Source organism: Salmo salar, chromosome ssa16 (assembly GCF_905237065.1).
Source record: "Salmo salar chromosome ssa16, Ssal_v3.1, whole genome shotgun sequence".
Lineage (NCBI taxonomy): Eukaryota > Metazoa > Chordata > Actinopteri > Salmoniformes > Salmonidae > Salmo > Salmo salar.
This window is the reverse complement of record NC_059457.1, coordinates 23,804,068-23,876,156: the sequence shown is the minus strand read 5'-3', so window position 1 is coordinate 23,876,156 and position 72,089 is coordinate 23,804,068. Positions and strand designations below refer to the sequence as shown.

General features: G+C 42.0%; 1 protein-coding gene across 1 annotated transcript; it reads left to right on the top strand.

Moving 5' to 3' along the window:
- Positions 1–27,165: 27,165 nt before the first annotated feature.
- On the top strand, positions 27,166–66,765 carry mapk8ip2 (mitogen-activated protein kinase 8 interacting protein 2). Its single transcript, XM_014148434.2, has 13 exons — positions 27,166–27,801; positions 42,893–42,998; positions 51,470–51,782; positions 51,979–52,080; positions 52,633–54,931; positions 55,170–55,378; positions 56,055–56,130; positions 56,822–56,994; positions 57,200–57,309; positions 57,427–57,549; positions 57,767–57,837; positions 57,956–58,054; positions 59,829–66,765. Exons 1-13 carry the CDS (start codon positions 27,737–27,739, stop codon positions 59,899–59,901), a joined length of 3,819 nt encoding a protein of 1,272 aa, XP_014003909.2. The 5' UTR covers positions 27,166–27,736; the 3' UTR covers positions 59,902–66,765.
- The last annotated feature ends 5,324 nt before the right edge of the window (positions 66,766–72,089 follow it).

Sequence of the window (72,089 nt, the reverse complement as noted above, 5' to 3'; positions counted from 1 at the left end):
TTTGCTTAGAAATTCTAGGAACAATTAGGAGGCCTGCGTCTTGTGACCGTAGCGTACGTGTTGGTATGTAAGGCAGGACCAAATCGTAAAGATAGGTAGGAGCAAGCCCATGTACTGCTTTGTAGGTTAGCAGTAAAACCTTGAAATCAGCCCTTGCCTTAACAGGAAGCCAGTGTAGGGAGGCTAGCACTGGAGTAATATGATCACATTTTTTGGTTCTAGCCAGGATTCTAGCAGCCGTATTTAGCACTAACCGAAGTTTATTTAGTTGCTTATCCGGGTAGCCGGAAAGTAGAGCATTGCAGTAGTCCAACCTAGAAGTAACAAAGGCATGGATTAATTTTTCTGCGTCATTTTTGGACAGAAAGTTTCTGATTTTTGCAATGTTACGTAGATGGAAAAAAGCTGTCCTTGAAACAGTCTTGATATGTTCTTCAAAAGAGAGATCAGGGTCCAGAGTAACGCCGAGGTCCTTCACAGTTTTATTTGAGACGACTGTACAACCATCCAGATTAACCTCTTACATCTAGACGTTCCGCTAGCGGAACACCTGCTCCAATATCCAAAGATAGGCGTGGCGCGAATGACAAATTCCTCAAAAATCCCAAAACTTCAATTTTTCAAACATATGACTATTTTACACCATTTTAAAAGACAAGACTCTCCTTTATCTAACCACACTGTCCGATTTCAGGCTTTTTGCTTTACAGCGAAAGCAAAAATATTAGATTATGTCAGCAGAGTACCCAGCCAGAAATAATCAGACACCCATTTTTCAAGCTAGCATATAATGTCACAAAAAACAAAACCACAGCTAAATGCAGCACTAACCTTTGATGATCTTCATCAGATGACACGCCTAGGACATTATGTTATACAATACATGCATGTTTTGTTCAATGAAGTTTATATTTATGTCAAAAACCAGCTTTTTACATTAGCATGTGACGTTCAGAACTAGCATTCCCACCGAACACTTCCGGTGAATTTACTAAATTACTCACGATAAACGTTCCCAAAAACATAACAATTATTTTAAGAATTATAGATACAGAACTCCTTTATGCAATCGAGGTGTCCGATTTTAAAATAGCTTTTCGGTGAAAGCACATTTTGCAATATTCTGAGTAGATAGCTCGCCATCACAGGCTAGCTATTTTGACACCCACCAAGTTTGACCCTCACCAAACTCAGATTTACTATAAGAAAAATTGGATTACCTTTGCTGTTCTTCGTCAGAATGCACTCCCGGGACTTCTACTTCAATAACAAATGTTGGTTTGGTTCCAAATAATCCATAGTTATATCCAAATAGCGGCGTTTTGTTGTGCGTTCAAGACACTATCGGAAGGCTGATGAAGGGTTACGCACCCGACGCGTTTCGTGACAAAAAAAAATCGAAATATTCCATTACCGTACTTTGAAGCATGTCAACCGCTGTTTAAAATCAATTTTTATGCGATTTATCTCGTAAAAAAGCGATAATATTCCGACCGGGAAACCCTGTTTTCGTTCAAAGATGAAAGAATAAAAACATGGTGTCCCCTTGTGCACGCGCCTCCATCTCATTGTTCTCAGATCGACCACTATCTAAATGCGCTACTGTTTTTCTGCCTGGGCCTGCAAAGGCATCATTCAGCGTTTTGCCGCCTTCTGAGAGCCTATGGGAGCCGTAGGAAGTGTCACGTTACAGCAAAGATCCTACATTTTCAATAAACAGAGCCAAGAAGCCCAAGGAATGGTCAGAGAGGGTACTTCCTGTACAGAATCTTCTCAGGTTTTGGCCTGCCAAATGAGTTCTGTTATACTCACAGACACCATTCAAACAGTTTTAGAAACTTTGGAGTGTTTTCTATCCAAAGCTAATAATTATATGCATATTCTAGTTTCTGGGCAGGAGTAATAATCAGATTAAATCGGGTATGTTTTTTATCCGGCCGTGAAAATACTGCCCCCTATCATAATAAGTTAGCTCACCAATACAAAAAATACATGAACATCAATAACAAACAAAACAATCTCGGACAAGGACGAGGGAAAACAGAGGGTTAAATACACAACATGTAATGAATGGGATTGGAAACAGGTGTGTAGAAAAACAAGACAAAACCAATGGAAAATGAAAAATGGATCAGTGATGGCTAGGAGACCGGTGATGTCGATCGCCGAGCACCAACGAACAAGGAGGTGCATCGACTTCGGCAGAAGTCGTGACAATGTAGCTAACATCACAGAGTTTTTTTACATTTTCAAAAATATATTCAATTACTTGAATATGTTCTCTCACTGCCTCCGTTTTTGGGGTTCTTAGAAAAATGAAATAATGGAGAATCTTTCTGGTCTTTTCGGGTTGTAGCAAAGCAGCCAGCCGTGTGGATGACTGGCGAAGGGCAACAAAGTTTGTTTGTCACCAGAACGGTTTAGAACGTGTTGTGAAGGGCACTTTACATTAAAGAGGGGTTCCTGCACTGCAGAAAAGCCCACCTGCAGGACGGACCCGAATTACGGGCCACCGAATTACGGGCCATTCACAAACACTATGTCTGCTGTCTCAATCGCGTCAAGCCTTCCTATGGGGGGTGATATGTGCCAGAATTAAGCCAAGGCAATTGTACCACCTTGTGGTTGTCGCCTACCATTGAAAGTCTGACTGACATGATATGATACCAATGCCTTACTAACGTGTGCGTGACATCTATGTATAACTAACGTCATCATACCAATGCCTTACTAACATCTGCATGACACCTGCGGGTTAACCTCTCTGCTAGCGTCCCACATTCAACAGCCAGTGAAATAGCAGGGCGGCAATTTCAAAACAACAAAAATCTCATAATTCAAATTTCTCAAACATACAACTATTATATCCCATTTTAAAGATACACTTCTCGTTAATCCAACCACATTGTCCGATTTCAAAAAGGCTTTACGGCGAAAGCATAACATTAGATTATGTTAGGACAGCGCTGAGACATGAAAAACCACACAGCCATTTTCCAAGCAAGGAGAGGCGTCACAAAAATCTGAAATACAGCTAAAATTAATCACTAACCTTTGATGATCTTCATCAGATGGCACTCATAGGACTTCATGTTACACAATACATGTATGTTTTGCTCTATAAAGTTCATATTTATATCCAAAAAACCCATTTTACATTGGCGTGTAATGTTCAGAAATGTTTTGCCTCCCAAAACTTCCGGTGAATGAGCACATCAATTTACAGAAATACTCATCATAAACGTTGATAAAATATTCAACAGTTATTCAAAGAATTATAGATACACTTCTCCTTAACCTCTTACATCTAGACGTTCCGCTAGCGGAACACCTGCTCCAATATCCAATGATAGGCGTGGCGCGAATTACAAATTCCTCAAAAATACAAAAACTTCAATTTTTCAAACATATGACTATTTCACAGCATTTTAAAGACAAGACTCTCCTTTATCTAACCACACTGTCCGATTTCAAAAAGGCTTTACAGCGAAAGCAAAACATTAGATTATGTCAGCAGAGTACCAAGCCAGAAATAATCAGACACCCATTTTTCAAGCTAGCATATAATGTCACAAAAACCCAGAAGACAGCTAAATGCAGCACTAACCTTTGATGATCTTCATCAGATGACAACCCTAGGACATTATGTTATACAATACATGCATGTTTTGTTCAATCAAGTTCATATTTATAAAAAAAAACAGCTTTTTCATTAGCATGTGACGTTCAGAACTAGCATACCCCCCGCAAACTTCCGGGGAATTTGCTAACAATTTACTAAATTACTCACAATAAACGTTCACAAAAAGCATAACAATTATTTTAAGAATTATAGATACAGAACTCCTCTATGCACTCGATATGTCCGATTTTAAAATAGCTTTTTGGTGAAAGCACCTTTTGCAATATTCTAAGTACATAGCCCAGCCATCACGGGCTAGCTATTTAGACACCCGGCAAGTTTAGCACTCACCAATATCAGATTTACTATTATAAAAGTTTGATTACCTTTTGTTGTCTTCGTCAGAATGCACTCCCAGGACTGCTACTTCAATAACAAATGTTGGTTTGGTCCAAAATAATCCATCGTTATATCCGAATAGCGGCGTTTTGTTCGTGCGTCCCAGACACTATCCGAATGGTAAAGAAGGGTCTCGCGCATGGCGCAATTTGTGACAAAAAAAATCTAAATATTCCATTACCGTACTTCGAAGCATGTCAACCACTGTTTAAAATCCATTTTTATGCCATTTTTCTCGTAAAAAAGCGATAATATTCCGACCGGGAATCTCCATTTAGCTAAACAGAGGAAAGAAAACAAAGCTTTCGGTCGACGCGGGCACGAGCCTGAGTCTCACAGTACTGTAACCAGCCACTACCCAAACGCACTACTTTGTTTCAGCCAGAGCCTGCAAAGCCACGATTCAGCGTTTTGCCGCCTTCTGAGAGCCTATGGCAGCCGTAGGAAGTGTCACGGGACAGCTAAGATCCTCACTCTTCAATAAACAGAGACAAGAAGAACGACACCTTGTCAGACAGGCCACTTCCTGTATGAAATCTTCTCAGGTTTTTGCCTGCCATATGAGTTCTGTTATACTCACAGACACCATTCAAACAGTTTTAGAAACTTTAGGGTGTTTTCTATCCAAAGCCAATAATTATATGCATATTCTAGTTACTGGGCAGGAGTAGTAACCAGATTAAATCGGGTACGTTTTTTATCCAGCTGTGAAAATACTGCCCCCTAGCCATAACAGGTTAATGCAACCACTGTGTCAGATTTCAAAAAAGCTTTACGGTGAAAGCAAAGTTTGCAATAATCTGAGTACTGCGCTCAGATATCAAAACAAGCCATACAGATACACGCCATTTTGGAGTCAACAGAAATGACAAACATTACATTATAAATATTCACTTACCTTTGATGATCTTCATCGGAATGCACTCCCAGGAATCCCAGTTCCAGAATAAATATTTGTTTTGTTCGATAAAGTTAATCTTTATGTCCAAATACCTCAATTTTTTTTCGCTCGTTAGGTTCACTATTCCAAATGTAAGGCACGCGCTTACTAAGTCCAGATGAAAAGTAAAAAAAGTCATACTGCAGTTTGTAGAAACATGTCAAATGATGTATAGAATCAATCTTTAGGATGTTTTTATCATAAATCTTCCATTATATTCCAACCGGATGATTCCTTTGTATTCAAAAAAGAAATGGAACACAGCTAACTCTCACGTGAGGGCGCGCCACTGAGCTCATGTCATTTTCTCACTCATCTACTTCCAGGAGCTCTTATTCTCTCCCCATTCACAGTAGAAGCATGAAACAACATTCTAAAGACTGTTGACATCTAGTGGAAGCCGTAGGAAGTGCAAAATGAACCCCAAGTCACTGTATACTGTATAGGCAATGACTTGAAAAACGACATACCTCAGATTTCCACACTTCCTGGTTTGATTTTTCTCAGGTTTTTGCCTGCCATATAAGTTCTGTTATACTCACAGACAACTTCAGAGTGTTTTCTATCCAAACCTACTAATAATATGCATATCCTACCTTCTGAGCCTGAGTAGCAGGCAGTTTACTACGGGCACGCCTTTCATCCGGACGTCAAAATACTGCCCCCTACCCTAGAGAAGTTAATGAAAGTCATAAGGTGCATAGTTTATATTTATATTAATTACATTTCAACCATACGGTTGTGTATTTCCTGTTATCACTAATTGCCTAGAAAAGAATATGTCTAATCTATAGGTAATCTGTCTTTCCCTCAACACCTCATGGCATGGTATGTTATCTTATCTCAGACTTGCAGACTTTTGTTGCCAACCTTACTTTGCTACCTGACAACTTTCCGGTTTAACTTTTTAATTATCTTTTATATTTTTAGTTTTTCACTCAACTTTTTTTCATTCAACTTTTTCACTCCGGACGTTTTATCTGGACATGGTTCGTCAGGACTTCCAACAGCCGAAGCTAAGTAGTAACATTAACATGATGCCTTCTAATTGCAGTCGTTGTACTCATATACAGGAGAACGATCGCCTTACGGCGAGGATAGCTGTGCTGCAAGGTCAGCTTAAGGCGCAATCGTTAGGCAAGGGTAATTTCAGTGTAGGAAAGGATGAAACAGCATCTGTGCCACCAGTAAGTACAGATAGTAACATTAGTATAAATCCTCTCGCACAGTCCCCGCAGCCGGACAACTTTCTCATGGCTTCTGGAGGGAAATGCTGTAGGAATGCTCAACCGGTGTCGCTCATTCAGCCGACAGAAACTAGCTAAATGGACATTCCCGGTCGGAATATTATCGCTTTTTTACGAGAAAAATTGCATAAAAATGGATTTTAAACAGCGGTTGACATGCTTCGAAGTACGCTAATGGAATATTTAGATTTTTTTTGTCACGAATTGCGCCATGCGCACGACCCTTCTTTACCATTCGGATAGTGTCTGGGACGCACGAACAAAACGCCGCTATTCGGATATAACGATGGATTATTTTGGACCAAACCAACATTTGTTATTGAAGTAGCAGTCCTGGGAGTGCATTCTGACGAAGACAACAAAAGGTAATCAAACTTTTATAATAGTAAATCTGATATTGGTGAGTGCTAAACTTGCCGGGTGTCTAAATAGCTAGCCCGTGATGGCTGGGCTATGTACTTAGAATATTGCAAAAGGTGCTTTCACCAAAAAGCTATTTTAAAATCGGACATATCGAGTGCATAGAGGAGTTCTGTATCTATAATTCTTAAAATAATTGTTATGCTTTTTGTGAACGTTTATCGTGAGTAATTTAGTAAATTGTTAGCAAATTCCCCGGAAGTTTGCGGGTATGCTAGTTCTGAACGTCACATGCTAATGTAAAAAGCTGTTTTTTGATATAAATATGAACTTGATTGAACAAAACATGCATGTATTGTATAACATAATGTCCTAGGGTTGTCATCTGATGAAGATCATCAAAGGTTAGTGCTGCATTTAGCTGTCTTCTGGGTTTTTGTGACATTATATGCTAGCTTGAAAAATGGGTGTCTGATTATTTCTGGCTTGGTACTCTGCTGACATAATCTAATGTTTTGCTTTCGCTGTAAAGCCTTTTTGAAATTGGACAGTGTGGTTAGATAAAGGAGAGTCTTGTCTTTAAAATGCTGTGAAATAGTCATATGTTTGAAAAATTTAAGTTTTTGTATTTTTGAGGAATTTGTAATTCGCGCCACGCCTATCATTGGATATTGGAGCAGGTGTTCCGCTAGCGGAACGTCTAGATGTAAGAGGTTAACCTGCTGGGGGTAGGGGGCAGTATTTACACGGCCGGATAAAAAACGTACCCGATTTAATCTGGTTATTACTACTGCCCAGAAACTAGAATATGCATATAATTATTGGTTTTGGATAGAAAACACCATAAAGTTTCTAAAACTGTTTGAATGGTGTCTGTGGGTATAACAGAACTCACATGGCAGGCAAAAACCTGAGAAGATTCTGTACAGGAAGTGCCCTCTCTGACCATTCCTTGAGCTTCTTGACTCTGTTTATTGAAGACTGAGGATCTTTGCTGTAACGTGACACTTCCTACGGCTCCCATAGGCTCTCAGAAGGCGGGAAAAAGCTGAATGATGTAATTCCAGCCACTGGCTGAAAAACATTAGCGCTTTTGGCAAGTGCTCTATCAGAGGACAATGGGCTGAGGCGCGTGCACGAGTCGACCCCATGATTTTATTTTCTTTCGTCTTTGAACCTAAACACGCTTTCCCGGTCGGAATAGTATCGCTTTTTTACGAGAAAAATGGCATAAAAAATAATTTTAAACAGTGGTTGACATGCTTCGAAGTACAGTAATGGAATGTTTAGAATTTTGTTGTCACGAAAAGCGTCGTGCACGTCACCCTTCTTTACCATTCGGAGAGTGTCTTGAACGCACAAACAAAACAGAGGATATTTGAACATAACTATGGATTATTTTGAACCAAACCAACATTTGTTATTGAAGTAGAAGTCCTGGGAGTGCATTCTGACGAAGACAACAAAGGTAATAACATTTTTCTTATAGTAAATCTGATTTTGGTGAGTGCTAAACTTGGTGGGTGTCTAAATAGCTAGCCCTGTGATGCCGGGCTATCTACTGAGAATATTGCAAAATGTGCTTTCACCGAAAAGCTATTTTAAAATCGGACATAGCGAGTGCATAGAGGAGTTCTGTATCTATAATTCTTAAAATAATTGTTATGCTTTTTGTGAACGTTTATCATGAGTAATTTAGTAAATTCACAGGAAGTTTGCGGGGGGTATGCTAGTTCTGAACGTCACATGCTAATGTAAAAAGCTGGTTTTTGATATAAATATGAACTTGATTGAACAAAACATGCATGTATTGTATAACATAATGTCCTAGGGTTGTCATCTGATGAAGATCATCAAAGGTTAGTGCTGCATTTAGCTGTGGTTTGGGTTTATGTGACATTATATGCTAGCTTGAAAAATGGGTGTCTGATTATTTCTGGCTGGGTACTCTGCTGACATAATCTAATGTTTTGCTTTCGTTGTAAAGCCTTTTTGAAATTGGACAGTGTGGTTAGATTAACGAGAGTCTTGTCTTTAAAATGGTGTAAAATAGTCATATGTTTGAGAAATTGAAGTAATAGCATTTCTAAGGTATTTGAATAACGCGCCACGGGATTCAACTGGCTGTTGAGTAGGTGGGACGATTTCGTCCCGCCGACCCTAGAGAGGTTAAGCAGTGAGTCGGAGTCAGAGGCCGAACCTTCTCTGGTCTCTACTCCTCCCATTATGGGGTCTGAGACGCCGAAGCTTCCCATCATTAGCTCTGACAAATTGAAAACCCTAGTCATTGGCGACTCCATTACCCGCAGTATTAGACTTAAAACGAATCATCCAGCGATCATACACTGTTTACCAGGGGGCAGGACTACCGACGTTAAGGCTAATCTGAAGATGGTGCTGGCTAAACCTAAAACTGGCAAGTGTAGAGAGTATAGAGATATTCTTATCCAAGTAGGCACCAACGATGTTAGGATGAAAGAGTCAGAGGTCACCAAGCGCAACATAGCTTCAGAGTGTAAATCAGCTAGAAAGATGTGTCGGCATCGAGTAATTGTCTCTGGCCCCTTCCCAGTTAGGGGGAGTGATGAGCTCTACGGCAGAGTCTCACAACTCAATCGTTGGTTGAAAACTGTTTTCTGCCCCTCCAAAAATATAGAATTTGTAGATAATTGGCCCTTTTTCTGGGACTCACGCACAAACAGGACCAAGCCTGGCCTGTTGAGGAGTGACGGACTCCATCCTAGCTGGAGGGTTGCTCTCATCTTATCTACGAACATAGACAGGGCTCTAACTCCCCTAGCTCCACAATGAAATAGGGTGCAGGCCAGGCAGCAGGCTGTTAGCAAGCCTGCCAGCTTAGTGGAGTCTGCCACTAGCACAGTAAGTGTAGTCAGCTCAGCTATCCCCATTGAGACCGTGTCTGTGCCTCGACCTAGGTTGGGCAAAACTAAACATGGCGGTGTTGGCCTTAGCAATCTCACTAGAATAAAGACCTCCTCAATTCCTACCATTACTGAAAGAGATTGTGATACCTCACATCTCAAAATAGGGCTACTTAATGTTAGATCCCTCACTTCAAAGGCAGTTATAGTCAATGAACTAATCACTGATCATAATCTTGATGTGATTGGCCTGACTGAAACATGGCTTAAGCCTGATGAATTTACTGTGTTAAATAAGGCCTCACCTCCTGGTTACACTAGTGACCATATCCCCCATGCATCCCGCAAAGGCGGAGGTGTTGCTAACATTTACGATAGCAAAATTCAATTTACAAAAAAACTCCAACGTTTTCGCCTTTTGAGCTTCTAGTCATGAAATCTATGCAGCCTACTCATTCACTTTTTATATCTACTGTTTACAGCCCTCCTGAGCCATATACAGCGTTCCTCACTGAGTTCCCTGAATTCCTATTGGACATTGTAGTCATAGCAGATAATATTCACATTTTCGGTGACTTTAATATTCACATGGAAAAGTCCACTGACCCACTCCAAAACGCTTTCGGAGCCATCATCAACTCAGTGGGTTTTGTCCAACATGTCTCTGGACCTACTCACTGCCACAGTCATATTCTGGACCTAGTTTTGTCCCATGGAATAAATGTTGTGGATCTTAATGTTTTCCCTCATAATCCTGGACTATCGGACCACCATTTTATTACGTTTGCAATCGCAACAAATAATCTGCTCAGACCCCAAGCAAGGAGCATCAAAATTTGTGCTATAAATTCTCAGACAACCCAAAGATTCCTTGATGCCCTTCCAGAATCCCTCTGCCTACCCAAGGACGTCAGAAGACAAAAATCAGTTAACCACCTAACTGAGGAACTCAATTTAACCTTGCGCAATACCGTCGATGCAGTTGCAGCCCTAAAAACTAAAAACATTTTTCATAAGAAACTAGCTCCCTGGTATACAGAAAATACACGAGCTCTGAAGAAAGCTTCCAGAAAATTGGAACGGAAATGGCACCACACCAAACTGGAAGTCTTCCGACTAGCTTGGAAAGACAGTACCGTGCAGTATCAAAGAGCCCTCACTGCTGCTCGATCATCCTATTTTCCCAACTTAATTTAGGAAAATAAGAACAATCCGAAATTTATTTTTGATACTGTCGCAAAGCTAACTAAAAAGTAGTATTCCCCAAGAGAGGATGGCTTTCACTTCAGCAGTAATGAATTCATGAACTTCTTTGAGGAAAAGATCATGATCATTAGAAAGCAAATTACGGACTCCTCTTTAAATCTGCGTATTCCTCCAAAGCTCAGATGTCCTGAGTCTGCACAACTCTGCCAGGACCTAAGATCAAGGGAGACACTTAAGTGTTTTAGTACTATATCTCTTGACACAATGATGAAAATAATCATGGCCTCTAAACCTTCAAGCTCCATACTGGACCTTATTCCAACTAAACTACTGAAAGAGCTGCTTCCTGTGCTTGGCCCTCCTATGTTGAACATAATAAACGGCTCTCTATCCACCGGATGTGTAGCAAACTCACTAAAAGTGGCAGTAATAAAGCCTCTCTTGAAAAAGCCAAACGTTGACCCAGAAAATATAAAAAAGTATCGGCCTATATCGAATCTTCCATTCCTCTCAAAATCTTTTGAAAAAGCTGTTGCACAGCAACTCACTGCCTTCCTGAAGACAAACAATGTATACAAAATGCTTCAGTCTGGTTTTAGACCCCATCATAGCACTGAGACTGCACTTGTGAAGGTGGTAAATTACCTTTTAATGGCGTCAGACCGAGGCTCTGCATCTGTCCTCGTGCTCCTAGACCTTAGTGCTGCTTTTGATGCCATCGATCACCACATTCTTTTGGAGAGATTGGAAACCCAAATTGGTCTACACAGATAAGTTCTGGCCTGGTTTAGAGCTTATCTGTGGGAAAGATATCAGTTTGTCTCTGTGAATGGTTTGTCCTCTGACAAATCAACTGTAAATTTCGGTGTTCCTCAAGATTCCGTTTTAGGACCACTATTGTTTTCACTATATATTTTACCTCTTGGGGATGTCATTCGAAAACATAATGTTAAATTTCACTGCTATGCGGATGACACACAGCTGTACATTTCAATGAAACATGGTGAAGCCCCAAAATTGCCCTCGCTAGAAGCCTGTGTTTCAGACATAAGGAAGTGGATGGCTGCAAACGTTCTACTTTTAAACTCGGACAAAACAGAGATGCTTGTTCTAGGTCCCAAGAAACAAAGAGATCTTCTGTTGAATCTGACAATTAATCTTGATGGTTGTACAGTCGTCTCAAATAAAACTGTGAAGGACCTCGGCATTGCTCTGGACCATGATCTCTCTTTTGATGAACATATCAAGACTGTTTCAAGGACAGCTTTTTTCCATCTACGTAACGTTGCAAAAATCAGAAACTTTCTGTCCAAAAATGATGCAGACAAATTAATCCATGCTTTTGTTACTTCTTGGTTAGACTACTGCAATGCTCGACTTTCTCATCATTGCAGTGATCATATTACTCCAGTGCTAGCCTCCCTACACTGGCTTCCTGTTAAGGCAAGGGCTGATTTCAAGATTTTACAGCTAACCTTCAAAGCATTACATGGGCTTGCTCCTACCTATCTTTCCGATTTGTTCCTGCCGTATATACCTACACGTACGCTATGGTCACAAGACGCAGGCCTCCTAATTGTCCCTAGAATTTCTAAGCAAACAGCTGGAGGCAGGGCTTTCTCCTATAGAGCTACATTTTTATGGAATGGTCTGCCTTCCCATGTGAGAGACGCAGACTCGGTCTCAACCTTTAAGTCTTTACTGAAGACTCATCTCTTCAGTAGGTCATATGATTGAGTGTAGTCTGGCCCATGAGTGTGAAGGTGAACGGAAAGGCTCTGGAGCAACGAACCACCCTTGCTGTCTCTGCCTGGCCGGTTCCCCTCTCTCCACTGGGATTCTCTGCCTCTAACCCTATTACAGGGGCTGAGTCACTGGCTTACTGGTGCTCTCCCATGCGGTCCCTAGGAGGGGTGCGTCACTTGAGTGGGTTGAGTCACTGACGTGGTCTTCCTGTCTGGGTTGGCGCCCCCCCTTGGGTTGTGCCGTGGCGGAGATCTTTGTGGGCTATACTCGGCCTTGTCTCAGGATGGTAAGCTGGCAGTTGAAGATATCCCTCTAGTGGTGTGGGGGCTGTGATTTGGTAAAGTGGGTGGGGTTATATCCTGCCTGTTTGGCCCTGTCCGGGGGTATCATCGGATGGGGCCACAGTGTCTCCTGACCCCTCCTGTCTCAGCCTCCAGTATTTATGCTGCAGTAGTTTATGTGTCAGGGGGCTAGGGTCAGTCTGTTATATCTGGAGTACTTCTGTCTTATCCGGTGAGCACAGCTCTGTGAAGTGTATGGCTTAAAGTAGTCCTATGGACAGATACTCCAATCTCCGCTGTGGAGCTTTGTAGCTCCTTCAGGGTTATCTTTGGTCTCTTTGTTGCTTCTCTGATTAATGCCCTCCTTGCCTGATCTGTGAGTTTTGGTGGGCGGCCCTCTCTTGGCAGGTTTGTTGTGGTGTCATATTCTTTCCATTTTTTAATAATGGATTTAATGGTGCTCTGTGGGATGTTCAAAGTTTCTGATATTTGATCATAACCAATCCCTGATCTGCACTTCTCCACAACTTTGTCCCTAACCTGTTTGGAGAGCTCCTTGGTCTTCATGGTGCCGCTTGCTTGGTGGTGCCCCTTGCTTAGTGGTCTTGCAAACTCTGGGGCCTTTCAGAACAGGTGTATATATATATATACTGAGATCATGTGACATATCATGTGACACTTAGAATGCACACAGGTGGACTTTATTTAGCTAATTATGTGACTTCTGAAGGTATTTCGTTACACCAGATCAGATTTAGGAGTTTCACAGCAAAGGGGGTGAATACATATGCACGCACAAGTTTTCTGTTTTTATTTTTTATTTCTTTCTTTAATCCCTTCTCTTACATGTAAACCATTTTTACAGAAAACCACGGAACCACCATTGCAATATAGGCCTACACTCATATATAAGCCTACACTCTCCCTGTCTGAGTCTGTAATACCAACATGTTTCATGCAGACCACCATAGTCCCTGTGCCCAAGAACACTAAGGTAACCTACCTAAATTACTACCGACCCATAGCACTCACGTCTGTAGCCAAGAAATGCTTTGAAAGGCTGGTCATGGCTCACATCAACACCATTATCCCAGAAACTCTAGATCCACTCCAATTTGCATACCTCACCAACAGATGGTGCAATCTTTATTGCACTCCACACTGCCCTTTCCCACCTGGACAAAAGGAACACCTATGTGAAAATGCTATTCATTGACTACAGCTCAGCGTTCAACACCATAATGCCCTCAAAGCTCATCAATAAGCTAAGGATCCTGGGACTAAACACCTCCCTCTGCAACCGGATCCTAGACTTCCTGACGGGCCGCCCCCAAGTGGTAAGGGTAGGTAACAACACATCTGCCACGCTGATCCTCACCACAGGGGCCCCTCATGGGTGTGTGCTCTATCCCCTCCTGTACTCCCTGTTTACTCATGACTGCACAGCCAGTGACCGTACGTACATACCCAACCAGAAGCTATGGATTACAGGCAACAACCACACCAAGCTAAAGACTAGAGCTTCTTTCAAGGAGTGGGACACTAATCTAGACACTTATAAGAAATCCCGCTTTGTACTCACACAAACCCCGCTATGCACTCACACAAACCATCAAATAGGCAAAGCTTCAATACAGGACTAAGATTGAATTATAATACACTTGAAAACTTGAAAAGGGCTTGAAACTTGAAAAGGGCTTGAAAACTATTACGGACTATGACTCCAACACCATCATTAAGTTTGCTGATGGCACAACAGTGGTAGGCCTGATCACCGACAATGATGAGACAGCCAATAGGGAGGTCAGAGACCTGACCGTGTGGTGCAAGGACAACAACCTCTCCCTCAACGTGATCAAGACTAAGGAGATGATTGTGAACTAGAGGAAAAGGAGGACCGAGCATGCCCCCATTTCCATTAACGGGGCTGTAGTGGAGTAGGTTGAGAGCTTCAAGTTCCTTGGCGTCCACATCAACAAACTAACACAGTCCAAGCACACCAAGACAGTCATGAAGAGGGCATGACAAAACATATTCCCCCTCAGGAGACTGAAAAGATTTGGCATGGGTCCTCTGATCCTCAAAAGGTTTTACAGCTGCACCATCGAGAGCATCCTGACTGGTTGCATCACCGCCTGGTATGGCAACTGCTTGGCCTCCAACTGCAAGGAACTACAGAGGTTAGTGCGTACTGCCCAGTACATCACTGGGGCCAAGCTTCCTGTCATCCAGGACCTCTATACCAGGCGGAGTCAGAGGCCCTAAATATTGTCAAAGACTCCAGTCACCCTAGTCATAGACTGTTCTCTCTGCTACCGCACGGCAAGTGGTACCGGAGCACCAAGTCTAGGTCCAAGAGGCTTCTCAATAGCTTTCACCCCCAAGCCATAGTACTCCTGAACAGGTAATCACCCCCCCAACCCTTCTTTTACACTGCTGCTATTCTCTGTTCATCATCTATGCATAGTCATTTTAACTATACCTACATGTACATATTACCTCAATTAGTTTGACTAACCGGTGCACCCCGCACATTGAATCTGTACCGGTACCACTGGTACCATAGCCTCTCTACTGTTATTTTCACTGTTATTTTACTGTTTTTTTGTTTTATTATTATTTACCTAATACCTATTTTTTTCCTTAAAAATTGCACTGTTTGTTAGGGCTTGTAAGTAAGCATTTCACTGTAAGGTCTACACCTGTTGTATTCGGAGCACGTGACAAATAAACTTTGATTTGATTTGGTTCTTCTTTTAAAAGTTGCGTCATACTGCAGCACACCTTGAGGGCTGCCACAGAATTCTATGGCATGTTATTTAATTGTCAGCCATTATTACCATTAATGCTAGTTAGACCACCAGAGGGCATCTTTAAGAAGGATTTGATAGCCTTCAATATTGACTGTACTAGAGAATTGAAATACATTTTTTGTAAGAACATAGTATATGAGATTGCTTTTAAGAATTTTATCTTAATTAGTTTGATGAATTTATGGTGCTTCTATTCCAAGAAAAGTGAAACCCTCAGGGTTTCCGTTAGGATGGAACGGAAAATATGGTGCTGTGCAATGTGACGGTGGGGAGTAGGCTACAGTACTAAGAGCATAACATTTCCACACCCTAATTGTAGTCTAACCAATACCCAAACGAAGATTAATTGAAAATAAAAATCTCATTGATTTATTAAGACCAGTCCCCATGCTTGTCCCAGAGCAGTGCAAAAAGGTGCTGAAATAGTTAACCACAGCGAGTAGGCTATTGATTCAAATCCTATTGCTACTAACTTCAATATGCTTTTTAAATAAATAAGACCTACACCACTTTTAACAGCACATTACTCAACACTAGTGAGAGTCATGTCGCCTACGGTAGGCCTACAGTATATCAAAAAATATATTTTTCAATGACGTGACTCTCAGCCAATAACTAGATTTAGAGGATTGGAGGATTCTAAAGTAATATATAAGGGGCATTTTTCGTTAGGGCTAATCGGATCTGTGAGAATATCTAAGGGGCTTTTATATAATTCTAAATAAATTATTAATATAAATAATAATAATTGCTTTGTTTAAAAATTAACAATATTTTGGAGATTATTTAGTTTTCAAATAACCTAAAGTGAGTGAGAAAAAGGCCATTCTTGAACATGGGGTGATACATTCTTACTAATTTGTAAATAAAGCCAGTTTGTTATTTAGAATTTATTTCTGTTTTTAGAGGGAGAGAAACCAAAAGCCCACCGTCGCCTCATGGGTCTCCCGGTCACGGACGGCATGGTATCGAACCAGCATCTGTAGCAACGCAGCTTGCACTGCGATGCAGTGTCTTAGACCGCTGCGTCACTCCGTTAGGAAAATATGGTGCTGTTTAACGTGACCATTTCCACACCCTAATCACAGTCAGAAGACAGTTGAAGAAACTTGAGTCCAACTTGGTTTGGCCTCTGGACTATGTTTTTCTGAGCCAATAGTCGGCGGGCCAGAACATAGTAAGTATATAATATTGGCACAATTAATTGGCCTACACTACAAATGTAACATGTTTATTAACACATATGCTTAGTACATAATATATTCAGTGACAATAAGATAATAATTTTGAATAGAGACAGTAATTAAAATCACTGTCTCTATTCAATTATTATTTTTGTCTATTCCTCTGTGCGTTAATAGGTTGGTAAAAACAGGTCTACAGTACGTAGCCTACTGTAGGCTACACTACTTGTTTAGAGTCAACATTTGTTCAGAATAATTTGCTTGAAAGCAAGATAAAATGTCGCTCTCAAAAGTATCAAGAAAAAAGGTGGATAATGAAAATCAAAGTTTCAGAGAAGAATGTACAGAGATATGCATTCATCTCTCCATCTTTTCCCAATGCCAAGCCAGTGTGTCTTATTTGCAATGAAAATATCACTGTTTGCAAATAACTTAATCGTAATTATGAATCTAAGCACAGAACTTTCAGTGGTATTCCCGCCCCATATAGAGGCCCGACAGAGAAACATTGAATCGTTAACTGCAAGCTGCACACACATCTTTTTTTGCAGACATATTCTGTAACTTAAACAGGTTAAATCTGCAGTTACAAGGAAGAGGGAAACAGTTGTGGACATGGTGGGGAAATTCGAGGCCTTTACTAGGAAGCTTGAGTTGTTCAATTTGGACCAGAACGCAGCATTGTCACAGAGGTTTTATTTTTATTTTTATTTAACTAGGCAAGTCAGTTAAGAACAAATTGTTATTTACAATGACGGCCTACCAAAAGGCCAAAGGCCTTCTGCGGGGACGGGGGCCTGGGATTAAAAATAAAAAATAAATACAATATCAATATAAGAGAGAGAGAGACAAGAGAGACAACACAACACTACATGAAGAGAGACCACAACATAGCAAGGCAGCAACACATGACAACACAGCATGGTAGCAACACAACATAACATCAACATGGTGAGGTGATGGAAGATTCCATCAAGCAGCTGAGGGACAATTTATCCATCAGATTTGAAGACTACAGCATGCCTAAGAATATCATTGCGTTTGTACGTGATCCTCTCACAGTCCGCCCAGGTGGAGAATACTCCTCCCTTCCTAAGAAAACTATACCCTCGCTGGATGTGGCCACAATTCAAACTGAGCTGATTAAATTCCAGACATCGAGCCAAATCAGGGATGTGCTCAGGAGTGCCGAGTCCCTGCGTGCGTTGCGGGTGGCATGCTCAGAGGAATACAGCACACCAAAGAAACTTGCATTTTATGTGCCAACAATATTTGGATTGACTTACACCTGCGAGTCCTCATTTTCCTATATGAATGCAATGTACACCAGCTTTCACATAAGTCAATCGAGGACTGCCTGCACATCAAAATCACATCTATCCATCAAACCCGACATCCCCAAGATTGTGTCCGAGGGGAAATGCAACTTTTCTCATTGAATAAATAACTTAGTGACCTTTATGACTGTATTTAGTAAATTCTAATATTATTGTGAGAGGTTATCCAGGGATATTGATATGTTCTGTTTGTTCTGTCGTTACAAGAGCAGGCTATCCTGACACAGACAGCCTTTTTTTCTTTAAATAATAGTTTTTTGTAGGATGCTACATTTTTAACCAGTTGCAATTGTAAGAAGGCCTACTAAAAATATCCTACTTCTAAGAGGCTGTTAAGGCTGTTAAGCCTCATAGCCTACCTCAGCCATTTAAATTATTTTATATAGGTCTTGGCTCTGAAGAAATAGACTCCAATTAAGCCCTCTTGTTGTTTGTAATGTCAAATTAAAATGAAGATTATTGTTGAAATGAATTGCTTGACTGGTGTAGGTTTTCTCCAGCTGTTGGTTTTTGGACAAGGACATCCCGGCTGGCCAAAACCCTCCCCTAACCCGGATGACGCTGGGCCAATTGTGCGTTGCCTCATGGGTCTCCCGGTCGCGGCTGGCACAGGTTTCAAACCAGCATCTGTAGCAATGCAGAGAATGCATTTGACTGTTAGGGCTTTCAGGGGGAATGGGAAATTGCGTGTCAATTCATAAACCATGTGCCATGGAATCTCTTCCCAACTATTTTGCAATCTATATGGCTCTCCATCAATAATACAATTTAGAGGATTGAGGCGAGGTGACAAGTCCTGGAAAGGTGTGACTTTCAGGTTACAATAGGCTATAAGTATACAGCATATCGCCGATTGTCCTTAATTTGATTATGCTGTAGCAACATACTATAGCACCATGACCATGATTTCTATTCATTTAAGTGAGCAGACTAGGGCTTTCAGGAGGAATGGAAAATCTACTGGAGAAATGTCAAAATACTCGTAGTCTTGGGGACTTTGGTCACGGACAGTGCTATTCGCAAACACTATCATCAGATGCCTGTGTTACGCCGAACTCGAAAGCTCAGGAAAATTAACAGTTACAGTAGGTGACAATACTGTAAAGTAGGCCTAATAATGCTAAAAATAATGCTTAAATAAATTGACTGCTGGTCTTTACTGTATGCAGCTCATTTTTACATTGTATTCCATTTCCAGCCAGACTATTCAAGCCATCGACTCACTGATGAATGAAGATGATGAGCGATCGGCAAAGACCATCTGTAATCTGCTGGCATCACGGCACATCAACATCGCTCTAATCACAGTCAGAAGACAGTTGAAGAAATTTGCATGGACTAATGGGAAGGCTCAGTAAGACATGCTATATATATATATAAAAAAATTCAGAGAACAATAACCATATGTGTTCTCTTGTTTTGTACGGTTCTGTAGTTTCAACCCAATGATTCGTCTGACAAACAAAGAAATGTGTGTCCTGCAGGCCCAGGCATGGATCAAAGCTGGTGAAACGTCATGACGTCCTCTTCACAGACTAATCAACCGTGGCCCCTGAGCAATTTACTCAAAATTGCTACAGAAAAAAAGGAAGAAGATCAAGCAAGCCGAGTCTCAAGCATCTGCTCAAACTCCATGTGTGGGGGGCAATTTCTCACCAGGGACCAGGCCCATGTTTAATTTTTGACAGTAAGTTTGGCTATTTACAAAGCAAAAGCTACATAAAATATTGTAGCCTACACCTCATGGACTGCTATGTGTTCCACAATAATTTTCTGTTGCCTCCTTTTTCAAGTATCATGGCTCGAGATTTCTTTGAGGGAAGAAATCATCAATATATATGCTGGACCCTATGTCAGATAGGTGTTTCTGGGACCACATAGTTTCCTTCAAAGTAGGATTATAGCAAAATGTTGTAATGTTTAGGCATATTTACATGTATATTTCTGGTATTGTACCTAATGTTGGCTGTTAGGCTAAATGTATTTTTTTATTCTCCAAATGCAGACTGACCCAAAACACACTGACGCCCCGGTTTGCATTGCAAATGAGGGAATAAACTGGGTCAAATACACTGATCATCTCATCAAGGTTTTGGAGCTGGGTGGAAGTGCAACTAAAATGTAGTTTAAATAAACGTCTGCATTTTTAATGTCTTTTTTCTCTTTATTTTATTAACGAAAGCAGAAAGATGTTGATGAAGAAATAATATACTGCTGTTTTGAGTTAGAAATGTAACACTTTAGAATACTTAAGCATTGAATACATTGCAAGATGGGGGATGTTCACACCTACACTATCCTGGCTATAGTCTATTGTCCTGCTAATAGGGCTACACCTGCTACAGTACTACAGTACACTTGTGTAAACAAGAATTTGAAAACCTGTTTTCAAAATGCCTCCAGCTGTCCATCACTACTGTAAAAAAAAACACAGCATATTGTTTACATCTTGTTTACGTTCATTATTGTAACCACAATGTCACAAATAATTTGTATCTACCTTTCCAATTACTTTTAGAGTTTGGGATTTACAAATGTGCTCTTTTCCTGTAATTTTTTGTTAAATCCAGTTCGGTTTTACGTGTAACTTCTGACTGACGCCTTTAGTGAGAGGTCTAATGCTTTAATATTTTATCATTTCTGCCCACCGAATTCATATCTAAGGGGAATTTTTCATGCCATTATTAGTTACATTGTTTTAGTTTGAACGTGCAGACAGGCACTAAGAACAGCTGGAACGTTTCCCTAGTCAGCGCCATTATTAATGCAATGCAATGCCTTTTAAAGTGTTGCTCTGTGCTACCAAGTGGAGCAGGGCGGAGGTCCACCCCATCCACCCCCCCCCTTCCTCCTCCTCCCTTCCCAATAGGTGAGGTCCGTCTTCTGTGCGCTGCGGCCTGTCCTGTGCCCCCTGCCCTCATGCCTTGAACCTCATGCGCCCACCGCTATCTCACCGCTATCTCTGGATAAAGCTGGAGAACTGCAAGGCAATCCCATTCTGTGCCACTCGGGAGCCATGACCAATATGACCAATATACACTGCTCAAAAAAATAAAGGGAACACTTAAACAACACAATGTAACTCCAAGTCAATCACACTTCTGTGAAATCAAACTGTCCACTTAGGAAGCAACGCTAATTGACAATAAATTTCACATGCTGTTGTGCAAATGGAATAGACAACAGGTGGAAATTATAGGCAATTAGCAAGACACCCCCAATAAAGGAGTGGTTCTGCAGGTGGGCACCACAGACCACTTCTCAGTTCCTATGCTTCTGGCTGATGTTTTGGTCACTTTTGAATGCTGGCGGTGCTTTCACTCTAGTGGTAGCATGAGACGGAGTCTACAACCCACACAAGTGGCTCAGGTAGTGCAGCTCATCCAGGATGGCACATCAATGCGAGCTGTGGCAAGAAGGTTTGCTGTGTCTGTCAGCGTAGTGTCCAGAGCATGGAGGCGCTACCAGGAGACAGGCCAGTACATCAGGAGACATGGAGGAGGCCGTAGGAGGGCAACAACCCAGCAGCAGTTGTGCAAGAAGGAGCAGGAGAAGCACTGCCAGAGCCCTGCAAATTGACCTCCAGCAGGCCACAAATGTGCATGTGTCTGCTCAAACGGTCAGAAACAGACTCCATGAGGGTGGTATGAGGGCCCGACGTCCACAGGTGGGGGTTGTGCTTACAGCCCAACACCGTGCAGGACGTTTGGCATTTGCCAGAGAACACCAAGATTGGCAAATTCGCCACTGGCGCCCTGTGCTCTTCACAGATGAAAGCAGGTTCACACTGAGCACGTGACAGACATGACATAGTCTGGAGACGCTGTGGAGAACGTTCTGCTGCCTGCAACATCCTCCAGCAGGACCGGTTTGGCGGTGGGTCAGTCATGGTGTGGGGTGGCATTTCTTTGGGGGGCAGCACAGCCCTCCATGTGCTCGCCAGAGGTAGCCTGACTGCCATTAGGTACCGAGATGAGATCCTCAGACCCCTTGTGAGACCATATGCTGGTGCGGTTGGCCCTGGGTTCCTCCTAATGCAAGACAATGCTAGACCTCATGTGGCTGGAGTGTGTCAGCAGTTCCTGCAAAAGGAAGGCATTGATGCTATGGACTGGCCCGCCCGTTCCCCAGACCTGAATCCAATTGAGCACATCTGGGACATCATGTCTCGCTCCATCCACCAACGCCACGTTGCACCACAGACTGTCCAGGAGTTGGCGGATTCTTTAGTCCAGGTCTGGGAGGAGATCCCTCAGGAGACCATCCGCCACCTCATCAGGAGCATGCCCAGGCGTTGTAGGGAGGTCATACAGGCACGTGGAGGCCACACACACTACTGAGACTCATTTTGACTTGTTTTAAGGACATTACATCAAAGTTGGATCAGCCTGTAGTGTGGTTTTCCACTTTAATTTTGAGTGTGACTCCAAATCCAGACCTCCATGGGTTGATAAATTGGATTTACATTGATTATTTTTGTGTGATTTTGTTGTCAGCACATTCAACTATGTAAAGAAAAAAGTATTTAATAAGATTATTTCTTTCATTCAGATCTAGGATGTGTTGTTCGAGTGTTCCCTTTATTTTTTGGAGCAGTATATATTGTCCTGCTAATAGCCCATCCTAGAAACGTTGATTAAAAAATTCACAGCCTGCTATGCTTGCGAAAAACAAGGTTGATAATATATCTGTGAGAATATCTAAGGGGCTTTTATATAATTCTAAATTAATTAATAATAATAATAATTGCTTTGTTTAAAAAATAACAATATATTGGAGATGATAAATAACAAAATGTGAGCGAGAAAAAGGGAATTCTTGAACATGGGGTGAGATATTGTTACTAATTTGTAAATAAAGCCAGCTTGTTATTTAGAATTACTTATTTCTGTTTTTAGAGGGAGAGAAACCAAAAGCCTACCATCGCCTCATGGGTCTCCCGGTCGGCACGGGTATTGAACCAGTATCTGTAGCAACGGAGTTTGCACTGCAATGCAGTGTCTTAGACTGCTGCGCCACTCAGGCACTGTACAATGTGACCGGTTGGGAGTAGGTTACAGTACTACAGTAAGAGCAAAATAATCCTAACATTTCCACAACCTAATTGTAGTCCAAGTTTCTCTTAGAATAAAAACCTTAGTGTAAGAACTGTTTTAGTAAGTAATACTGAAGTCGTGCACCATTACAGTGCCGTGCAAAAGTATTCATCCCCTTTGGCGTCTTTCCTATTTTGTTGCATTACAACCTGTAATTTGAATGGATTTTTATTTGGATTTCATGTAATGGACATACACAAAATAGTCCAAATTGGTGAAGTGAAATGAAAAAAAATTACGTTTAAGACCGCGTCTGTCACATCTGTCGGAAGGAGCGGACCAAAACGCAGCGTGTTGAGTGCTCATCTTCTTTTATTTAAATAAAGTGAACACTTAAACAAAATATAACACAACGGCATACGACAGTTCCGTAAGGTACACAGACTATACGAAAAAAACAACCACCCACAAATCCAAAGGAAAAAACAGGCTGCCTAAGTATGGCTTCCAGTCAGAGACAACGAAAGACACCTGCTTCTGATTGGAAACCATACTCGGCCACACATAGAAAATGAACATAGAAAATGAAAACTAGAACAAATCCCCATGAAACAAACCAACCCCAAAACACACAAAAACAACACCCCCTGCCACGCCCTGACCAACTGTAATGACAAATGACCCCTTTTACTGGTCAGGACATGACAACGTCCAATCTTTCTGTACCTTTTATCAACAATGTTTTAGATTCAATTGGTTTTATTGTCAATGAACAAAGGCTCAGTTTACTTTGGGTAATATATTTAAATAAGTGATGTCATGATAAAATGTGTTAGTGTTAATATTTGTAAGAAAATAGCGTTTAACAGTTTGCTTTCTTGATGCTAACCAAATGTTGCTTGGCTAAGCTCTAGTTAACTCTAGGCTAGTTGGTTCAGTCAATGTTAGCATACATATTAGTGGTTAATGTAATGGTTATAGCATTGTTTCAAATAGGCCCCCAGTAATTTATAGGTTTTGGAAATTGATACTGATAGTACAGTGAGGGAAAAAAGTATTTGATCCCCTGCTGATTTTGTACGTTTGCCAATTGACAAAGAAATTATCAGTCTATAAGTTTAATGGTAGGTTTATTTGAACAGTGAGAGACAGAATAACAACACAAAAATCCAGAAAAACTTGCTCCCAGGTGTCTTTTATAAAGGTAGCGAGCTGAGATTAGGAGCACACTCTTAAAGGGAGTGCTCCTAATCTCAGTTTGTTACCTGTATAAAAGACACCTGTCCACAGAAGCAATCAATCAATCAGATTCCAAACTCTCCACCATGGCCAAGACCAAAGAGCTCTCCAAGGATGTCAGGGACAAGATTGTAGACCTACACAAGGCTGGAATGGACTACAAGACCATTGCCTAGCAGCTTGGTGAGAAGGTGACAACATTTGGTGCAATTATTCGCAAATGGAAGAAACACAAAAGAACTGCCAATATCCCTCGGCCTGGGGCTCCATGCAAGATCTCACCTCATGGAGTTGCTATGAGCATGAGAACGGTGAGGAATCAGCCCAGAACTACATGGGAGGATCTTGTCAATGATCTCAAGGCAGCTGGGACCATAGTCACCAAGAAAACAATTGGTAACACAGTACGCCGTGAAGGACTGAAATCCTGCAGTGCCCGCAAGGTCCCCCTGCTCAAGAATACATATACATGCCCGTCTGAAGTTTGCCAATGAACATCTGAATGATTCAGAGGACAACTGGTGAAAGTGTTGTGGTCAGATGAGACCAAATTGGAGCTCTTTGGCATCAACTCAACTCGCTGTGTTTGGAGGAGGAGGAATGCTGCCTATGACCCCAAGAACACCATCTCCACCGTCAAACATGGAGGTGGAAACATTATGCTTTTGGGGTGTTTTTCTGCTAAGGGGACAGGACAACTTCACCGCATCATTTGACGGGGCCATGTACTGTCAAATCTTGGGTGAGAACCTCCTTCCCTCAGCCAGGGCATTGAAAATGGGTCGTGGATGGGTATTCCAGCATGACAATGATCCAAAACACACGGCCAAGGCAACAAAGGAGTAGCTCAAGAAGAAGCACATTAAGGTCCTGGAGTGGCCTAGCCAGTCTCCAGACCTTAATCCCATAGAAAATCTGTGGAGGGAGCTGAAGGTTTGAGTTGCCAAACGTCAACCTCGAAACCTTAATGACTTGTTGAAGATCTGCAAAGAGGAGTGGGACAATATCTCTCCTGAGATTTGTGCAAACCGTCTGACCTCTGTGATTGCCAACAAGGGTTTTGCCACCAAGTACTAAGTCATGTTTTGCAGAGGGGTCAATACTTATTTCCCTCATTAAAATGGAAATCATTTTATAACATTTTTGGCATGCGTTTTTCTGGATTTTTTTATTGTTATTCTGTCTCTCACTGTTCATATAAACCTACCAATAAATTATAGACTGATCATTTCTTTGTAAGTGGGCAAACGTACAAAATCAGCAGGGGATCAAATACTTTTTTCCCTCACTGTATAATAATAATAGTGGAGTACTGAAATAATATTATTTCAGTGTAGATAAGCGAAGGCCTGTTTAAAATGAAAACATGCCAGCAAGACAAGCCAGTTTATGAATCAAATGTATTTGCTTATGAACAGAGTGGAAATTAGCTGACTTTGTGATCTGTAAGGTATCATTGATGTGTGTGGGGGGCATCAAAATTATATTATTATATTATTTTTACCCCAATGCCTGTTTATTTATAAAAATCAGAAGACGGTAAATAACAATAATCACAATGGTTAGCCTATGAAAATTAATAGGAATACATTTAGCCTAATTGGTAACAAACCTAACGTGGGGAAAAGTAAGGATCCTATTCAGGCTATTTTTTGTCAAATCCAGATTAAATATAGGTCTTCATGTGTATCAAATCTGTAGGCGATTGTGGGCTAAATCAATGACAAACAGCGGAAATGTTCAGGCTTCATCGTGATCTGTGATCAAAACAGCCTGGGGTGTTTTCAGTTCCGTTTAGCCTAAGGTTATTCGTAAGAACCCAATGGCAATGAAATAGCCTGATTCAATGCGATTCTCCTGAATAAAAAGTTTTTATCTGTTAAACTGTTTGGTTTATGCATTGACCCATACCGATTCTAGCTTTTTGGTCTTTTGCGGTAAGCATAACCTACCACTAACATTCTACATTGCGGAGCATTTAATAAACCAACCACATTTTCCTGTGATGTTGAGGCTGAGCAAGACCTTTGATTGGCTAGTAGACCATGCGGAAATATTAGTGGAGTTAATAATTGTTGTAGCCTAGATCGCTTTATATATTCTGGTCCATTGTTTTTTCTGAGGATAAGCAAACAAGGGGTAGCATATGCTTTTTGCCTGACTCCATAACAAGGGTTAGGCCTATATCCTCAATTAGCCCCTCAATTCGAGTCCTTCTTTTAACCATAAGACGTCTCCACAGAAATGTATAGCCTACGGATTGCATGGTGACTGATTGTGTCTGTTAAACTGGGAACTCTGGGGAAAAAACAAGGTAAAATCATGTCATCAGCGATTTTCAGGTCAAAGAAAGAATGCCAGAGTTTCTGAATAGGAATTCTGAGTTGGATGACCGTTCCAAAAAAAAAAAAAAATCCCAGTTTGAGCTCGTTTTTTTTGGTTGAGTTTCCAGTTGTCTTGAACGCACTGAAGTCGGAAATCGGAAGTCCGAGTTGAATTCACCACTAGAGACCTAGGCTACCTCTTATTTCTGAATTGGGCTACCTCCAACAAAGAAGCCCTTGTCTATATTGACGTGAGAAATAGGCATAATCTACACAGTAATGGTGGCTGGCTGCGATATCAACAAGCCTAATAATTTTTATAATGAGGTGATATCCCTATTTTAGCTAAATTGACAAATGAAATGGATTAATCTGTCAATTAAAATATTTTTTACAAAATCATGTACATGTAGATGTTTGTAAGGCATTCATGGTGAGATCTTTAATAATAAACTAAACAGACACTTAAACTAACACTAACTCGTAACACATGTAGACTTAAAGCTGTTCAACTGACACAGGATGTGAACACTATGTCATGTGTCTGTGTCACGTGAACGCGTTGGCAGTTTGATGCCGTAGAAAAAAAACTTGGCTCCATTGACATCCATGTTAATTCATGGTGGTATTTTATGGCGCTAGGAAGACATTAGGTGACTTGGTAAGACGTATCAGTCTCTTCACGAGGCTTAATTCTGCCACTTATCACCCCCTATACCTCCCCTCTCTGCACCGCTGCTTTGTTTCAAAGGCAACATCACAGCAGCAGATATTTGGCAAGGCAGGCTGTGTGTGTGTGACAGGCTTGCTGGCCGCATCGGGAGCAGATACGATTTGTTTCTGAGATTACCGCATTGTTGTTCTTTTTCTCTGTCATTTCCGGGCCGTAGAGTGGACAGCAGCTCAAGTCAGATTTGATGGTGATGTTGAGTACGTGTATCTGATTTGGCTAGGTCGAGGCCAGGAGCATCTTTAACAGCGTGGAAGTAGGATAGAGGGAGGGAGAGCGAGAGAAACCGCGTTGTCCGTATTGCGTCCGTCTGTCGCGCTCCGCGGTTGTGAATGGACTGCGCTCCCTCAGTGTTTATCTGCAGTCATTTCGAGTCGTTTCTGGAGGAAGATGGCGGACAGGGATGAGATGTTCTCACTCTCCACCTTCCACTCCCTCTCTCCTCCAGGCTGCAGGTAAGACAACAAACCCGCAGACGGAGCAATGAAGGGTGGCTGGGCATTGCGGGTAGGCCATCATCGAGCGCTCAATACTGAAGGGAGGAGGTGATACAGGCGGATGTGAGAGGATGGGGTGAACAGTTACTATGTTTGTCAGTTTTGTTGATATTACCGCATTGTATTATTATCAACATGAGACATAGTACTATTGGATGCTGATGCTGCTGCTCTATGTCGTTATATAGGTATATCACTAAGTGCAGCGCGTAGCTTATGCTGTGTTGGTTGTTTGTTTTTGTCTCTCGCATGACGTGAGTTCGTTTAGAAAATACCCTTGAACTATACACAACACATAACTGCCTTTAAGAGCAAAGGGGAGAGAGGAGGAATGTTCACAAGCTATAGATTTTTGGCGGTCATGTCGTTTGCCCGCCTGGCTGGCGCATTCTCTAGCTCAGATTCAATTACCTCAGAGGCGGAGGGAATGAGGCCCACGCCCTGTTGAGACAAATATAGCCCGAAATGGGTGCTGTGAGTTCAGTTACAATAGGCTATAGATTACACTTTTCATTTAACATCAATAGCCACAAAACGTGTATCCACCTATTGTTGATTGGATAGTTTAACACTTCACGTCTGTGCTCATGGTTTTGGGTAAATACAGTGCTGCTTGAAAACATGTAGACCCTACAGGGCTGGTCATTATTTTGCTATAAAATATTAACATAAGCATATACAATCCTTATCTCAACCCCAATTCGTAATAAAGACATTCCAAGTAAATGACAGAAACAAAACATATATTTTCATTGTTTATTTAACAAAAGTGGTTTATTTAACAGAAATTCAGATTTGATGTGTGCAAAAATATGTGAACACCTTCAGTCAATAGCTTGTGGCACCTCCATTAGCAGCAATAACTTGGAGTAAACGTCTCCTATAGCCAGTAATCAGTCCCTGACATCTGTTTTGAGGAATTTTTGCCCAGTCCTTACAGAGCTCAGCCAAGTAAGTGAGGTTTGACGGGTGTCTGGCATGAACTGCACACTTCAGGTCCTGCCACAGCATCTCGATTGGATGTAGGTCAGGACTTTGACTTGGCCAATCCAAAACACAAATCTTCTTTCTCCTGAGCCATTCTTTGGTAGATTTCCTTGAATGCTTTGGCTCGTTGTCTTGTAGGAAGACCCATTTTCGTCCCAGCTGATGGCTTGACGTTCTGTTCAAGGATCTCCTGGTATACCTCAGAATTCATGGTTCCCTTAATGATGTGGAGTCATCCAAGTCCAGAGGAGGAAAAGCAGACCCAGATCTTGACATTCCCACCACAATGCTTGACTGTTGGGATAAGGTTATTTTGGTGGTAGGCAGTGTTTTTGCCACACATAGCACTGTTGATTGTGACCAAAAAGGTCAATTTTGGACTCATCGTTCCAGAGAATGGACTTCCAGAAACCTTCAGTTTGTCCAGATGGTCTCTGGCAGTTAAGACGAGCAGTTTGGTTATTTTTTGACAGGAGAGGCTTCTTCCTAGCAACCCTCCAATTTTGATTCTGTGTTTATCTTATTGTTGAAGAATGCACAGTTACCTGAGATGCAGCAAGGGAGGTCTGCAAATCTCTAGATTATATTTTTGGGTTGGCTTTTACCTAATTTATTATTGGTCTTGTGACTCTTGGGGATATTTTGGAAGGGAGTCCACTTCTAGGCTGAGTTGCTGTCATGTTAAATGCTCTCAATTTGTAAATTATTAGCCTCACAGTGGACTGAGCTCAAACCTTTTTGAGATGATTTTATAGCCTTCCCCAGACTGATGTGCTCTCATTACCCTCGTCCTGATGTCCTCTGAGATCTCCACAAAATGTGGCCATGGATGTGTTACTCATTTTAAGGTTGAATGTTAGATTAGTTTGTAAGATAGCCTTAACTTGAGGCTTTTTACTGTATTACACAAGTAATATTGAATTGTGTTTGGTTGACAATACAACCAAATATCAACATTTAAAGTAGATATACCTACTGCTTGGATAGTTCAATCTGAGCCACTGGCTTAATCCCATTCTTAAACTTGTTGGAGACGTGAATCCAACATACAATTTGTAAACTTGTCGACAAGTTAATAGTCTATTTATTTTTTTTTACTCCCTGACGAAGGCCATGCAGCCGAAACACATCAGTTTTAAAACTTTCTTTCCATTGAACATGCCATACAAATGAAGGCATTTTGATTAATTATATGAAAAGTGCCTTGGTCCTTTTTGATGACCAATTTACACCTTTTATCAAAGTGTACCTTCTGTCTACCAACATCTACTATTGTGTACCTTAGCAGCACTTCCCTTCCTTCTTTTTTTCAACACTTTTTATTCCTACAGGCTATTTATTATATTTCAAAAGTGATATTGATTTGTGTTTCAACGCAACCAAATATCAACGTTTTGAAGGAGATTTATCTTCTACTTGGATAGTTCGATCTGTGCCACTGACTGGCTGGCTTTAATCCCAGTCTGTCTACAAACTAATAACTTATATGTTGGATTCATCATATGTTGGTCTCCATCTCAACCAAAAATCTATGTTAAAGAATAGGACTAAATAAAATAAAACTTTAAATAAAGTTTGATTTGATTTATACCTATTCCTTAATTTAGATTTTTGGTTGATTTGAATCCAACATATCAATTATTAATTTGTAAACATACTACAAATAATGCAGACTAAGTCTACTTGGATGGAACTATCCAAGCAGAAGATTCATCTTCAAATGTTGATAGCTGGTTGCGTTGACAACCAAACACAATTCAATATCATGACATTTTAAATCAACCAGAGCTTGAAACCTTAGGCCTATTGTATTGTCTATTTTTTGTTGTTGAATTGAAACAATAGCTGTTGATTACTTTGCAAATGCTATATAGGCTGAAATAGCATCGTTGATAATATGAGTGATAAATTATGGTCACATTTCATTTGATCTGTTAAACCTATCCTTTGGAATGACTTCAATAGCAACAGTGAATCTATTTAGTTTAAGTGGAGAGCTCTCAACAATCATTGTCATGATAGCTCATTGGTAATAGTCTGTCAAATTTGGTTAAAACCCTGGATGGAAGGCCAAATGGTAGCTGTAAATCCATTCACCAGTAGGGGGTGCTGCCTATCCTATAGTTTTTTTTCTGATTGTGGATATAACATAGAAGATCTGATGTTGTTTTTATAGGTAAAAATTCAACATATTTTGTTGAAATGTGGTTACCATGATGACAGAATCCTTTGGTTGAAATTTCACCCTAAAAACAACAGTTGATGATTTTTGTTCATTACTTTTTCAAATCCAATGTATTTTTAAAATTCCACGTAACCTAAGGTTGACAAATTACGCTGACACATATTGATTCAACCAGTTTGTGCCCAGTGGGATGAGTCATATTAGTCATCTACATCACCAGGAATCTCTTACAGAAAGATAAAGTGGGAGTGGAGCTGAAAGGAGCCCACCCCCCCCTCCTTTTGATGATTAGAATTTAGAAGAATACACAGGACTAATTCTATTGTTCATTCTATTCCAAGGCTGCTCCTCCTGAGTGGAGTTCTGGAATCATGAGTGGAGTTGGACTCCTCTCAGAGACCTGGCAGCGCTAAATTCACCTCCCAGAATTGAGAGCTAGCTACACACTTAGAAAAAAGGTTTACGAAAGGGTTCTTCAGTTGTCCCCACAGGATAACCCTTTTTGGTTCCAAGTGTTATACCTGGAACCCAAAGGGGTTTTACCTGAAACCCAAAAGGGTTCTTCAAAGGGTTCTCCTATGGGGACAGCCGAAGAACCCTTTTAGGTTCTAGATAGAAGAAGAAGAAGAAGAAGAAGGAGCTGAGAGTGTAGAATGCAATCCCATTAGCAACATATGCCCCGCCTTGGGCTGTTACAGTGACCGTGTTACTGCCACATCTGCATTCATGAGTCATGACCGCAGTCAAATTCCATGTGATCGTTTAGTCACGGTAACTAGGCTTCTCCAAAACTGTGCTCTGATGTTGCTGATGGTCATTAGTAGGCTACCAAACTTGTCACTAATGGCCTGGTAGTCTGCGCTCCTGTAATCCTCTAATCACTCTGACATCAATACAAATGCAATCAAAAATCTAATCGAACACTTCATGAGAGCCATGAGCTCAGGTTGCGCAAAATTTACTATAGGCTATGCAATTGCGTGAGAACAGAGTTTTGATGACCTCTATTAAAGAGGATACTATCAGCTTTCTATAGGCTAAATGTATTTCTCAACAATCCTAATATTAAGCACATTGCTTTGCTTTACAACCGGAGTAGCCTGCCTACCTGGCTGGCATGAAAATGAACCGCGGGACAAGCGTCCTCCATTCGCTATTTAAGTGCATGCATGACTTATTTCCCCTGCCCCTCTTCCAACAGGAGCATAATAATGGCCCATTCTAAATCAAAACTAATTTCACATTATTTAGTATATGTAAAGACAATATTAAATGTAGATTAGTCTGATGGGTGACAATATCACCTCTGAATGATGCTCAGCGTGTGTAGTCTAACATGCTGACTAGACCGGGAGCGAGAGTGCGTGTCCGAGTGCGCCATCACGCGGATGTTGATTTTTGTCCACCTACACCAGAAGCAATCAGGACACACAGGTTTAAATATCAAAACGAACTCTGAAACTATATTAATTTGGGACAGGTCGAAAAGCATTAAACATGTATGGCAATTCAGCTAGCTAGCTTGCTGTTGCTTGCTAATTTGTCCTGTGATATAAACATTGGGTCGTTATTTTACCTGTAATGTACAAGGTCCTCTACTCCGACAATTAATCCACAGATTTCTATTTCTACTTTGCACTTTCTTCCACTGCAAATCTACCATTCCAGTGTTTTGCTTGCTATATTGTATGTACTTCGCCACCATGGCCTTTTTTTGCCTTTACCTCCATTATCTCACCTCATTTGCTCACATTGTATATAGACTTGTTTTTCTACTGTATTATTGACTGTATGTTTGTTTTACTCCATGTGTAACTCTGTTGTATGTGTCAAACTGCTTTGCTTTATCTTGGCCAGGTCGCAATTGTAAATGAGAACTTGTTCTCAACTTGCCTACCTGGTTAAATAAATAAAGATAAAAGGGTAAACCGAGTTCGTTTCTAGTAATCTCTCCTCCTTCAGGCTTCTTCTTCTTCTTTGGACTTTATATGGTGGTTGGCAACCAACTTTAAGGTGCATTACCACAACCAACTGTGTGGACCTCAGTTCATCTTTCAATCATCTACGTGGGTATATGCTCCTAAAAACCAATGAGGCGATGGGAGAGACGGGACTTGCAGTGCGTCATGCGTCACAAATAGAACCAAGTTCTATTTTAGCACCTGGCTATGCAGATGCTCGTTGACGCGCGCGAGCAGTGTTGATGCAATGATTCAATAACATGTATGTGTACATTTATTTTGCAATGCTCACGCACGCAACACAGGCATTGTGGTCAACCTGTTTGGCTACTTTGCTGTTGTCACTAGTTACCACAGCTACAAAGTCAAAATTGATATATCGTAAAAACGTAACATGCTAACCACACCACCCGTGTCGCTTTGAGAATCACAACATAAGGTACAAAATCTGTTCTAGCTTTTAAAGGGGCAGTAGCCTACCTTGGGTGTACAATTTTCAATTACAGCATGATTTGGTTGCTATGTATTCTGGTACCAATCAAATGTACATGTTAATAGTATCATCTGATTACAATTATTATGTCTCATATTTCTATACTGAACAAAAATATAAACTCAACAACTTAAAGTATTTTACAGAGTTACAGGTCATTTGAGGAAATCAGTAAATTAAAATAAATTCATTAGGCAGTAATCTATGGATTTCACATGACTGGGAATACAGATATGCATCTGTTGGTCGTAGAGACCTTAAAAACAAATAGGACTCACAATGGGCCTCAGGATCTCGTCACAGTATTTTTTTCACATTCAAACGCTATGGATAAAATGCAATTGTGTTCGTTGTCCCTAGCTTATGCCTGCCCATACCATAACCCCACTGCCACCATGGGGCACTCTGTTCACAACATTGACATCAGCAAACCGCTCACCCACACGACGCCATACACGTGGTCTGTGGTTGTGAGGCCGGTTGGATCTACTGCCAAATTCTCTAAAATTATGTTGAAGGTGGCCTATGGTAGAGAAATGTACATTCTGGTGGACATTCCTGCAGTCAGCATCCCAATTTTACTCTCCCTCAAAACTCAAGACATCTGTGGCATTGTGTTGTGTGACAAAACTGCACATTTTAGAGTGGCCTTTTATTGTCCCCAGCACAAGGTGCACCTGTGTAATGATCATGCTGTTTAATCATCTTCTTGATATGCAACACCTGTCAGGTGGATGGATTATCTTGGCAGAGGAGAAATGCTCAATAACAGGGATGTATAAAAATTGTGCACAAAATTTGAGAGAAATAAGCTTTTTGTGCTCTACAGGATTGGTGGGTCCCCCTCGGGACGGCTAATGCGATTAGCATGAGGTTGTAAGTAACAAGAACATTTCCCAGGACATAGACAAACCTGATATTGGCAGAAAGCTTAAATTCTTGTTAATCTAACAGCACTGTCCAATTTACAGTAGCTATTACAATGAAAGAATACCATGCTATTTATTGTTTGAGGAGAGTGCACAGCTATGAACTTCAAGTTATTAGTAAACCAATTAGGAACATTTGCGCAGTCTTGATATAACATTTTTAACAGAAATGCAATGGTTCATTGGAGCAGTCTAGAACTTTGCACATACACTGCTGCCATCTAGTGGCCAAAATCTAAATTTCGCCACGGCTGGAATAATACATTATTAAAAACACATTTTTCTTTTTATCTTTTACCAGATCTAATGTGTTATATTATCCTACATTCATTTCACATTTCCACAAACTTCAAATTGTTTCCTTTCAAATGGTATCTGGAATATGCATATCTTTGCTTCAGGTCCTGAGCTACAGGCAGTTAGATTTGGGTATGTCATTTTAGGCAAAAATTTGCTCATGAAATACGCGACCAACACTTTACATGTAGCAATTATATTTTTGTTCATTGTAAATGCAATCTATTAGCTTCCAAAATGTAAGTAGGTATATCTGGATGTCCGATAACGCATTCTGATTGAAGGGCTTGTCCTGCACTAAAAACCCAGATTCAGTTGTACAATTTACATTCTAGACTATTATGTGCCTCCAACTTTGTGGCAACAGTTTGGGGAAGGCCCTTTCCTCTCTCAGCATGTCAATGCCCCCGTGCGCAAAGGGAGGTCCATACAGAAATGGTTTGTCAAGATTGGTGTGGAAGAACTAGACAGGCCTGCACATAGCCCTAACCTCAACCCCATTGAAGACCTTTGTGATGAATTGGAATGCCGACTGTGAGCCAGGACTAATCGCCCAACATCAGTGCCCGACTTCACTAATGCTCTTGTGGCGGAATGGAAGCAAGTCCCCTCAGCAATGTTCCAACATCTAGTGGAAAGCCTTCCCAGAAGAGTGGATACAGTTATAGCAGCAAAGGGGGGACCAACTCCATATTAATGCCCACAATTTTGGAATGAGATGTTCGACGAGCAGGTGTCCACATACTTTTGTTCATGAAATGTATATATTGTATACAGTGCCTTCGGAAAGTACTCAGACCCCTTGACTTTTTCCACATTTTGTTATGTTACAGCCTTATTCTAAAATTGATGAAATAAAAAAATCCTCAGCAATCTGCATACAATACCCCATAATGACAATGCAAAAACAGGTATTTTGAAATTTTTGCAAATGTAACAAACACCTTATTTACATAAGTATTCAGACCATTTGCTATGAGAATCAAAGATTGAGCTCAGCTGCATCCTGTTTCCATTGATCATCCTTGAGATGTTTCTACAACTTGAATTTACCACAGGTGGACTCCAATCAACTGATTTGGACATAATTTGGAAAGGCACACACCTGTCCTATATAAGGTCCTACAGTTGACAGTGCATGTCAGAGCAAAAACAATGCCATGAGGTCAAAGGAATTGTGCGAGGCAGGATTGTGTCGAGGCACAGGTCTGGGGAAGGATACTCAACAAAACAAAGCAGATATTCGTGGACTTCAGGAAACATCAGAGGAAGCACCCCCCAATCCACATCATTGGGACAACAGTGGAAAAGGTGGAAAGTTATTTTAAAAATTTTAATTACTCAGCGTACACATCACCGACAAACTGAAAGGGTCCACCCACACAGTGTGGTGAAGAAGGAGCAACAGTGCCTCTTCAACCTCAGGAGGCTGAAGAAATGTTGCTGGTCACCTAAAACCCTCAAACTTTTACAGATGCATAATTGAGAGCATCCTGTCAGAAGTGTATCACCGCATGGTACGGCAACTGCACCGCTCGCAACCGCAAGGCTCTCCAAAGGGTGGTGCGGTCTGCCCAACGCATTACCGGGGGCAAACTGCCTGCCCTTCAGAACACCTACAGCACCAGATGTGACAGAAAGGCCAAAAAGTTCAACAAGGACATCAACCACCTGAGCCACTGCCTGTTCACCCCACTATCATCCAGATGGCGAGGTCAGTACAGCTGCATCAAAGCTGGGACTGAGAGACAGAAGCCGTTTTTCAATCTTAAGGCCAGTACTGTTAAACAGCCTTCACTAGCACATTAGAGGCTGCTGCCTATAGGCATAGACTAGAAATCACTGGCCACTTGAAGGAATTGAAGACTAGTTGCTTTAATAATGTTTACAGATCTGGCATTACTCATCTCATATGTGTATATACTGTTTTCTATACTATTCTACAGTATCTTAGTCCGTTCCGCTCTGACATCGCTCGTCCATACAGTTGAAGTCGGAAGTTTACATACACCTTAGCCAAATACATTTAAACTCACAATTCCTGACATTTTAATCCTAGTAAAAATTCCCTGTCTTAGGTCAGTTAGGATCACCACTTTATTTTAAGAATGTGTAATGTCAGAATAATAGTAGAGAGAACAACTTATTTCAGCTTGTATTTATTTCATCACATTCCCAGTGGGTCAGAAGTTTATATACACTCAATTAGTATTTGGTAGCATTGCCTTTTAAATTGTTTAACTTGGGTCAAACGTTTCAGGTAGGCTTCCACAAGCATCCCACAATAAGTTGGGTGAATTTTGGCCCATTCCTCCTGACGGAGTTTGTCAGGTTTGTAGGCCTCCTTGCTCACACACGCTTTTTCAGTTCTGCCCACACATTTTCTATGGTATTGAGGTCAGGGCTTTGTGATGGCCACTCCAATACCTTGACTTTGCTGCCCTTAAGCCATTTTGCCACAACTTTGGAAGTATGCTTGGGCTCATTGTCCATTTGGGAGACCCAGCAAAGCACCCCCACGACATGATTCTGCCACCCCGTGTAAACTTCTGACTTCAACTTTATGTATACTGCTCAAAAAAAAGAAAGGGAACACTTAAACAACACAATGTAACTCCAAGTCAATCACACTTCTGTGAAATCAAACTGTCCACTTAGGAAGCAACACTGATTGACAATACATTTCACATGCTGTTGTGCAAATGGAATAGACAACAGGTGGAAATAATAGGCAATTAGCAAGACACCCCCAATAAAGGAGTGGTTCTGCAGGTGGTAACCACAGACCACTTCTCAGTTCCTATGCTTCCTGGCTGATGTTTTGGTCACTTTTGAATGTTGGCGGTGCTTTCACTCTAGTGGTAGCATGAGACGGAGTCTACAACCCACACAAGTGGCTCAGGTAGTGCAGCTCATCCAGGATGGCACATCAATGCGAGCTGTGGCTAGAAGGTTTGCTGTGTCTGTCAGCGTAGTGTCCAGAGCATGGAGGCACTACCAGGAGACAGGCCAGTACACCAGGAGACGTGGAGGAGGGCAACAACCCAGCAGCAGGACCGCTACCTCCGCCTTTGTGCAAGGAGGAGCAGGAGGAGCACTGCCAGAGCCCTGCAAAATGACCTCCAGCAGGCCACAAATGTGCAGAAACAGACTCCATGAGGGTGGTATGAGAGCCCGACGTCCACAGGTGGGGGTTGTGCTTACAGCCCAACACCGTGCAGGACGTTTGGCATTTGCCAGAGAACTCCAAGATTGGCAAATTCGCCACTGGCACCGTGTGCTCTTCACAGATGAAAGCAGGTTCACACTGAGCACATGTGACAGACGTGACAGTCTGGAGACGCCGTGGAGAACGTTCTGCTGCCTGCAACATCCTCCAGCATGACCGGTTTGGTGGTGGGTCAGTCATGGTGTGGGGTGGCATTTCTTTGGGGGCTGCACAGCCCTCCATGTGCTCGCCAGAGGTAGCCTGACTGCCATTGGGTACCGAGATGAGATCCTCAGACCCCTTGTGAGACCATATGCTGGTGTGGTTGGCCCTGGGTTCCTCCTAATGCAAGACAATGCTAGACCTCATGTGGCTGGAGTGTGTCAGAAGTTCCTGCAAGAGGAAGGCATTGATGCTATGGACTGGCCCGCCCGTTCCCCAGACCTGAATCCAATTGAGCACATCTGGGACATCATGTCTCGCTCCATCCACCAACGCCACGTTGCACCACAGACTGTCCAGGAGTTGGCGGATGCTTTAGTCCAGGTCTGGGAGGAGATCCCTCAGGAGACCATCCGCCACCTCATCAGGAGCATGCCCAGGCGTTGTAGGGAGGTCATACAGGCACGTGGAGGCCACACACACTACTGAGCCTCATTTCGACTTGTTTTAAGGACATTACATCAAAGTTGGATCAGCCTGTAGTGTGGTTTTCCACTTTAATTTTGAGTGTGACTCCAAATCCAGACCTCCATGGGTTGATAAATTGGATTTCCATTGATTTTATTTTTGTGATTTTGTTGTCAGCACATTCAACTATGTAAAGAAAAAAGTATTTAATAAGATTATTTCATTCATTCAGATCTAGGATGTTATTTTAGTGTTCCCTTTATTTTTTTGAGCAGTGTATATAGCCTTAATTCATTACTATTTAGATGTGTGTTGGCTACATGTGTAATTTGTTAGATATTACTTGTTAGATATTACTGCACTGGCGGAGCTAGAAGCACAAGCATTGCACTACACCTGCAATAACATCTGCTAATCATGCGTATGTGTCCAATAAAGTTTGATTTGATTTGACCTCTGTCACTGGCTTCATCAATAAGTGCATCGACGACGTTGTCCCCACAGTGACGGTACTAGAGGTTGACCGATTATGATTTTTCAACGCAGATACTGATTATTGGAGGACCAAAAATAGCCGATACCGATTAATCGGCAAATTTTTTAATTTTTTTAAATTATTTTTTTATATATTTTTTTATAGATATTTGTAGTATTGACAATTACAACAATACTGAATGAACAATGAACTTTTCTATTTTAACTTAATATAATACATAAATAAAATCTATTTAGTCTCAAATAAATAATGAAACATGTTCAATTTGGTTTAAATAATGCAAAACCACAGAGTTGGAGAAGAAAGTAAAAGTACAATATGTGCCATGTAAAAAAAGCTAACGTTTAAGTTCCTTGCTCAGAACATGAGAACATATGAACGCTGGTGGTTCAATATTCCCAGTTAAGAAGTTTTAGGTTGTAGTTATATGAATTATGACGCGTCGACTATTTCCCTCTATTTTATATACCTTTGACTATCGGATGTTCTTATCGGCACTTTATTAGTGCCAGCCTAATCTCGGGAGTTGATAGGCTTGAAGTCATAAACAGCGTTGTGCCTCAAGCATTGTTAAGAGCTGCTGGCAAACGTAGTCAAGTGCTGTTTGAATTAATGCATACGAGCCTGCTGCTGCCTACCACCGCTCAGTCAGACTGTTGTATCAAATCATAGACTTAATCATAATAAACACACAGAAATACAAGCCTTTGGTCAGTAATATGGTCAAATCCATAAACTATCATTTAGAAAAAAAAACGTTTATTCTTCCAGTGAAATACAGAACCATTCCGTATTTTGTCGAACGGGTGGCAACCCTAAGTCTAAATATTGCTGTTACATTGCACAACCTTCAATGTTATGGCAAATTAATTACGGTCTTTGTTAGGAAGAAACACAGTTCGCAACGAGCCAGGCGGCCCAAACTGTTGCATATTCCCTGACTCTGCTTGCATTGAACACAAGAGAAATGACACAATTTCCCTACTTAATATTGCCTGCTAACATGCATTTATCTTAACTAAATATGCAGGTTAAAAAAAATATACTTCTGTGTATTGATTTTAATTAAACCATTGGTGTTTATGGTTAGATACATTTGTGCAATTAATGTGCTTTTTCGCGACTGTGCTTTTGTTAAATATCACCCGTTTGGCAAAGTTGAAGTAGGCTGGGATTCGATAAATTAACAGGCACCGCATTGATTATATGCAACACAGGACAAGCTAGTTAAACTAGTAATATCAACTATGTGTACTGTAGTTATATGAAGATTGATTGATTGTTTTTTATAAGTTTAATGCTAGCTAGCAATTTACCTTGGCTCATTGCCACCACAAGGTCCTTTTGACGCTGCAATCGCGTAACAGGTGGTCAGCCTGCCATGCAGTTTCCTCATGGATTGCAATGTAATCGGCGTCCAAAAAGGCAGATTGCTGATTGTTATGAAAATGATGATTGTTATGAAATTGGAACTAATTAATCGGCCATGCCGATTTAATTGTACATATCCCAATCGGAAGCTATGGATTACAGGCAACAACCGCACCAAGCTAAAGACTAGAGCTGCTTTCAAGGAGCGGGACACTAATCCGGACGCTAATAAGAAATCCCGCTATGCATTCACACGAACCATAAATAGGCAAAGCTTCAATACAGGACTAAGATTGAATTCTACTACACCGGCTCTGACATTCGTCGGATGTGGCATGGCTTGAAAACTGTTATGGACTACGACTCCAACGCCATCATTAAGTTTGATGACGACAACAGAGGTTGGCCTGATCACCTATAGGGAGGAGGTCAGAGACCTGGCGGTGTGGTGACAGGACAACAACCTCTCCTTCAATGTGAGCAAGACAAAGGAGCTGATCGTGGACCATAGGAAAAGGAGGGCCAAACAGGCCACCATTAACATCGACAGGGCTGAAGTGGAGCGGGTCGAGAGTTTCAAGTTCCTTGGTGTCCACGTCACCATCTAACTAACATGGTCCAAACACACCAAGACAGTTGTGAAGAGGGCACGACAACACATATTCCCCCCCAGGAGACTGAAAAGATTTGGCATGGGTCCCCAGATCCGCAAAGTTATACAACTGCACCATCGACCATCCTGACTGATTGCATCACCGCCTGGTATGGAAACTGCTCGGAATTTGAGCGTAAGGCGCTACAGAGGGTAGTGCGTACGTCCCAGTACATCACTGGGACCAATCTTCCTGACATCCAGGACCTACACTACCGTTAAAAAGTTTGTGAAAGAGAAACTTTTTTTTTTGTCCATTTAAAATAACATCAAATTGATCAGAAATACAGTGTAGACATTGTTAATGATGTAAATTACTATTGTAGCTGGAAACGGCAGATTTTTATTTATTTTATGGAATATATCTACAGAGGCGTAGAGGCCCATTATCAGCAACCATCACTCCTGTGTTCCAATGGCACGTTGTGTTAGCTAATCCAAGTTTATAATTTTAAAAGGCTAATTGATCATTAGAAAACCCTTTTTCAATTATGTTAGCACGGCTGAGAACTGTTGTTCTGATTAAAGAAGCAATAAAACTGGCCTTCTTTAGACTAGTTGAGTATCTGGAGCATCAGCATTTGTGGGTTCGATTACAGGCTCAAAATGGCCAGAAACAAAGAACTTTTTTCTGAAACTCGTCAGCCTATTCTTGTTCGGAGATATGAAGGCTATTCCATGCGAGAAATTTCCAAGAAACTGAAGATCTTGTACAACTCTGTGTACTACTTCCTTCACAGAACAGGGCAAACTGGCTCTAACCAGAATAGAAAGAGGAGTGGGAGGCCCCAATGCACAACTGAGCAAGAGGACAAGTACATTAGAGTGTCTAGTTTGAGAAACGGACGCCTCACAAGTCCTCAACTGGCAGCTTCATTAAATAGTACCCGCAAAACACAAGTCTCAACGTCAACAATGAAGAGGCGACTCCGGGATGCTCAGTTCCTCTGTCGAGTGTGTGTTGTTTAGCCCATCCTTTAATCTTTTATTTTTATTGGCCAGTCTGAGATATGGCTTTTTCATTGCAACTCAGCCAAGATGTCAAATAGTTTGTACACACAGTGATATCAGCGGCAACAGTCCTGTAGTTGCTTTTTTTAATTACAATTAGGAGAGTTCACAAAGGCCTAAATAGTTTATTTTCAGAAAGCAATTCATATTGGATGACATCCCAAATAATTTCCCTGTATCACGTTGTAGGCTGCTGCTGGTCAGGAGTTCTGTGTGCGAGTGTTTTATGATCTGGCCATGATTTCAGATTTAGCACTGTTATGGTATGCAGTTTTGCCCAGTTTGACGATGATCTAGTTTTACGTTTACACTGTTTGATGTGTTTTCTGACACTGCTTCACAGTAGTTCTGTATACATCTGTACTAAGCCCTGTCTGGAATGTCCTGTCCTCACTAGAAAGCATTTCCCTCTGAGCCTTACAAAAGTATTTTACTAATGGAGTAGATAGCGGAGCCTCTGTTGTAACTAATGGACCACAGTTATGCAGATGGTTTATAGAAAACAAGATGATAAGCTCATGCACTGTTGTCTGTAAACTGGGGACATGGGGAATAATGGCTGAACTCCTCTGTCTGCTTAGAGAGCAAAGCAAAATATTGAGGATGTCTGTGTTCTTGTGTCTGGTGAGTGAGGCACAGACCCAAATAGAGTGACAGGCCATATCTCAGAGCAGTCGTCCCCAGGGTCGGAGCACTCTGTGTGGGCATCACTCAGAGAGATGCTCACCTCTGAAGGGTGGTGGTCAGGTACATGAGGACTGGAGGTGAAATCACAAGTGTGTATGTGTGTACCGTGTAAGTATTAACGTTCTCCCTCCTGTTCTTCCAGGCCTGCCCATGACATCAGTTTGGAGGAGTTTGATGATGAGGATCTGTCTGAAATCACAGATGACTGTGGAATAGGACTCAACTACGACTCTGATCCATACGAGAAGGTGGAACACACACATACGCACGCAAGCATGCACACACACATATGGACACACATACACAAACACACAGGCACATACATACACCAATGTAATGTAGTGAAACAGCATGTCTATAATTAATATAACTTTTCTGGGGGCTTTTCTGCTCTCATCATTAAATAGATTAGCTTGCAGATGGCTTCAAATGACTGTTGTGTAAACTAAAAGCTCCTCCTATAGTACAGATAGAAATCAAATGTCTTCCTACAAATTTGAAGCTAAGCAACTTGGCTGTCAGTCTGTTTGGGTTTCTTTGTGTGGCTGTGTGTGGCTCTGCCAACACATGGTGCTCAGGGCTTTGATTGACAATTGCTGTGGGTGACTGCTGCTCCCCCTAGGTGGTTAACAGCTAGCAGAGTGAGAGAGTGATAGACTCCCGGTATAGCCATTGGAGGTGATAACTGCCAATTTGTGTGTTACTTGGCTCATCTCCTATATAAGCGGCAGTTTAACTTGCTGTTTATACCTGTGTTACCAGAGCTCATTACATTAGTGACCTTAGAGCAGGGCTGAGCTTAGTATATCATTTCCATCCTATCAACATCAGTTACAGCATCAGAGCAGAATATGAATGGCACTGTAATGTACAACTCAAATCCCCTCTTAGTGACCGAGCGCTGGAGATAATCCACAGACCTGTACTACTGGAGAAGCACTGGGTCTGCTTCCTCTCTCTCTGTTTCCCTCTTTAATTATTTATCTGTCACCCCTTTCTCTCATTCTCTCTCTCTCTATCTCTCTCTCTCTCTCTCTCTTTTCAGTCTCTCTCTCTCTCTCTTTTCAGTCTCTCTCTCTCTCCTGAGGGATGTGAATGTTTTATGTGTGTGGCTTTGAGCCATAGCTGCAGAAAAGGGTGAATAACCCTGTGCAGTTTGCTGCTATGCAGAGACAGTCCTCCCGCATCATTCCTTTCCACCTTCTCTCCTCCCTCCCTCTCTCTCTTCCCTCTCCCCTGACTGCTCATTCCTTCCCTAGCTGCTTTGCAGAGCTCCGTTCAGAGAGATCCTACCTTCAACCCCCTCCTCTCTTCCTCAATTCCTCCTCTTCCCCATAGCAGAGAGAGAGAATGTTTTTGTTTCTGCCTCATTAATCCCACAACAAAAAAAACTGGGCAATTGAGTTATATTTTTTCAGTCACATGCAAAGTTCTTTCTACAAAGCAATTTGTCAGTGTGTAGAGACGACCCGGGCCTACAACCTCAGAAAGCAAGTTGAGGGAAACCCTTTTATCCTTGCAATCTGAGATGTCATATTTCAAACGCAGATCACCCAACGGAACAAACAGGCCCTGACTGCTCAGTCCACAGATGTGTGGGTGTATGCCAGAGACAGTGTCACTCTTTATGTTACATCATCAAACCCACCCCCACCAAGTCGCCCAGCCCCAAAGGAACTAATCCTGCTGACATCGGACCGACACTCTGGATTAAGAACAGAGTTGAAGTGTTGTGTGTGTGTGTGTGTGTTTTATGTATTTGATTGGGTGATCGTCATCAGCCCATTAAGCACCTATCAATCAGTTAAATGGTTTCTGTTTGTTTACACATGTGCCTGTATTTGTATGTGTACTGTATGTGTGTGATAAAGCACTGAAATAATTTTGTGGTGGTCATCTTTTAGTACTTTCTTTGATCTTCAAGGCTGACAACCAGTCAGAAAAGTGGGATTATCCCTCTGCCCAATCCCCATCTCTGATTAATAACCATTCATTGTTACTTCCTAATCTGTATACCCCTTTCAAGATTAGGCTTGGCTCCCTTTGAGTTACACACGCGCACACACACATACATACCATCATAAACTGACTTAAACTGATTATGTCCTGGAGCAGAGATATGAGTCTTCAATCATTGGATTTTTTGAATATACCAGAAAGGGCATTTTGTTGGAGAGAAGATTTAAATGTTTAAAATGTGAATGTTTTTTACAACATAAGCCCACGCCTCCCTCCATACTATTGGTGTAAACTGCTGCAGTTACTAATGTATTTTTGAAGATAACCCAGAATGCTTTTAGAAGGAGGAAACAGATGTTTTCATGTGTGTAATTATGTTTTTTCACTTGGTTGAACTGTAGTAAGCTGCGATACACACACACACACACACACACACACACACAGTACCAGTCAATAGTTTGGACACACCTACTCATTACAGGGTTTTTATTTATTTTTACTTTATTTTTACAATTCTCTACATTGTAGAATAATAGTGAAGACATAAACTATGAAGTAACACATATGGAATCATGTAGTAACCAAAAAAGTGTTAAATCAAAATATATTTCAGATTCTTCAAAGTAGCCACCCTTTGCCTTGTTGAAAGCTTTGCACTGTTGGAATTCTCTCAACCAGCATCATGTCATAGTCACCTGGAATGCCTTGTTAATTTGTGGAATTTCTTTCCTTAATGCATTTGAGCCAAGTCCATATTATGTCAAGAACTGTTCAAAGAAGCAAAGAGAAACAACAGTCCATCATTAATTTAAGACAAGGTCAGTCAATCCGGAAAATTTCAAGGACTTTGAAAGTTTCTTCAAGTGCAGTCGCAAAAACCGTCAAGCGCTATGATGAAACTGGCTCTCGTGAGGACTGCCACAGGAAAGGAAAACCTAGAGTTACCTCTGCTGCAGAGGATAAGTTCATTAGAGTTGCCAGCTTCAGAAATTGCAGCCCAAATAAATGCTTCACAGAGTTCAAGTAACAGACACATCTCAACATCAATTGTTCAGAGGAGACGCCGTGAATCAGGCCTTCATGGTCAAATTGCTGCAAAGAACCCATTAATAAAGAACACAAATAAGCAGAAGAGAGTTGCTTGGGCCAAGAAACACGAGCAATGGACATTAGACCAGTGGAGTCCAAATTTGAGATTTTTGGTTCCAACCGCTGTGTCGATGTGAGATGCAGAGTAGGTGAACGGATGATCTTTGCATGTGTGGTTCCCACCGTGAAGCATGGAGGAGGAGTGGGGGTGCTTTGCGGTGACACTGTCAGTGATTTATTTAGAATTCAAGGCACACTTAACCAGCATGGCTACCACAGCATTCTGCAGCGATACGCCATCCCATCTGGTTTGTGCTTAGTGGGACTATCATTTCTTTTTCAACAGGGCAATGACCCAACACACCTCCAGGCTGTATAAGGGCTATTTGACCAAGGAGGACCGTGATGGAGTGCTGCATCATATGACCTGGCCTCCACAATCACCCGACCTCAACCCAATTGCGTTGGACCGCAGAGTGAAGGAAAAGCAGCCAACAAGTGCTCAGCATTTGTGGGAATTCCTTCAAGACTGTTGGAAAAGCATTCCAGGTGAAGCTGGTTGAGAGGATGCCAAGAGTGTGCAAAGCTGTCAAGGCAAAGGGTGGCTATATTTTTATTTGTTTAACACTTTTTTGGGTTAATACATGATTCCATATGTGTTATTTCATAGTGTTGATGTAGTCACTATTATTCTACAGTGTAGAAAATAGTAAAAATAAAGAAAAACCTTGTAATGAGTACATGCAGAGGTGTAAACCTTTGACTGTTACTGTACATACATAAATAATCAACCTAGGAATGGTTAATTTCCCCATTACGCACAAAGAAGCAATTCCAATTCTGTTATTCCTAATGTTGACATTCTGAATATCATGATGATGATTTTTACTAACTTGGGTACTCTCACATGTCCTCACTGTCATTCCTATGCAGATTGAGAGGATAACACTGGCCTACATTTCCCATAATGCTTCAGTGAAGAGAAAAGGGAGGTTAACTCCTGAGTCGGACAGTTTCTGCATTTTTCCCTTCAGTCTCGTGACCTGGCTGTGTCTGTCTGTGTCTGGGAGTTAGATATGAGCTACAGACGAGCTCAAGAGATGAGCTATAAATGAGCATGAGTTGTCTTCCATTCTCTGTTTGCCACGTATAATGAATCTCAGTGAAAGCCTGGTTGGGTGGAAGCAAATGGCTTATTTTCCTGTTGTTATCTATCAATCTTTGAGAGTAGAACCAGAGAGAAATTATAAGAGAGAAATACAAAATGAATGAATGAATGAATGAATGAAAGAGAGAGAGAGAGGAAGAATGAGAGAGGGCAGTCAGTATTTTGGGAGCAGACAGGATACTCAGTCCCTTGAGTCAGACTCAGGCATAAATCACTGAGCTATCAGGTGAAGTGAGTCTCCCCCTCTACCTCCATCCTTTCTTTCTTTCTCTCTCTTGCTCTCTTTTGCTCTCTCTCTAACAGTGATTAATGCCCCTGCACATATATATTATTCATAGTATGCCATAGCAAAGGGGTAGTAGACAAATAGGGCCTGTGGGTCTGTGTCTCTCAGATACTCTGGTAGCTCTCTCCTTTACCGGCAGTGCAACAAATTGCTGTAAATTTACAGAAAAACTAAGTTAGCTACTGTAATTCTAAATTACAGTACTGTAAAGAGCAATACATTATGGGGGCTCAATGTAATTCTGCTACACTTCTGTAATTTTACAATACAATTTTAAAGTAAACTATTACCTGTTTTGCATATATTTACAGAAGCATACTATGAATTATGCTGCATTTTAGGAAAATGTTGTGGGTGGCAAAATAATCTCTGTCTCATTACCATATTTTGAGGTGTGCCTTGTAAGAGGATATTTTTGTTTCACCCATTAGTGACAATGCTGTTCCCCACAGAATACAGTACCATACCACATTTTTCCTGTAAATCTACAGTAATTTACTGGCTACTGTGTTGCCAGTAATTTACTGTAATTCAGTATCATACTGTAAGAAAAACAGGTTTAGATTTTTTTTGCCAAGTTATAAAAACTGAAATATTACATTTACATAAGGGTTCAGTATCAAGGCACAAAGGCGAGACCCAAATGAGGACACAGGAGGCAGATGGTTGGAGTCTTACAATGTTTATTTATCCAAAGGGGTAGGCAAGAGAATGGTCGTGCACAGGCAAAAATCAGAGTCAGAGTTCAGGAGGTACAAAGTGGCAGACAGGCTCGTGGTCAGGCAGGTGAGTACAAAGTCCAGAAACGGGCAAGGGTCAAAACCGGGAGGACAAGAAAAAGGAGAATGCAAAAAGCAGGAGATTGGGAAAACCGCTGATTGACTTGGAAACATACAAGACAAACTGGCACAGAGAGACAGGAAGCACAGGGATAAATACACTGGGGAAAACAAGCGACACCTGGAGGGGGTGGAGACAATAACGAGGACAGGTGAAATTGATCAGGGTGTGACATTCAGACAATTTACTCAGTACTTTGTTGAAGCACCTTTTGCAGCGATTACAGCCTCAAGTCTTCTTGGGTATGACGCTACAAACTTGGCACACCTGTATTTGGGGAGTTTCTCCCATTCTTCTCTGCAAATCCTCTCAAGCTCTGTCAGGTTGGATGGGGAGCATCACTGCACAGCTATTTTCTGGTCTCTCCAGAGATGTTAGATCGGGTTCAAGTCCGGACTCTGGCTGGGCCACTCAAGGACATTCAGAGACTTGTCCCCAAGCCACTCCTGCGTTGTATTGGCTTTGTACTTAGGGTCGTTGTCTTGTTGGAAGGTGAACCTTCACCCCAGGCTGATTTCCTGAGCGCTCTGGAGCAGGTTTTCATCAAGGATCTCTCGGTACTTTGCTCCGTTCATCTTTCCCTCGATCTTGAATAGTCTCTAAGTCCATGCTCAGTTTGGCCAGGCGGCCAGCTCTAGGAAGAGTGTTGGTGGTTCCAAACTTCTTCCATTTAAGAATGATGGAGGCCACTGTGTTCTTGGGGACCTTCAATGCTGCAGAAATGTTTTTTGTATCCTTCCCCAGATCTCTGCCTCGACACAATCCTGTCTCAGAGCCCTACAGACAATTCCTTAAACCTCATGGCTTGGTTTTTGCTCTGACATGCACTGTCAACTATGGGACCTTTTTATATTTTATATTTTATTTTACCTTTATTTAACCAGGTAGGCAAGTTGAGAACAAGTTCTCATTTACAATTGCGACCTGGCCAAGATAAAGCAAAGCAGTTCGACACATACAACAACACAGAGTTACACATGGAGTAAAACAAACATACAGTCAATAATACAGTAGAAAAACAAGTCTATATACAATGTGAGCAAATGAGGTGAGATACGGGAGGTAAAGGCAAAACAGGCCATGGTGGAAAAGTAAATACAATATAGCAAGTAAAACACTTGAATGGTAGATTTGTAGTGGAAGAAAGTGCAAAGTAGAAATAGAAACAATGGGGTGCAAAATAAATAAATACAGTAGGGGAAGAGGTAGTTGTTTGGGCTAAATTAGAGATGGGCTATATACAGGTGCAGTGATCTGTGAGCTGCTCTGACAGCTGGTACTTAAAGCTAGTGAGGGAGATAAGTGTTTCCAGTTTCAGAGATTTTTGTAGTTCGTTCCAGTCATTGGCAGCCGAGAACTGGAAGGAGAGACGGTCAAAGGAGGAATTGGCTTTGAGGGTGACCAGAGAGATATACCTGCTGGAGCGCGTGCTACAGGTGGGTGCTGCTATGGTGACCAGTGAGCTGAGATAAGGGGGGACTTTACCTAGCAGGGTCTTGTAGATGACCTGGAGCCAGTGGGTTTGGCGACGAGTATGAAGCGAGGGCCAACCAAAGAGAGCGTACAGGTCGCAGTGGTGGGTAGTATATGGGGCTTTGGTGACAAAACGGATGGCACTGTGATAGACTGCATCCAGTTTATTGAGTAGAGTATTGGAGGCTATAATGTACACTCAACTGTAAATAGCCCATTCAATCTACCTCATCCCCATACTGTATTTATTTATTTATCTTGCTCCTGTGCTCCCCGGTATCTCAACTTGCACATTCATCCTCTGCACATCCTACCATTCCTGTGTTTAATTGCTATATTGTAATTACTTTGCCTCCATGGCCTATTTATTGCCTTACCTCTCTTATCCTACCTCATTTGCACATGCTGTATATAGATTTTCCTACTGTATTATTGATTGTATGTTTGCTTATTCCATGTGTAACTCTGTGTTGTTGTATGTGTCGAACTGCTTTGCTTTATCTTGGCCAGGTCGCAGTTGCAAATGTTTAAATGTCCACTATGGAGTAATACTGTTATGAGTACATTACAATATCATTAATACACTACTAATACACAACACTATCAGTATGACTATAAGATTAATAGATCTACAAATGTGATCACACATTTTTTTAATACTAATAAAAAGCAATCGATCAACCCCCTTAAAAGATGTGAAATGTCTCTTGTACAGTAGGCTTTGTCATTGACTTTCTCTGAGAAACTGTGCTGTACATGTATCTTCTAGATTTCCCCTGGGTTATAGATTTACGGTTGATTTTAGGTTCTCTGGTATTAAGGTTCAGCAGGCGTTAGCAGTCTTGTGTGAAGGGGACAAGAAGGTGGGCTTTGATGCTGAGAAAGAGAGGAGGGAAAGAGACCGATGAGGAAAGTGCTGTGCTGTTCAAATGCAAAGTGGATAGCTAGAATGTATTCAATCCAGTGTTTTCCCTGTCAAAAGCAATATAGTGCTGTGTTGATTGTAGTGAGTGATGTAATAACTTGTCTATTCACATTGTAGCGACTATGACAATAAATAAAGGTATAATCTATAATTATTGCCACCAACTAGTCACTTGGACTGTGATTAGGGCTCCCGGGTGGCGCAGCGGTCTAAGCCACTGCATCTCAGAGCTTCACGTGTCACTACAGACACCGTGGTTCGATTCCAGGCTGTATCACAACTGGCTGTGATTGGGAGTCCCATAGGGCGGCACACAATAGGCCCAGTGTTGTCTGGGTTTGGCCGGTGTTGGCTGTCATTGTAAATAAGAATTTGTTCTTAACTGACTTGCCTAGTTAAATAAAAGGTAAAAAAAAAAAAAATACTGAACGGTACAGGGACTATTTCCATACTTTTTGCATGTTCAAAGATATACAGTACAAAGATGTGCTGAGCGCTTTTAGCCTGGACAAAAGCAGCATGCATATGCGCGCACACACACACATCTGAATCTAATTTAAATTGAATTTTACTGTAAACCAGCTGAAACCTGAGAGGCATCATCAATCCACTTTGCTCTCTCTCTCACTCTCTCCTTCTAGACTTTGGAGCAGAGTGGACAAGTCACCTGAGCCCCAGCCTACCGCAGTGCTTTGATGTGTGTTTGTGTGCTGATGGGATACTGCAGTGTTATACTGTTCTTGTAGGCTGCTCTGGGTTTAACTGTCCCACAGCTCTCTGAAAACTATTGTATATGAACCCAGGAAGGTGACTGGGGTTGTTGCTTTTGTTCATACTATCATTTGAGAATTGCTGACAGCATTGCATTTCAACTGCTCACAGTGTTAAAATATTGTTAAAGCAATCTCTGCCATACCACCAGTCACTCATTCTCTCTCCCCCTCCCTTCATATCCTCCCTCTCTCTCTCTCTCTGTCAGGACTGTCTGATTCTGGAGAAGAGCGATATTCACCACCCGGTCTGCTCCTTCCAGGATGACTTCCAGGAGTTTGAGATGATCGATGACGAGGATGAGGAAGAGGAGGATGAAGAGGAGGTGGACCCTGACGCTCCACCCTCCCCCTCCGCTTCCCTTCCTCCTTCCCCTACCCTGGGCACGCTGAAGAGCCGGCCCACCACCCTTAACCTCACCACCACTCTCTCTCTCTCTCAGGACTCATTGAACAACAACAGCAGTCTTTCTCCAAAGAAGGGCAGCTGGCAGCACTCTCTACGCAAGCCCACCTCACAAGGTGAATACTGTGCTGTCTTATTATTTACCAATAATAAACCACTTCCAACACCTAGCAGCTTATTTCCTCTCAATTACCATAGCTTTCTAAGGAAAATGTTTTCTACAAATGTTTGTATGATAATTTATCTACCTAGTATTGTCTATTGATGCTGTGTCTTTAAATGTTACTGTAAGCTGTTGTCCTTTGCGTGCAGGCCGTCTGTCTCCAACCCACTCTTGTCTGGAAGATGGAAGCCACGTGACAGGCCAGTGCCCTTCCCAAACAGCCCCCCAGGCCCCAGCGTCCCAGAGCAAAGGTACTCCCCCCAAACAGGCAGGGGATGGTGGCCACCCCAAGTCCCCTCGCAGGCCCCTCTGCGACATGGATGGCAACAGATGGGAGAGACCCTAATACAATAGCAAACAAAATGGCTGCCCGTCAGAAGTCATCCCCCATAAACATCTAGTGACGTGATGTAAAAGTGTAGTCGTCTTGTCCTCACTGGCCAGAGCTATAGATATAGACTTTGGCAAACATAGTTTGGGATTCTAAAGAATGGGCTCCGTTTTGACACCAAAAGTTCCAAAAGTCAAATTGGTGAGAATTAATTTGTTATTGTGTGTTTGGGCCCAACACAGAGGATAGTTTAGATAGGTCTGTTTATCTACTGCTCCCATCACTGCCATCCCTACTCTGGTGACTTCTGGTTTAAAGTGGCTATTGCAATAATGTTCTCATGATCAATTCTAATCTCTCTTTTCTTCTCTGCATTCTCATCTCCCTCAACCTCTATCATCTCTCTTCATTTTATTTCCACTTGTTCTCTTCTCTCTCTCTCTATCCCCTCTCCTCTCCCTCTCTCCAACAGGCTCCTTCGGTCAACACAAGTCTCACCTGGGCTCTGACGAGGTCATTAACTCCTCAGCCGACCCTTCAACTCTGACCTCCAGAGTTTCATCCCTGGATGACCACTCCCAGTGCTCTGACACCGAGGTCGACCACGACCTCAACAACGCTGACCACAACCACAAACGTTCACGGTCCTGCATGTCCACCCAGCGACGTCCCACCGACACCTACACGGTCACTACTGAGTCAGGCCTGGACCGGGAACTGGAAAACGACCCAGACGGGACCAGCCGATGCCTGTCCTCCACTGCTCCCATTGGGGGGAATGACGGAGCTGACACACCTTTGTCAGGTGAGGAGCTGGAGAAAGATTTTGATGTAGAGTTCATGTGTAAGGAGACCTATGACATGGCATGTAAGGAGAACCAGAGCTCAGTCTACGTTGAGTTCCCCTCCATCGAGCCCTGTGAGCTGGCTTTTTTCTCCAGCTATATGCCATCAAGCCGCTCCGATGTTCTCGACCAATCCAGAAGCACTGACCAGAGCGAGCTTCCAGCTACAGCCAATGAGGCAGCCAATGACTCTACCTCTCCGTCCTCGGACCCTGGCATTGCTGACATGAACGCCAAGCGGTGCTACGCCACCTCAGACCAAGAGCATGACCTGAGCTCTCCCGGGTCAGAATCAGACATTGAGGGGGAACTGGAGGCAGCGTTTGCCTGCGGAGGACCCCTGGTCTCCAATATGATCTCCTCCATCTCAGAGACAGAGCTGGACATGACCAGTGATGACAGTAGTAGTGGACGCTCCTCCCACCTCACCAACTCCATTGAGGAGGCCAGCTCACCCACCTCCGACCAGGAACTGGGCCCTGACAAAGAGTTAGAACAGAACAGCAGAATTGTGGGAATGAAGGTATCGCTCCTCCTTGGCCACCCAAACCCCATCAAAGTGGGCTTACCCTCACCTTCACCACTACCCAACCTCAGCCTAGCCACCCCCCCCCCCCCTGCTGACTCCCCCATCCTGCCCCCAGAGCCCTATGATGACGGCCAGGCTCTGATGGGCCTACAGAGTGTAGATGATTATGATGAATTGCCCTATGAGCACCAGGCTGACCTAGATGAGGCCCTGCCCCCACCCCCGTGCTCTGAGGACAGAATCTCCAAACAGATGGTACTCCAGATAGAACCCGACCACAGCCTGGAGAGCTTCAAATGCTCCTTCTACCTGCCAGTGGAATCCAGACTTATACCCACTCACGCTGACGACTACGACGGTAACAGTGAGGGAGAGTCCGAGTCGGAGAGCGAGGACGAGCTGAGCGAGAATTCAGACTCACCCTGGTTGCTTAACAACCTGGTGAACAAGATGATCTTGGAGGGGTCTTATCCAATTAGCTGTCCCGAGGACTGTTTCAAGAGGTCAGTGTCCGTCTCGGACACCATCTCACCCTCCTCAGACATCGAGCCAGACGCGTTCACTGACGCTGCGGGTGAAAAAATGCTGAAATCTGGGACAAAGGAATCGAAGGATAAAAAAGGGAAGGGTCTGAAGAAGGAGTGGAAGGAGAGAGAGAAGAGTGCAGAGCTGCCCAAATGGAATACAGGGAAAGCCAACGATAGATTTGGCCCCTGTCTGTACAAGAGCAATCCCACAGCTGACACCATCAGACCGGTGATCGTGGAGCGTTATGGCAACAGGGTATCTACAGACAACAATCACACTCAGGACTCTGAGAAAGAAATCACCAGCCCTAAATCAGGCAAAAACACCAAGAGGAAGGATGAAAAAGAGGATGATGACGATACTGTGGAGCCCGATAACGACCTGATGATGCTGGAGGGGAGGAAGGAGCTGGACTCTCCCAGTCTGAGTGAGAGCGTGGCGATTGACAAGGACAAGGGCCGCGAGACGGAGGCCAAGCCCACCGGACGCTCTACGGCCTCCCTGGAACGCATTAACACGGTCAAACACAGCATGACCCTGGACATCCCCACGTCCCAGACCAACCGATGCTTCAGCCTCACCTACTCCACTGACAACGATGAGGAAGAGGAAGAGGGAGACTCCTCCCCGTTCCTGAACTGCCTGAGGAAGCAGTCATCCTACGGTGGCAGCCACCAGTACCTGGATAGTTCTCCGCCCATCGACGAGAGCGTCCGGGACCTCACCCTGTTGGAGCAGGAACACACCCTGTGTGAGAGAGACCTCCCTCTGCAGTCCCAGCCGGATGACCACGGTCTGGCATACGACTCCATGAAGTACACTCTGGTGGTGGATGAGAACACTACACTGGAGCTGGTCAGCCTCAGGAGGTACTTACATGGAGAAAGGGCCCACCTTTATTGTGGAAGGGTTTAGTTGAATTTTATTTTATTGGCAATTTAAAAGTAAATTACATCAAGTTGTTTAATTACTTCTGTTTAGTCAGTGCTGTCACAACAGTCCCAAGCTGATTTATCAGGAGTCAACTTTATAGTGCATTATGGAGGCTTTTATATTGTCTTCTATTAAGCTATTATGACTAACCTGTGTGAACCGTGCCCTTCCCAGATGTACCTCTGTGCTGAGTGATGACAGTGAGCTGTCTACACTGTGTGATGATGACCCTCTGGGGATGGGGGAGGTGGGGTACTTCCGGGGGAACGGAGGGGTGCGGCCAGAACTCCTCAGCTCGTCAGAAGACTCCTCACCTGAGGCTGACATGCACTTCTCCAAGAAGTTCCTCAACGTGTTTGTCAACAGCACCTCACGATCCTCTAGTAAGTAGCCTACACTTAAAAATACAGGTTCCAGTTGGAACCAAATAGGGTTATTCAGAGTGATGCCATAGGGGAACCATTTTAGGTTCTTTGAACAAAATTAAATGGGATGGTTCTTTGAAGACCCATAGAAAAATCAAGAGTGACAAATAACCATTTTTGATTCCAAAATGAACCATTATAAAAGGTTCTACAAAAATAAGTTTATTGTTCTTTGTGGATCTGCGTTGATAAAGGTTTTATTTTGGGTGTTTTTTTAACGCTGTAGGGTGTTGAGCCTTATTTGCATATTTCACGTATGCCTTTTGAGTACATTTTTGAGTTTTCAGTACCACCCATGACTGTGCTTACTAGTGACTGAGACATGGTTGTTGTATTCATTCATGTTCAGGCCTGTACCAAGTTAGATCCCAACTGAATATGTCTCATTTACTGAATCCAGAGTGTCCATGTTAGCTCTCCCAAGCTGTAGCATGATAAAAGATCACTGAAGGATCTTCTACATAATTAAGGACCTATTACAAATGGAAAGAAGAAGAATTTCATCATAATGAGTTATTTTGACAGATGCAGTTATAATTCATTTAGATGTTATTCAGAGAGGTCCTACGGGTTATGTTAATGTCCCTCCCAACGTGTGTATCAGTGATCTCACTGTTTGTGTTTACCTGTGCAGGTACAGAGTCATTTGGGCTGTTCTCCTGTACCATCAACGGAGAGGAGAGGGACCAGACACACAGGGCTGTATACAGGTGAGTCATAGCATTCAGAACATCATTTACAGACATACCGTGTTATATAAACAGAGAGCAACACAACAAGCAATCTGAAATCATGATCAAAGAAAAACCTGTAATTATTGTAACGTTATAATTTCAAGAGAGCATGTTATAATCTCTTATCTGTTTGACTCTTTGTTCTTAGTCCCACACATGCACTATGGATTGTAGGTGATATAGGATAAAGGATGGTTGTGTGCAGTAGGAGACGTGACTCTGGTGAATCACTAGTGGTCTGGAGAGAGGGAGGGAGGGAAGAAGAGATGGAGGGAGGAAGAGAGGAAAGGAGAGAGTGAGAGGGGGGCAGGTGTCATGGCCCTAGTGAAATTGCAGGGGGAACAGCTATACACACACCAGCCTGCCACCACCTGGGCCTCACTGTGTGTGTGTGCTCACTGTTTCCCCTTTCCTCAGTAACTGAATCATTCCTCTCTCCCTAACCTTTATAAACCTAAATCATTCAGCACTTCCCCTTCCCTTTCACCCCTTCCTACCCTCTTCTCTCCCCTCCTCCTCCCTCCATCCCTAAATGTGTCTCTGCTGTTTCTTCAGCTAACAGCCTCTCCTTGGGGAGTCACCTGATACCCAAGCAGATGCCGCTTCCTCCTAACTAAAACCAAGTAATGTGTGTGTATCTATACCCTCTGTCTCCTGCCTCCTACAGGTTTATCCCCAGACATGTTGATGAGTTGGAGCTGGATGTGGACGACCCTCTGTATGTCGAGGAGGAGGAGGATGACTACTGGTACAGAGGCTACAACATGCGGACGGGAGAGATGGGGATATTCCCTGCCTTCTATGCCCATGAGGTCATAGGGCAGTTCAAGGAGATAATGGGTGAGTGATAGAGAGACATAAACCTTACGTTCATGTCTGGTAGGAGCACAGATCTACTGGAAAGTTCCCTTTCTATACAGTGTATGTCAAGTGTTGACTGTATGTCATCACTGGAGACACATAACCTGAATGTCAATAAGATAAAATAGACAGTACATAAATGCCTCCAGTCTGATGTCACCTCCTGTGTGTGTACTTCCGGTAGGAGTGAAGAGGAACCCAGCCTGGATGGACAGTTTCAGCGTTCAGTTCCTGGGTTCTGTGGAGGTGCCCTATCACCAAGGCAATGGTATACTCTGTGCCGCCATGCAGAAGGTAAACAGGAAATGCACCGCTCTGGGTTGGGTAAACTAACAGGTCATGGAGTGCTCAATAGTCTGAGACAGTGTTCAATTAACAAAGTTGATCTGTATTGAACTCTCTCTTTGTCAGATTGCGATAGCGCGGAAGCGGACGGTCCATGTGAGACCCCCCTCTCTGTGTGAGCTGGAGATTAGTTTACAAGGGGTTAAACTGGTGATGAGCCTGGAGGACGAATATGACACTTTGGATGAGGTGAGAGATGGAGGGAGGAGAGATGGGGAGGTGTAAGTGAGGGGCTCAAGGGAAGGGAAGGGGGTTGAGGGTAAGGGACGAGTGTAAACTGGGACATATCTTTTTTTGGCAGAGACTCTTAAGCGACTAGTGCAATCAAAAGGATGCTGAAACTACCACACAATATGAGCATCTCTCTCTCTCTCCCCCCTCCCTTTCTCTCTCTCCCTCTCTCCAGTTTGATAGATGTAGTCACTTCTTCCAGATGAAGAACATCTCTTTCTGTGGATGCCATCCCAAAAACAATTGGTATGAAAATGAATGTTGAGGATACATTTCATTAGACAATAATACACCAAAGAATAAAGGTAAAACATTCAACTTTATTTATTTACACTTCCCCTTATCCCCCTCTCTCACTCCTTAGCTACTTTGGCTTCATCACTAAACACCCCATGCTGAACAGGTTCGCCTGCCACGTCTTTGTCTCCCAGGAGTCAATGCGGCGTGTGGCCGAGAGTGTTGGGTGAGTCACACACAGTACTTCAGTGTCTCCCTTTCACACACTCATCTCTGCTATAGGACACACTTTGGAGTATGATTCTCAATCCCCTTTAAGCTGTGCTTGTAAACCTAGGCATGTAGAGCCTCTCCACAGCGCTTTTTGTTTTATTGAAGTTGCAGTAAGGCATTGGCTGTGCCCCCGTAGTGATGACCAAAAAATCTACATAATCATGTTTGTCTATACTGAACAAAAATATAAACGCAACATGTTAATTGTGTGTCCCATGTTTCATGAGCTGAAATAAAAGATCACATACGCACAAAAGTGTATTTTTCTCATATTCTGTGCACAAATGTGTTTATATCCCTGTTTATGAGCATTTCTCATTTCCCAAGATAATCCATCCACCTGACAGGTGTGGCATGTTAAGAAGCTGATTAAACGGCATGATCATTACACAGGTGCACTTTGTGCTGGGGACAATAAAAAGCCACTCTAAAATGTGCAGTTTTGTCACGTGCAATTGGCATGCTGACAGCAGGAATGTCCACGAGCTGTTGTCAGGGAATTGAATGTTCATTTCTCTACCATAAGCCGCCTCCAACATTGGTTTCGAGAATTTGTCAGTACTCCCAACCGGCTTCACAACCGCAGACCATGTGTAACCACCCCAGCCCAGGACCTCCACTTCCGGCTTCTTCACCTGCGGATTCATCTGAGACTAGCCACCAACACAGCTGATGAAACTGAGGAGTATATCTGTCTGTGATGAAGCCCTTTTGTGGGGAAAAACTCATTCTGATTGGCTGGGCCTGCTCAGTCATGTGAAATCCATAGATTATGGTCAAATTAATTTATTTAAATTGACTGATTTCCTTAAATGAACTGTAACTCAGTAAAATCATTGAAATTGTTGCATGTTGCATTTTATATTTGTGTTCAGTATACATTAACTAACATATTCCTCTGAACTGTACATTTTTTGCATAATTTGTTTTTAAGTTAGAATTACTTACATGTGTTTCCATCCTAGTATTTTTGTCTGCCATCTTCTTGAAGCAACTTTAGACCCTTGGGTTGCAGTTTTGGGAGTTTTGATAACCACTCGAAAGGAAGTCTGCATGTCGATGTGGCTCACGGGATAGTGCAAAACAGAGAGGCAGGGCTAAGGGGGGGGTATTAGGGTTGAGCCTAACAATGCTTTAGCACTGCTTTATCTCCCAATCTCGGTCATTACTGCTTATATGAAAAACTGTTATACTGTGGTCTGAATAATAATGTTGGAAACCATAGACTACTATACCTATAGTATCAAGCCCTTTAGTTCAGCTGGCATGCTGGAGAGGAGAAGAAAAGTCATTACAAAGTATTGAGTCATTCTCTCAGCCAGAGACAGAGAAAGACAGAGTGTGTGTGTGTGTGTGTGTGTGTGTGTGTGTGTGTGTGTGTGTGTGTGTGTGAGAGAGAGTGAGCTGGGGTTTATAATGTCCGTAGTTCCTGTCTTGTCTGAATCAGGCAAATTGGGTTTGAATTATTAAAGATGGCCATGGTTCAAGGTCGACACAGCAAAGCAGAGGGCAGAGCAGGACGGTATGGGCTGGGGAGTCGGGGTTAGTGGACAGAAAAGCTTTAGACATTAATAATGTTATGGGGAAATGTTTACTAAGCTGATACTCATCTTGAGCTAGAACCATGATGTGAGTCTGGCTGAGACATTATTGCAGGGTGATTTGATTGTGGACATCTGTTTGTTAAGCTAAGGCCTCTGTTCTCTGTTCTCTGTCTTGCCCTCTAGGCGGGCTTTCCAGGAGTATTACCAGGAGCACCTGGAGTACGCCTGCCCCACCGAAGACATCTACCTGGAGTAGAGCAGTCAGGAATTAGGAAGTGTTGCCATGACAACCATCTCTTCTTCCTGCTGCTGCTTGTGTAGGTTCATCAATCTCACCACCAGAGGGTACTGGTGGCTCTTCTTTCCATTGTAAAATACCCCATATATACAGTATCCCTCTAAAACTGGAATGTTAATTTCCATTCTACAGTATGCGACATGTTTTATTCATTTATTGACCTATTCATTGATTCATTTGTTTATACGTTTATTTTCCATCTTCTTGATGGATTGCCTGTTCCTTTTTCTATGATACAGTTCTAGGAATAAGTCTTGGCACCTTATTTTAGATATTATGTATCCTCCTCGGTTTAAAAAACAATAACAACAATGAAATTCCTACTACTGCTATTTGACATGTTCCAATGCATGGCTAGGAGGGTAATGTACACAAAATCACACACAGAAACACAGACCAATTAGGACACAAAAATAGCGCAACAATCAAGAGGACATGAAGCATATTATTTAGTCAGGTGAGGTTTGGTGTAAATATGTTTTTGTTCAATATCGACAAACTGCTATTCTACTGATAGTGACATTGGATCGAAGAAGAGAGAGAGTACAGTGATGTGATTGGTACGAGCTAACACCTGTATCGTGTACAAGAAATGGTGTGTTCTGTAAATATACACATTAGGAACACCTATGTATAGGCAGTAGAGAAATACAGATGACTCATACAAACTATGTAAGTAGCATCCACAACCAATAATCAAACAAGAGGAAGTGAAGAAAGGAAAAATAAAGAAATAGAAAGGAAGAGAGGGATGATGTTTTAGCCCAGTGTTTACCAAATGGTGGGTCAGGAACAGTTGGTGGGACTTGGACCTATTTCAGAGAGCTTATCCTTTCACTGGTTGTGTTATGTGGCTTATGCGTGGTTCCAGTTCTCTTCTCTAGTTCCTTCCCCAGCTTTGAAGTCCACCATTTTTTTATTCATAGTTTGAAAATGTACTGGCGTCAGATCTGAAAGGACCGAGCAGGTGTAAGCGATGTGGTGATGGCCAGTTAGCCCTTCAATTGAGCTAAATGGAGTTTCCATCATATTTCTTACACCTATCCAGATCCTTTCAGATCTGTGAGTGTGAACACTGAACAGGAGCTAGGGGAAACGACTAGGGGCCAAAATGGAATGAAGGCTCAGTTTTGCAATGGAGGCTCTTCATCATATTGGTCATTTTGACATTGAAAGGGTTCTGACTTATGTTGATGATGTTGATCTGATAGTAAGCCCTGCCCACCATGGTCCAGAACAGACTCAGTAGTCATCTGTCATTGGACAACAGCTCCTCTGATCAAAACTCCAAACACAGCAGAGTGGCAGGAAGAGGTTGCTATGGAAACAGGGAGCGATAACTCAGCGCTTTGGGAACAGAGAGAAACAGAAAACAAGGAGAGAATCATTCAGCTTCTGGACTTCTAATGGTGCAAATACAGTATTATAGAAACGTCCAATGTTATATTTCTTTCCATCTGGTCCAACGGTGAAGTGTCCTAATGTACATGTACAGAGAAAATCAGTCTGAATATCAGGTTGAGGACAGTTGAAGGTCCTCTTCAGGAGAAGCCATAATCCCACGATTCTGACTGTTCAACACTACTCCCTCACAGGAAGCACTGTTGTACAGGTGGGTGTCGGTCCCTGTTTGAGTTAAGTCCACTGAGAATAAGGCCAGACTGGCCTTGGTTGACTGTCTATAAGGCGACAAGGAAAGTAAAGTCATGACATAGATAATGCTGACTAAGAAAGTAGTGGTGCCCTCCTGTGTCCTTCTACCTTCTCTTTAAGGTGGATCAAGTCAACATGAGGATAGAGAGTTTAAAGATTTAAGTTTTCAAGATATTGGACTTTCAAGATGTCACCGGCCATATCATCATGATGATGCAAAATGCTAAACATTTATGGAAAAAAATACAAAAAGAGAGTTTTTGAAAGGAGTTCCCCTTTAAGTTAGAAAAGGGTTTGATATTGAAGTGCCACCATTGAAAGACCGGTAGTTTCTTTGATATAATAGGCTTGCTTTGGTCCGACCACAGTTTTAGAAGTTGACTTTACAATGTCTAATGGCTCATATTCTGCTGATAAATGTCCTGAGAAGTTGACCTTTCCACATGTACTCCTTGATTTCACTCTTATCATAGGTAATATACAGTACATCATTTGCGTACTTATAATAGGACATTTTACTTTCTACAGTTGTCTTTTCCAGTTCACATAGCATACTGTAGCCTACAGTATAACATCTAAACAGATGAGAGGTGTCCAACACAGAATGAATTGAAATAACAGGTGTCATACTGCAATCCCCAATATCAGGTTGAGTACAGAAGACGAGGGATGCTCGTCTACTTCTTCTACTGCTTTTATTCTTCAAGTATCAAACAGCAAAAAGAAGATATTGTAGAGGAGAGCTGGTGATGAGGAGTCATAGGACCTCCATGGTGACCAGTTTATTATTTGTGAAAGTGGTGTCAGTAGGAGGGGAGAGGGTATAATCTAAATGTGTATCGCTGTCGGTTAGATCCTGTAAATACTATAGAGAGTCAACAAGATAGTGCTGTGTCCTTTATGTTAAGTATGTTATTGAAATGAATATGTAAAATAAAAGGAGACAAATTCAAAAAAGAACCATGAAAACCACGATGGAAAAAGAAAACATTGTACATTTCCTTTTATTTGTTTTAATTTGAGCGTGTTGTGTTTCCATACATGTCGCTGTCTCTACATCAACCACAAAGTTTTGTGAACCACTAAGTTTATGCTAACTCAGACATTCACCTCACAGACAGGCTTCAGCAGCAGCGCTTTTAGGCAAATCTGTGACATTGCCATTAGGGGACACACGTAACGTGTCACCTTTGACCTTGCTAATATCCAATGCCACACCCACTCAAGTGCTGGCCAATCCGCTGATAGAGCAGAGTAGTAGATATTAACCAATTAAAATAGCTTTCAGAGTCTACTTTCACACGGGAACTAGAGGTGGGACCAAGTCACTATTATTCGTGTCACTGCAAATCTCAAGTCACAAGGTCAAGATCGAATCCCAAGTAGAACGGGTTGAGTCTTGAGTCAAGTCCTAGTCTTGCATTCTAAGAGCAAGTCGAGTCGAGTCACAAGTTTTTTTCGTCTCAAATCAAGTAAAAAAAACTACAAATCTTTGTTTATTTTTTTTTAGGCTACCAGACAGCCCTTTTCATTATTTTGTCAACAACACATTTTGATTATGTAATCATTTATTTTACCAAATTCCAAATGCAAGCCTTATAAGTAAATTATAAACTTATAGCAATTTTGACAAACCAAAACACCAGTAGGCCTATGCTAGAAATTGTTGCTTGATGCCCCATTGCTGGTGAGCTTGCAAAGTAAACAGTTCATATTCTTGATCATCAGCATTTTTTTTGGAGATGCATATTAATTTATGACAATCCTCTGTCCCTACAATTTGACGTTTGCACTCCACACGATCCTATAGCTGTTCAGTAAATCAGCAATCTGTTAGCCAGCTTAGCGGTTATCTAACTTTTTGACCCGCAACCCCCAAAAAAAGAGTCGTTCAAAGTTTGAGACCCCCACGCAAAGGTGCGCACAATCGCTGCTCAAATTTAGCCTCATTACAGTCAAAAAACGGTGATGCATTTTCATAACGAAAGATACACAAATAAACTGTTTTACATTTTAGTCATTTAGCAGTCCAGAGCAACTTACAGTAGTGAATGCATACATTTTATACATTTTTTTTCCCGTACTGGTCCCCCGTGGGAATCGAACCCACATCCCTGGCGTTGCAAACACCATGCTCTACCAACTGAGCCACACGGGACCTGCATTTTGAGCTGAAAGTCATTCATGTTAGCTGTTGATATCAACTAGGGATATCATGTCACAGTGACCACGTTTACATGCACACCAATATCCCGTTATTATTTGGGATACTCAAGTATTCTGTTTTTGAGATGGTGCATATCAACATCATATCCCAATTACAATAACCCAAAAATGCTTGTGTCCCGGTTATGAGAAACCCAGATAAAATGCCTGGGATATGCTGATCTTAGATGGGATGTAAACAACTTATACCCTTTACTGTTGTTTTTCACTGTCTGCGCAGGCTCAGTTGCACATATCATGGGTGTTGTGCAGTCTATGGTGTTCTGCGATGATGTTTTCATCTGATTGTCAAATCACTTCAAAAAGTGGGCTACCTGTGCAGTTCAATCCACTATAATTCCATAATAATTTATTTTGCCGCTACTCCATACTGGACCGTATAGACTACTAGCTACATTCACCACTAATTTAGACAACTTTCTGCTCATAATTTCTGACATTTGGTAGGCCTTATTATAATTTCCATTATTTGGTAGGCCATCTTATAATTTACTACATTTGGTAGGCCAATTGTTTGTCAACTATTGTTAGATAGGCCTACATGCAGCTTCTCTTCTGTCATAAATTGTTGCCCCAGAAGACTAAATAAAGTAGTGCTCACCAGAATAATGTCTTACATTGATAGAATGAATGCATTAGTAATCTAGTTAATACCGGTAAAGTTGTCTGTTTCGTTTAGGGACTTGGCAGAAAATGCAACAACTCCAAAACAGTTGAAAAATTGGTCCTGTGCAAAACGAAAAAATTTAATCAGTTTGACTGGTTTTAAGGAAAAGAAAAGCTGAGAAAGCAATGAAACGCATTTCTGATAAGACTTCAGTTTGGCTTGGGTGCATATGTCTGCTTGCATTACAGTGTCAAAGATAACACATTACACTGGCATTTTGTAATTTCTCGAGATGCTGAAAGAAAGAAATTATATTTCTCCACTCCTGTTCCCATGACGAAATTAACATTTGTTGTATAATTTTACTGCAATAAATGCATAATTCTGCAGGAGTTAATATTATATTACGCTATATGTTGTGGGTATAATTTGTGGAACGTTCCAACATGAATCTGTTCCAAAAACCTCGTAAAGTACAAGGATGCCAACAAACAACGCATACAAAGTAGCATGATCAATTCACCTAGCTAACTAGCTGCCAAATAGGCTTCAACTCACCACGTAGCTTGTTCATAATGTTTGTCCATAGGCTACCAGATCGAGGATAGACATTTTTCTGAATAAACGTGGTGAGTGAAAAACTTAAAATAGAACTTTGAATGCGTTGTTTGTTGGCAACCTTGTTATTTACAAAGTTGTTGGAACGTTCCACAAATTATACTCACCCCGCTACATGTGAGGTTATAGGCCTACAGTCAGTGTCCATAGTTCAGTTACTATCCCATTTAGCCCATATGAATTTAAATGAGGAATATTCTGGTTACTCATGGTTACTCATGAGCGGGATTTCAAAGGTGCATGTAAACAACTTATCCGAATAAGACTTTAAACGGGATATGAGCTACTATCCGGACTATTGTGCGCATGTAAACGTGGTCATTGTCACTTCGCTGTAGTCCAGAGCTAGCAGGATCATATGGCCTACCTGTATGCAGCAGAGGTTGCGGGATCGGATGGAAAGCATGATCTGTCTGTAGCCTTTTTCTTCCTCACAAATAAGTAATTAATTTGTCAGAATATGTTACATCTTTATCCCATAAATATTGAAGGTAGTGTGATGTTACCACTGAGCTATATAATTATAACCCACCCAAACTAAGCCATATTTGAAAATTATAAATGAAATCACCAGGTAGCCTATAGTTGTGGCAAAGATGCGTCCGTAGCAGATTGCTAAATGGTACTCTATATGGATCATATTAATGTAGGCAGGCTACTCTGTTTTTGCCAGGCAAAACCGGAGAAAATTAAACAAGCGCTTTCTGGTCACTATTTGGATGTGTGCGACCGCCTTTGCGCACCAATGCTGATGACTGGACATTGGTCAACAGTCAAGACCCGCAGCTTTTTGGTTCTGAAGCACAGATGAGATGTTTTTAAAAGAATTGTTCAATGCCGTAGGCCTATGTTAATGACCACATCGAATAAGCAATTGTATAAATAAATTTAAAACATTAAATCCCATTACTATTGTAAAATGTCAGTCTAAAACATTTAGTTAGGCTTTTAGACATGCAAAGCCGCTCAAACATTGGCAAACTCATCACAAAACATATCCCCATAGGCTATATGTAGCCTATCAAAATATGTATGAAAAAAAAAATATATATTGCCCTTTCAGTTTCAACTCACTAAAACCTCTCTACGCTAGCTCACCCGACCTGTGTTGATTGACTTTGCTGGTCCAATCAGAGGGCCATGTGTGCGTTTCACTAGCCAATATGCTTTTGTTTTTTTGCAAGTGCGATACTGTCCCTGGCTCTCCACGGAGACAAAACGTTACAAAACCTGGCCAGATAACTTGATAATTTTATTTTCTATCAGGCTGAGTCTCAAGTCATCAAATTTGTGAATTGAGTCAAAGTCATGTGACTCGAGTCCACACCTCTGATGGGAACCTATCGCATCTTGACAATGTAGCCCATGGCTTTGAGCTCCAGATGTGTGCCATCTCTTAACTGTACCAGTTTGTTTTGTGTCTTTTTTTGTGTCTCTGAGCTTCCCTGATAGCTAAAGTACACCAACCAACCACCAAGAATCCTCTAGTCATGTATAGCAGCTCAGACATCCAGTTAACAGTTCATCTACTTTTTTTTTAAATCCATAGACAAACAATATTATTCACTGTATAACTAGAGCATCAGTATGTGACAAAAACACATTCATCTATCTTGTATCTTTAGGGGGACTTGTCAAAATTTAAAATAAAAACAAAGAAAAACACTGCCTTGTCATGGGTTTGATCTTATGAATAAACTATATGCTTGATGTCGGAATGCGTCTGACTGTCTCTTTCTTGTGGTTGTGTGACTGTGCTGCTGGATCACAATTTCTATGAATCATCTGTCTAAAGTGCATTTATAGAGTCAAATCCCAACCCCAGTAATAAACTGGTTGGTTCGAGCTCTGAATGCTGATTGGCTTACAGCCGTGGTATATCAGACCATATACCACAGGTATGACAAAACATGTATTTTTACTGCTCTAATTACATTGGTAACCAGTTTATAATAGCAATAAGGCACCTCTGGGTTTTGTGGTGGCCAAAATACAACGGCTAAGGGCTGTATCCAGGCACTAAGAACAGCCCTTAGCTGTGGTATATTGGCCATACTATATACCACACACCCTTGCGTCTTATTGCTTAAATATGCCATTGTAATTCAAATGTCAACATCAATGCATGATTTAGGTCCAAGTTACAATCTTTTTTCTGTTTGTGTGTGCATTCGTGCAAGTAGAAACATGACCTGACAAGGAAACCCCATCATACAGCACACGTGACTGCTTTCCTGAAAAACGTCACACATCCGCGTTGTCGTTCTGCTGTGCTGTTTGTCATTTTTGTACTTTTAATAACAGTTTAATCAAAACTCTGCATTTAACACAATTACCAACTTCTTCATTTTTTCCTCGCTCAACTTTTTTCATTCAACTTTTTCCCCCCCGGAAACTTTAGTACCTGGGCACCGGCAAATGTTTGTTCCCTTGGACTGTCGACGTTCAGCAGTGAAAACTCCTTTGAATTTGCTGGGGACTGCCATGCTAGTAAGTGTTTGATCTACGAGATGTTCGTAGTTGTCACGGGGAAAGATCCGATGGATACCTTCATTTGTGAAAAATGTATTGAACTTGATGCAGCTAAAGAAAGGATTATTACTCTTCATGAAGAAATTACAAGTTTGACCAATGGAATTTGACCAAGCACCTTGAACTGAATAAGGATTCCATGAGCCTATCAAATGCTTCCTATCAAAACATTCAAGAGGATCATAATGGGACCTTCCTGGACTATGATCAATTTCTGCCACTGCACCCCTCTACTAGCTTGAACCAGAAAATGGTTGCTCATTGTTCAGCTCCAGGTGAGCATAAATGGATGCGTGTTGGAACCAGAAAGAAGGAGAAGATTCGTTCTTGGCACACCTGCCTTCTTCCCGCGTCTGGACTTAAGACTTTCAAATCGCTTTGAGCCCCTGTACCAGCTGTTTTCTGCCGGGGACTTTGGTGTTCCCTCCATGGCTGTGGATGTCCCTCCAGCTACCTCTCCCTGTCCTGGTCAATCAACTGCCTGGGCACAGCCTGGACCACCACGGCCCCCCTCCGTTGGGCTGTGCTCTCTGGATCAGAGCTCTGTCCGTTTGGCTGTTGTGGCCTACAGGCAGCCGGCGTCTCAGGAGTCCTCTTCTCATGTGAGTTCTGTGGCTCTGGCCTCGCAATCAGCTTCGAGACACGACAGAGTCTGGATCATTCTGGCTATTGTGATAGGGAGTTCGAAGGCGAGGCATATATCTGTACCGGGGGCAAAGACTGTTTTCCTGGGGCAAAAAGTTCAGGAGATCACCAGGTTGCTTCCTGAGGCTTTGCATCAGTCACCGGGGGCTGATACTGTCATGGGTATCATAGGGTCGAATGACATTATGAAGGGCAACTCAGAACAGCTGAAGATTGATTTTAAAGAACTGATTGGGTCACTACTTGACACCAACAAGCACCCCATAATATCTGGCCCTCTGCCCTCCATATATCGTGGCATTGAACGGTTCAGCACACTTTTAGCCCTCCATAACTGTCTATGAGACTATTGCAGCTCTGTGGGTGTAACATTTATTGGCAAAGTTATTTGGATTCCTGGATCCTTTCACAGCATTATAAGGCTGTGTTGAGACAATGACTTATCAATGACCCAATCCCAGCTCATTTAATCCCTACCATTGTGTCGCTGAGTTGTCATAATGCTTCAGCAGATGTACATTCCCAGGGGCGTTGGAAGACAGTGTAAGTAACCTAATTTATGCCCTGAATGACTCTGCTGATCCTACAGCTATTGTGTGCAGTAATCATATGACTATGAACCAGAGTTATATTGTTAGCACTGAGGTGGTGTGCCCAAGAAAGAAGTCAACTGTGTGCAGCTCATCCTGCACGAACATAAATAACCTGAGCATGTCTACCTCTGCTAAGCTTCCCAGTAAAGCAATAAAAACATTCAACCATCCCAGAAAAGTTTTAAAAATAGCCCACATTAACATATGTAGCTTAAGAAACAAGGTTAACCTCTCTAGGATAGGTCGCACCAAATCGTCCCACCTACGTAACAGCCAGTGTAATCCCGTGGCGCGTTATTCAAAAACCTCAAAAATGCAAAAACTTCAATTTTTCAAACATATGACTATTTTACACCATTTTAAAGACAAGACTCTCGTTAATCTAACCACACTGTCCGATTTCAAAAAGGCTTTACAACGAAAGCAAAACATTAGATTATGTCAGCAGAGTACCCAGCCAGAAATAATCAGACACCCATTTTTCAAGCTAGCATATAATGTCACATAAACCCAAACCACAGCTAAATGCAGCACTAACCTTTGATGATCTTCATCAGATGACAACCCTAGGACATTACGTTATACAATACATGCATGTTTTGTTCAATCAAGTTCATATTTATATCAAAAACCAGCTTTTTACATTAGCATGTGACTAGCATGTGACTAACATTCCCACCGAACACTGCCGGTGAATTTATTAAATTACTCACGATAAATGTTCACAAAAAGCATAACAATTATTTAAAGAATTATAGATACAGAACTCCTCTATGCACTCGATATGTCCGATTTTAAAATAGCTTTTCGGTGAAAGCACATTTTGCAATATTCTCAGTAGATAGCCCGGCATCACAGGGCTAGCTATTTAGACACCCAGCAAGTTTAGCACTCAGAAAAGTGACATTTACTATAAGAAAAATGTTATTACCTTTGCTGTCTTCGTCAGAATGCACTCCCATGACTTCTACTTCAATAACAAATGTTGGTTTGGTTCAAAATAATCCATAGTTATATTCAAACAGCGGCGTTTTGTTCGTGCGTTCAAGACACTATCCGAAAGGGTAAATAAGGGTGACGAGCATGGTGCAATTCGTGACAAAAAAATCTAAATGTTCCATTACCGTACTTCGAAGCATGTCAACCGCTGTTTAAAATCAATTTTTATGCCATTTTTCTCCTAAAAAAGCGATAATATTCCGACCGGGAATCTGCGTTTAGGTAAACAGACAAAAGAAAATAAAGCATTCGGTCGACTCGGGCACGCGCCTAAGCCCATAGTACTCTGTTTGGCCACTTGCCAAAAGCGATAATGTGTTTCAGCCAGAGCCTGCCTCGATATCGTTCAGCTTTTTCCCGGGCTCTGAGAGCCTACGGGAGCCGTAGGAAGTGTCACGTTAGAGCAAAGATCCTCAGTCTTCAATAAAAAGAGCCAAGATGAAACACCACTTGTCAGACAGGCCACTTCCTGCATGAAATCTTCTCAGGTTTTGGCCTGCCATATGAGTTCTGTTATACTCAGACACCATTCAAACAGTTTTAGAAACTTTAGGGTGTTTTCTATCCAAAGCCAATAATTATATGCATATTGTAGTTACTGGGCAGGAGTAGTAACCAGATTAAATCGGGTACGTTTTTTATCCGGCCGTGTCAATACTGCCCCCTAGCCCTAACAGGTTAATGAAATCAATAATTTGCTAGTAACAGATGACATTCATATCCTGACAATCTCTGAAACTCACTTACCTTTGATGATACAGTGGTAGCAATACATGTTTATAATATCTACAGAAAAGACAGGAATGCCAAAAGTGGAGGTGTGGCCAGAACCTAGGAAGAAACCTAGAGGGGATGCAGTCTATGAGGGGTGGCCAGCCCTCTACTGGCTGTGCCGGGTGGAGATTATAACAGATCATGGCCAAGATGTTCAAATGTTCATAGATGACCAGCAGGGTCAAATAATAATAATCACAGTGGTTGTAGAGGGTGCAACAGGTCAGCACCTCAGGAGTAAATGTCAGTTGGCTTTTCATAGTCGATCATTCAGAGTTTCTCTACCGCTCTTGCTGTCTCTGGAGAGTTGAAAACAGCAGGTCTGGGACAAGGTAGCACTTCCAGTGAACGGGTCAGGGTTCCATAGCTGCAGGCAGAAAAGTTGAAACAGGAGCACGACCAGATGGACTGGGGACAGCAAGGAGTCATCAGGCCAGGTAGTCCTGAGGCATGGTCCTAGGGCTCAGGTCCTCCGAGAAAAAGAAAGAAAGAAAGAAAGAAAGAAAGAAAGAAAGAAAGAAAGAAAGAAAGAGAGAAAAAGAGAGAGAGAGAATCAGAGAGAGCATACTTAAATTCAATCAGGACACCGGATAAGACAGGAGAAATACACCAGATATAACAGACTGACCCTAGCCCCCCGACACACAAACTATTGCAGCATAAATACATGTTGAATGCACCGAGCTGTCTGTTTGAACTACTGGCACACAGCTCGGACACCCATGCATACCCCACAAGACATGCCCCAGAGGTCTCTTCACCCTCCTCAAGTCCAGAACAGACTAAGGGAGGCGCACAGTACTACATAGAGCAATGACTACATGGAACTCTATTCCACATCAAGTAACTCATGCAAGCAGTAAAATTTGATTAAAAAAAAAACAGATAAAAATACACCTTATGGAACAGTGGGGACTGTGAAGCAACACAAACATAGTCACAGACACATGCATACAAACACAATAACATACAGTGGTTCTTCCTTCCTGAAGTTGCTTCATACTGCGCACACCTTACGAGCTGCCGCGGAATTCTGTAAAATCCATTTCCTTAGATTTTCCATTCACTTTTTGACTTTGTACAATTTGTTTACATGAATTTATCCCTCATGAAAACGTATTATAGTATACTTAAATAGCATTAATACTAGTATTCACTGTAGTGTTTTCGCAGACTTTACTGTAGTATTCACTGCAGTGTTTTGTTGACTTTAGTGAATACTGTAGTATTTCCTTTAGTATACTGTAGTATTGACAGTTAACTTTAGTAATAAATACTGTAGTAAAAGAAAACTGTAGTATATACTGTAGTGATTAATGTAGTGTTTTTGCGGACTGCACTTTACTGTGTTATTTACTGTACTGTTTTTGCAGACTGTACTATACTGTAGTGTTTACTGTAGTGTTTTTGTGAACTGTACTATACTGTAGTATTTACTGTAGTGTTTCTGCAGACATTAGTGTAGTACTTATAATAGTGTTTTTGTTTTATCATCTTTG

Bases quoted from the DNA above. Each gene is read 5' to 3' on its own strand.
- mapk8ip2 (XM_014148434.2), top strand. From the start codon at position 27,737: ATGGCGGACAGGGATGAGATGTTCTCACTCTCCACCTTCCACTCCCTC. The intron at 27,802-42,892 runs GTAAGACAACAA...CTGTTCTTCCAG, and splicing joins CTCTCTCCTCCAGGCTGCAG to GCCTGCCCATGACATCAGTT. The intron at 55,379-56,054 runs GTAAGTAGCCTA...TTACCTGTGCAG, and splicing joins CAGCACCTCACGATCCTCTA to GTACAGAGTCATTTGGGCTG.